This window comes from Cricetulus griseus, chromosome 3 (assembly GCF_003668045.3).
Source record: "Cricetulus griseus strain 17A/GY chromosome 3, alternate assembly CriGri-PICRH-1.0, whole genome shotgun sequence".
In the NCBI taxonomy this organism is placed as follows: domain Eukaryota; kingdom Metazoa; phylum Chordata; class Mammalia; order Rodentia; family Cricetidae; genus Cricetulus; species Cricetulus griseus.
The window spans coordinates 248724876-248796964 of NC_048596.1; the positions used below are offsets into that span (position 1 = coordinate 248724876).

The window sequence follows — 72089 nt, forward strand, 5'->3', positions numbered from 1 at the left end:
CATTTTTGTGATGTTGGTGCAAAGTGAATGATGCCTACAAAAATTAAGTTCAAGTAAAATTGGCCGGAAACTTAATTATCTTCCTCCTCTCTCCTAGTTTCCAATCATGATTATATTTTCATGGAGTTTTATTCTTCAAAGTCTCTTTGTCATTTTTATCCCCTCAGTATCTTCCTCAATACAGCCACGGCATGCTGATGCCTCTGTGTCCTGTGTTATTTGATTCATTCCTCATTGCAGAGCCTTTGTTGAATTTCTACTAGTGTCAGCATTTGTATTTCAACTGGTTTTTGGACATCTTTTTTTTTTCTTTTTCTCCCAGCTACACATTTTCATAACCCTTCATAACACATAAAAATTTGTGTTTTCCAGTTCTAGGAGTATTTATTTCTTGCAAAATTGTGCTGCTTTCCCTTAATATCATAGGTCAAGCATGAATTCAAAATTGATATGCTATCCATTGTAATGCAAAACACATTATCAACCTGCAATAGCACCCATAGGAAAAAACAATATCCATTTAAAAATAACAATTAATTTCTTACTAATGCGTTATAATAATAAAACTCAGTTTTTCTCACTGGAAATTAAGATATATTTATATTGTAGAATGAGTATAGATGAATTGGTGGATATGCTGTCCCCTCATTTTGATGAACAGTATCCTATAAAACCTTCATAACTTCACCTCAAACAATCACATTCCTGAAACCTTTGCAAAACTTTGGTTTCACTTGCTGCTTAGGAAGTTTAATTTGCCATTTTATCAGATCAATCACTTTCTAGGTCTGGTTTGTTCTTTTGACACCACTGCTAATATTCCTTCATCATCTTAAATGGAAACCATAGTTTGTATATAAACCCTCCTTGAAACAAGAATGGCTGTTATCCTTTTTTGAAATATATTTTCCAACTATGCTTTGTAGAATTAGGTATGGCAACAATAGCTATAATGAATATTATCTTAATATTTAGATTTTAGTTACACATCACTATTAAAGAGGCCTTTTATCACCATACCTGAGTGATTTACCAGAAATCTAAAATTCAATCTTGTTATTAACATATATAACATTATGAAATTTATATTTTATGAACTTGAGATGTATTTTATTTTCAAATATCCCCCTGCTGATAAATTAACATCTTTTAGTTTATAAGTATTCATAAACTGATTAGATAAAGTAGCATGAAAAATAGCATAGAGTCAGATGCATTGGACATACCCTAACTCAGACATAATGTGGATCTCATCACATTGTTCCATGGACTCAAGAGACAAGGTGGGTTGAGAGTTTAGTTTAGATAATGACTTTCCACAAAATAGAAATTATCCTAGACAGAGGCACAAGAAGGTTTCTGATAGCAGCACCCCTGACTATGATGAAAGCAATTGGTTTGGCTGAACAACTGACTAAAATCATCAAGAATTCTTATGGTATAGTACAAACTTCTCATGAACTCAGACCTGGAGTGTGGCCTCATTTTGTTTTTCTCTAGGATTCAAGAAATCCAGTGGATGAAAGAACAATTGAAGGGCAATGGTGGCACAAAAGCTGTGGGAATAACCAACCAATGCCTTTTTTGACTGAAGGCCCACTCCACAAGATAGGACCCATATCTGACATTACTTAGGTGCTCAGGAAACTGAGACCTAGGGACCTAGAGAAAAACAATACTACTGTTTTAAAAAGAGAAAACAAAGCAATACAAACAAAAAACAAAGAAACATAAGAATAAAACGGTCCCAAGTGACAATCTGTTATCCTCATGGATCAGTGCCTTGCTCAGCCCTCTTCAGAGAAGCTTCCTCTTACAGCAGATGTGAGGAAATGCAGAGACCCATGGCCAGACATTAAGCAGAGAGTGAGAGACCTTGAGATACTTAGACATAAATGGGATGACTCCGTCAAATGTTTCCCCTCATACCTCCATGGGTCTGTACTAGGTCCTTTGCATATATACTATGCCATACAGTTTAGTGAGTTTATGTGGTTTTGGAGTGTGCAAATGAGGAAGCCTCTGCTTTGTATGACTTCTGCTAGGCTCCTTTCTGGCTCTTTGTTTGTTTCATTCAACGTAATAAAATTTTTTGTTTGTGTTTTAGTTTTTGTTATTATTTTATTATATTTAATATATTATGTTAATCATTATCCCTTAGAAGCCTATTTGTTTCCTAATTTTCTTTGCTAATGAGGATAGAAAGGGACTGAATCCAGATGGGAGGGGAGATGGGAAGAAACTGGGAGTAAGGAAGGAATGGGGAAGAATGTAGAGAGATGGATAATATGTAATCAATGTATATTATTTGAAGAAAAAATATCTCATTTTCAATAAAAGGAAAAACATTTTTAAAAAGATCTTATCCTTTGTGATAGGGCCTAGGCCCACCCCCGTGTGTCTTGGCTCAGGAAGTATTCCTTTATATGGACTGGGCTCCCAAAGTCCACACCTATGCTACCAATAAGTACTGGACTTCTACAGGAGGTCCTGTAGATTTCTGAGGTCTCCTCACAGAAACCCATGTTTCTGGGTTCTGGATCAGTCCCATGCTGGTATCCCAGCTATCAGTCTGGGGACCTAGAGCTCCCTGATGTTCAGGTCAGCTGTTTCTGTGTGTTTCACCAGCCTGGTCTGGACCACTTTGCTTGTCTACATTTGGATTCCAGTTAGCCTTTCCTCCGTTGCTGAGATTGTTAGCTGGTGTCATCTTTGTAGATCTCCAGATATTTCCCTAGTGCCTGATTTCTCTGTAAACCGAAAATGTCTCCCTCTATTATGATATCTCCATTCGGATACAATAGACACTGATGACACCCTATGGAAGGCCTCACCATCCAGGGGAAGCAGAATGGATATGTGACAGATAGGGTTTTAGTTGGGGGTGGTGGTGGTAGGGGAGGACAGGTGAGAGAAGGGAACTGGGATTGTCATGTAAAACAATCTTGTTTCTAATTCAATTAAAAAAAAGTTGGAGAAAAAAAGAAAAAGTTCTCAGGTCACAGGCAAATAACAATAAATTCTTCAGAAATTGAATGTAAACAAAACAAATAATTTACCTTTTTAAATATTTGTTTGTATATTGGTTCTATAAAGGTATAAAGTCTTGTTTTCTAATATCAAAAAGAAAATCTTATCACCACTCAGTCTGTTGTTCATCACATAAGTTATCAAATGAGGGAATTTCCTGTTTCCTATTTCTTTACCTCATCCTGACAATGTCAAAGGATCCAATATAGAGAAGTAGGAAAGAGTAAGACCTATGTGGGAATGGACGATCTCAGCCTTCCCTGCTGTGTGAATTGAGCCACAAGAGAATGGGGGCAATATAATAACTACTTTGAGAAATATAAATTGAAAGTAGAGCAAATGAGACTCCAGAGTCATAGAGAGAATAAAATTGATTAGGCATATCTTATATACTGCTAAGCAAGACAAAATTCAGAGAATCATGGATGAAATGGTATGATGAGAAATAGCCATTTCATGTTTGTACCCTAGCCACATAAACTCAAATAGCTCTTAACACTTAGTCATCATGAAACACCATGATAATTTTTTTCTGGTATTTTACTATGAAAGTTGTCTTAGAGGTATAGCCAACTTTCATAAAGGACCCCAATATTTCCAAGTCTCTATTAGAATTATTACACTTTTACTAGTGATCTCATTCATTGATTGCAACTTTATCTACATCAATTTACTGTGATTCTAAAGTAAGCTATGCATTTTTCCCTTTGCCAGTTGAACATTTTGGGTTTGGATACGGAGGCCTTAATGCTATTGATAAATTTATTACTAAATGAATAAAAGATAGCAACAAATTTTCTTTCTATGCTCTGACATATCTTGTGTCTCTTTTTTATTAATAAACACATTGCTCTCAAGCATTCAGTCAAAGGGTATAAAATTAAAAGAAGCTTCAAAAAGATGGAGCAGATTCAATATAGCAGATTTTGCCATGCATATGCAGACACCTCAGCATATAGATACAAAATTCAACTATTTGCAGATCAACTCTCAGACAGTATGAGAATACATAAAGAGCAAATAATCGACTTTCTTCATCAGCCGCCTGCAACAAGTCCAGATCTGACCAGACTAGGGAGTCTTCTTTTTCTTGAAGTGCAGGATTAACCTGTTGACCAGAAATGACAGTTATTTATTATCACTGTTTGTGTTCATTTTGACTTTTCCCTTCTGAGTGTTGAATCAGAACACACTTAAGGAAATGTTATAATGTGAAATTTCAGTTATAGGCATGGTTTTCCATGCTTCTATCACAGTACACTGTAAATCTTTTTGTCATCTAGAAGCAAGACATACACATCTCTTTTGAAATCTAAAATGATGCTAGATGAAGTATGTCACCTGCAATTAGACAGATGGAACACCAGGATCCTGCTACTTGAGCATAGACTTGTATTTGTTCAAGGGACAATGAAGGAACTGTGGTAGTTCTTTCACTTAAGAAGCATGTTAGCTGGGGTGACTATGGAAAGAATCCAATGAGGTACTTGGGGGTATTTCATTCAACCTAGGAAAGGGCCTGCCCAAATGACTTTGAGGAATTGCTATATCTTTGTCTATCTTGTAACAGCGAGGCTTAATAAAAGGTTAAATGCCTAAATTTTGTTCTTGCAACATCAAGTGTTTCAAAACTTATTATCCCTTACAGCAGTCACATCATTCATAAAATAGAAAACTGGAGGGTAAGAAGATTACTCACCTTGGATACTATCTTCATGATGTACTCTAGAAGGATTTTGTGTTGGGCCTCAATGGCTTTGGCCTGTGAGAGGATAACATCAGGAACTCCTGGCATAGCACTGAGTTCTGTCACTAGGTGTTTCAGAGGGTCTTCCCAGGCACGCAGTGTTCTGAATGTCATATTCAAAAAGTCTTCAAACTATGTAACAATTATTGGACAATCATATTAAGATAGGCAAAATACAGAAGGATTAGTTAATGACTGTTAATCAGAGAGCATAAACTAATATATCCAGGTGTTATTCTTTTTGAGAGGTATGATTTTCTTGAGATAAAAATGATGTGGCTGATATCTGGGAAACCAGCATAGAATTGTGCCAGACCCCCTGAATGAGGATGCCTGTTTGGAGGTCTTGGCGATCAATGGGGCCCCTGGTAGTGGATCAGTATTTATTCCTAGCACACGAATGGACTTTGGGAGCCCACTCCACATAGAAGGATACTCTCTCAGCCTAGATACATGGCGGAGGGTCTAGGCCCTGCTCCACATGATATGACAGACCTTACAGATTCCCTCATGGAAGGCCTCACCCTCCCTGGGGAGCAGAAATGGGTTGGCAATGGGTATCAGTGGGGGACAGGGGAGGAGGGGAGGGAGAGGGAAATGGGATTGACATAAAAGAAGCTTATTTCTAATTAAAAAATAAAGTATAGGGATTTAATAAGAAAAAATTTAAAAATGATGTGGCAATGCAAAAGTTAAAATATTAACCTATAGTTTTCAAAAATTAAAATGTTTATGTAAATAAAATTTCTGTGAACTATTATTACTGAACACATTATGTTTTCTGTATCTGCCTGCCCTGAAAGTCATTATATGGTTGGTTGTTTTGCTCATCATGAGACCACAAGTCTTTCTTGAACTGAGGAGGTGCCTACAGGACTAGAATCTGTAAGATAGACATGACCAGTTTAAATTGCAAATCACTTAACTCATATAAGACACCAGTAACTAGAATGTTTATAAAATAAACACTTATTATGATCTTAAGGATATTAATAGAAAGGTACCTTGAAGACAACCTGTCATTAGTAAATATGGTCCATCAGTCTGCATCAATCCCCCCCTCTGTCTCTAAGAGAAATGAACATTGTTGACAAGTCAACCTGAAGAGCAATGGGCTTCATTGTATGTATAGATATCACAGTTAAATTTTGCCACTTCTTTAAGTGTCAGGATTGACCCTCATGATTGATTTAAAATGTTTGCTATGTTGATGTCTTTTAACTAATCTAGTGATAAGGAGAGTGAAGAACACAACAGTATTCAATAGACATTAGCAGAAATGCGAGAAGTTTATGAAGTAAGGAACAGGTGAAAAAGTTACAGCAATGCAGGTTGCTGTGAGCAGATGAAGAGTGAGGGCTTGGGTTTAATGAAATTCTGTTATGTCTGGGCTGGCTGATGATACAAGTTCCACAAAACATGTCAAAGTATTCATTTTCTTATCCAAGCTACACTTGGAGGGCAGGGGATTAATTGAAGCAATGCCAATAAACTGCTTTGTGGCATTTCTACAATCAAGTAAGTCTTCAGAAACATGTCTCCATCTTACCCTCCTTTCACTTTATCTTTTAAGTGATGTTTAAGTTAATCAATTGAAGGGTAAGTTGTGGCCAAGGATAAGAAAGGAGAGGTCATAAAAATGTTTAGTGAGAGCTGTTGTGACATATAGAACTTCTCATCACAACTGAGGAAATGCCTTCCTTCGGAGGGCAATAAATTTTATAAGATTCTCTTGTCCAGGTTCTCTCTGTTAAGAAACAAAGAAATTATAAAGTCAAGGAGTTTGGGATACAAAGGTAAGAAGCAGATGTAGAACCAGGGTATTCCTGGGATTCAAGAAGAATTAGCTCAGTGGTCAGTAATGACAAGCCTATCAATGTGGAAACAATATTAATTTATAATAGACAATTGGATTTTCATGCCTTCCGCATGAATATGAATTTGTTTTTACAAATAGGTGTTCAGTTCTGTTCAAAGTTTCCCATAGAGTAATAAGTCAATTCCCAGTGGCAAGACATTGTTAAAATAAGATCTTTTAAGTGGTTGGTTTATAAAGATCTGATACAATATTATGTTATATTTGATTTCCTTTATACTTTATCAAATGTATACTATGGTTTTCATTTCACGGCTCACTCTTACTCATAGTTCCTGCCCTTCCTGCCCTTCCTGCCCTTCCTGCCCTTCCTGCCCTTCCTTCCCTTCCTGCCCTTCCTGCCCTTCCTGCCCTTCCTGCCCTTGTGATTACCACACCCCTGGCAGTCCTGATAAGAAGCTACAGCATGGCAAAGCCAGGGACTGCTTCATCTAAAGTTTGGGTAAAATTGCTGAGGATGCACCGAGGTCTCCCGGATTTCTGCTTTTGTTTCTGGAGTTTTGATGGGAAGAGTGTGGCACTTGTCAAAGACGTCATTCAGTCTCATTTTCTTGTGCAAGCTTGATAGCTGAAAATGTTTAAGAGGAATTTTGAGTTAATTGCGATTTAAAAATTGAAAAAATGAACGTGTGACCAGAATATTAATACATTTAATAGATGTATAATTTTTACAAATAAGCATTGCATAAAATCTAAAATTAAGAGCGTGACTCTTTTACCTAATATTCCATTTAACTGAGTAACTTTATTTCACTTTTCACCTAAATTTCTAATATATCATCCCTTTTTGCTATTCTATTATTCCTTGTTTGCTTTTAGCACAAATTCATTTTTCACTGAACTAGGCATTATAAAATTATCCATTTCTTTCTATTTCCAGTGTATACACCTATTCCATTCAAAGTCTATTATAAATCCTGAATGAAATTGTGTTAATTATAATAAACATAAAAGTTGGCCATTTTAGAAAATACTAAGAAATGATGAAATTCAAAAGAAGATACTAATTAAGGTTGCATATTATTGAGTATATAATAAAAATTATTTTCTCATCAAAATTTTTACATTTTATGCCTTGAGTATAGCTATTTAAAGAATAAAGAAATTTGAGAAAATCTTAAATAGTCATCTTATCCTTTGCAAACCGTATTTCCATAAACTGCCCCATTTGTATCCTGCTTATGGTGGCTGAGGCTTCCTTCACCTATGTAGGTGTTTAAATGGAATTGGTTTTTCCGCTTTCACATGTGAGTGTTAGCATGGATGCTTTGAAGGGAAGATGAGGTTAATTAGTTGTGGCACTTACAGTTTTACTGAATATTCTTGAAGAGAAATTGTTGTAGAACTAAAACAGAATGGAAAAAATGAAATAAAATGTTGAGTATGAGTAAAAAGCAAGAATACATTTCATTGCAAATGTAGAGATATGTTTTCTGAGTAGCCCTGTTATCGAAGCCGTGTCTCTTGATTCCTTGATTGACCATGACACAGATAACATATATCCTGTTCTTACCTCTAGCTCATTCCTCCCATTGAATAAACTCATGCACTGGAACCCTTTAAAAGGTGACTTCTAGCCCGAGGGAATCCTGAGAATGGAATAGATCTATTTCCCTTCTTGACATCTTACAAGTTTAGATTAGTCCTATTCATTCCTTTAACTCCTCATAACACACTTCTCTATAATATCTGAATGTGTTTTAACTGAAGATGCATGTCATGGAGGCCAGCCTGCTGTAAACAAAGGACATCAGTGTTCTTCACCAGCTAGCTGTGTGAGTTTTTATGTCATGACTGAAAATTTAAGAAAAGGTTTTCTTGTTTGTTTTTTAAAATAGTTACATAGAGACATATGACTATTTTTTTTAATTTTGTGTCCACTGATGTTCTGCCTGTAGGTATCTGTGTGAGAGTGTCTCAGACCCACTGAACTTACAAAGAATTGTGAGCTGCCGTATGTATGTTACCAATGAACTCGTGATCCTCCTGCCTCTGCCTCCTTCAGCAAATCCTACCAGTGTGCACCACCACAACCAGTGTATGTTACCAATTGAACCTGCATCCTCTGCAGGAGCAGCCAGTACTTTTAACCACTGAGCTGTCTCTCCAGTTTTCAATACTTAAAATTATTGAATGCTTTTATAAGTCTTTGAGATATGATGGAACTGCCCCATCCTCCCTTATCCACTTTTGAGTACCACAGACTGTCTTTTACATTTGAAAGGCATATTAGGAACTTGTAGCATGATGCTTTCTGTTAAACTCCAGTGCAATGCACTCATCATCTGGGAAGTTCCTTTTAGGGAAAAGCCAGGGACTAGTGAAGTACTTACAAATTCCATGCGCATGTCTGTAGAAAGTTTAGTGATGTTCTCAGACAGTATGGTGGCGTTGTCAAACAGGTCCTTGAGGGACACTTCACTACGGCCAGCCTCACTGACATTCATGGGCATAGAAGCGACCTTCTCCGACAGGAGGAGGTTTGACACTAACAGCATCAGGAGAGTCCCTGCTACACAGAAACAAAAGTTCTGTTGAGAACCATTTATTTAAGGTTATTGACCGTAATAACATCTCAGCTGTTCTCCTCCCTTGTATGATCTGGCACTGTAAAACTGTGGTGGTGAATAAATGTCTTCCACTGTAATAATGCAACTAAATAATTAACTTGAACAAATAGTTTAAGAATTTGGTAGCTTCTCACATCTTTGGGTTCCTATCAGATACTATTCTAAAATGTCCAAACATTTGGAGCCTCTGTTAATTAGTTGTGAGTAAGTAGATATCATTCTGTTTAAGGAGTTAATGTCTTGAACACTTATGTTGATTTTCAGCTGTCATTCTCTGCAAGACTTTGTCTTGCACTCCATGGAAACATTCCATTTTTATAAGGACAGCATGACACCTTTTACCATGTCTTATTGCCTGGCAGGTATGAACACATGGCTGTCTGTTGTTCAGTCCTGAGGAAGAATAGAGTACTGCCATAAAAAGGATTCTGTTGAATGACTTCACTCACTCATGATAATAATCCCCCTCAACACTTTCCCCAATGTCTGCAATTGATTTCTCTGTGACTGTAGTATTTACTGTAATCCTATGAGTAGAAAGGAGCCCATGTGCAATATCAAACTACCTTGATGAAAGGGAAGCCTTACAAGTATAATTGATATGCTATAGTTTTTTGATTGTCTGGTAGGGAAGCCTGCATGCCAACATATGGAAATCCAGCCATATGTGGACACATCTTATGTACCTCGGGCTTTCATGCGGAACCAAACTTTTGTTTTGTTTTTGTTGGTTTGGTTGGTTTTGATTTTTCAAGTCAGGGTTTCTTTGGATAGTCATTCCTATCCTGGAACATGCTTTGTAGACCAGGATGGCCTCAAACACACAAAGCTCCTCCTATCTTTGCCTCCTGAGTGTTAGGATTGAAGGCATATGCCACCACACCCAGCTGGAACCAAGTCTTCATGCAGAGCATCTGCAGAAGCTATTACTTATAAATAACAAATTAAACCTTTTAGCACACAGACCCAGAAGGTGCACTAGTCTTGATTGAATGTACTGTCCTTACATATAAAACAACCACTTTTAAATTTTGAAGTTTTTAACTATGACCAATGTTGAGTTCAATGTTTTTATCATTTAAAGATAAACAAAACAGCATACTAGCATATCAACAATTTACTTGCATATGAAGATGAGCCAGGATGTAGATAGCAAAATACAGAATTTATTTACCTTTGATGACAGCTGTCTGTAATAATTTCATTATAAAAATCTTGGATAAATGTAATTGGAAATGTGCATTATAAAGTAAGGAATTTGAAAAGTTTATTCATGAAAAATAATTCAAACACTTAGAGCAATGTAGTACACCAGAAAAGCTATATGCAAAATGAAAATAATTCTATGTAGCTAATTCCCATTGAATACAACAAACTCATGCCTCCCAAATTATTTTTATGTACAACAGATATTTATGTTTAGAATAAGTGCACATATTGCTCTTCCATGTATCATCTGAAGGGTTTTTTTTATCAGTCTAAAAGAAGTAGGTGCAAGGAGCCAATGAATTTAGTGCTTCATTTCATATAATCCAATTTATGTTATTACAAATGATTTTACTTGAAAATATTAAGAAAAAGTGAAAATATTGGCAGCTTTTCTATTTTTGAAAGGATATTTTACTGGAGCTAAATTGCCAAAACCTCATAGGTCCAGCTCCTAGCCTCAAATAGAAAATAATATTTAGTTCATTCTATTGAAGCCAGATCATGCTACCTTCTACATGTCCTATATACTGAACCCAAAGGCTCATGGAGTCTTCCTCCCATCAAATTCTCAGTTTCTGAATTTTGACTTTTGGAGATAGTCATTTCAAATTGTAGGTTTTTCCTGACTATCTGAGCTTATGCAGACACATCATGGTTTCTACTACAAGCTGTTAGTAATACTCATATTCTTTACTTCAGCCACCTACGATAATGTAAACTATCTCTAGCATGGCTACATGACTCCAGGCTAAGATTACTCCTCTTTGAGAAACACAGATCCATAAATGTACTTGCATTTGCTTCAAGAATCATGATTAGAAAGTATTTCTCTGATTCAATGATCTTTACTTCTCTTGGTTAGATATTATTGATGACCTCCATTCCCGATTAGAAAAACATAACACCAGAAAATAACTATGCAAACTATGCAAACAATGCAAACAAGCTTTGCAATATAATGCAATGCTTAAGCTCACTAGGAGGAACTTGGTGCACAGTTACTTACAGGAGTATGGTTGAGTCAAATACAGTGGCATTTCTGCAAAATCCCACCACAGCTTAGCTGTTGACTTAGAGAAGATCCTTCACTGGAGTCCTTCCTTCAGTTAACTCTCTACCTCTTTTATAGTCTAGCACAGAATCCCTAAGGCTACACACAAGTAGGAGGAAAGGAAGCATCATTTCCCATTATTTGTTTCCCTCAGGGGTTTAAATAGTCTAGTTACTATGAGCACTAATATAATTCTATGTGTACTGTTTACCTTACTGTTAAGATGTGAATAGAATATAAATGTTGTTGTTAGTAACCACAGTTATCTCTCATTCCTAAAGACTGAGAGCAATTTCATGCTTTAGGCAAATAGCTATGTCTTTGACCTTCATTCTTTCCTTCAGGTTCTTACATATTTTGATGATTTCTTCTGGAGTGTTCAATGCGAAATTAGATGGAGGTCATGTATATTTAATTGATTTTGTCACATTAGACCATATGGCTGCAATAAAAGGCACCTATACAGAGTAATTTTAACCCTCATAAATATTTGGCAAGGACCAAGGAATATTATGAATTGTTTGATTTTCTATATTAGGCACATAAGAGTGTCAAATACACAAATGTAGATGTCAAGGAAGCTGTTTGGGTAGAGAAATCAGAAATAGTTAACTGAACAAGCTCAAAAGCCTCCATTTTGGAACCTAGAATATTGCCAGTCACAGGCTTTTCATCCAGGCTTCCAAACATCAGCTCAGTCCATGGAACTGGGCTTAAAGCTAATTAGAACATATTTGATTTGGCTATAACACATTTGACTATAGCAATCATACTAACAGTGAGCCTAAACATCTGCCTCAGTTTGGTAATTACCTTGACCTGAGTTTAAGAGGTCCTTTACTGACATTTCACACTACTCTCCAGCATAGTGACACAGTGCACTAGAAAAGTCAGTCAGTACTATGGGATCTTCAACCCCATTGCAACCAGAACATATGCTATCTCACTTTATTATCTCTAATATTTAATTCAGTTTACATACAATACACTGGCACACGTAGATTTTCACTGAGATGGCCAGTAGGACCTGCCTCACCATTGAACAGCTAAGAGGAAGCAAAGTAAGTGGGATTCTTAAGAAACCCTGTGGTTTTACCTAGTACACTTTTCAGCCAGGTCTGGTACAGTATGTCATGTATATGGTCAGCAGGACCTGCCTCACCATTGAACAGTTCATAGGAAGCTAACCTGAGTGTGGGAATCTCAAGAAACCTGTGATGCTGGGCTTTGGTGGCACACACCTTCAGTCCCAGCATTCAGGAGGCAGAGGCAGGTGAATCTCTGTGAGTTCGAGGCCAGCCTGGTCTCCAGAGCGAGTGCCATGATAGGCTCTAAAGCTACACAGAGAAACCCTGTCTCGAAAAACCAAAAAAAAAAAAAAAAAAGAAAGAAAACAAAACAAAAAAAAAAACAAAAGAAAGAAACCCTGTGGTTTTACATAGTACACTTTTCAGCCAGGCCTGGCACAGTATGTCCTTTCAGATTCTTTATGCTGTCTTTCCTTTCCCTCTAAAAGTTTCTCCAAATCTGTAGGGCATTAGATCTTAAGATACCAATGGAACCCATATAGATGTTCATGAAAGCTGGTGTAGGCCCAGTGTTCCCTGCTGTGTTCAAACAAGTACAAATTTAATAGAATTCAACATCAATTGGAATCCTTAAAAACAGCAACACTAATCACAATGTAAAAATCCACTAATACCACATAGTAAGTAATAAAAATAGGTATGACTGCCTCTTTCAGTTGTTTCTCCCATAGAGAGATGTTGCTTATAGTAAAGTGTGTTATGAGAAATATCATATTTTGTTTGAGATAACATGGAGTTGCTTTAACTAGTATTTTCTCTCAACTTGGTAAATGTAGGAGCACTTTGGAGACTATGATTGTTAGATAAGGACCAATCAAGGATGGTGGATATGTGGCATAGGAGCCTTGTGGTTTGATGGGCAGTGAGAATTCTTGTCATGGAAGATTCTATCTGCAGGTTTGTTCTCCTGCAGTCTCAAGGTTGGTGTGGCCTTATCAGGAGATGCGGGTGTCCTACTTGGGAGAAGGGAAATATTTTAGTGTATGAGACCTCACCATCCATTGGGCTCCCTTTTCAGAAGCCCCCTGGATCCTAGCATCTTGCAGATGGCATCAATATGCAGTTAGCTTAGTAGGCCACACTACCACTTTAGATTTTCTGAGGGACTTATATGGAACCTGGCATGCCCACTGCTGCTAATATCTATCAAAATTCCTTAACACCTTAGGCTTTTGGGCCATTAGCCCTTTAGTGATCCAGATGGTGAAAAGGAGCCCACTTTGCTAGAGAACTTGACAACATTGAACATGCGGCACTAGTTTTGTAGGAATGAAAGATAGAAGAATGACAATACTCTTTAAAAAATTTACCACAAGCTTACAGAAAGCTCCTGAGGTCAGTCCCTGTGTGACATGTTTGTAGTTCCTGTAAGGAGGTTTGAAAGGTCATTGTGTGGCATGATGAAGGTGGCACTTATGTTACAAAAGAGATAACAGAGTATTGAACATGTAAAATCCATTATATAGTTCACCGAGTAAAGCTGAAGGCATGGAGTCAAACTAGACAATGAGAAAGGGCATAGGAGCTATAGGTAACATATCTAGAGGGATTTGGGTACTCAAGGTCTTTAGCACCAAACGATTCCATCATAAGATCAGCTCTTAGACACAGGCAGACAAATCTGCTGCCGAGTCTGATGGGTTTCAGTATTTTCCCAGGCAGATAATCCTTGATGTTCTCCCATCCCTCATTTTTGATGGCATTATTCCTTTGTTATATGATATATTGAAACTATATTTTGGATCTTATTTTAAAGAATCTGTAGTGATATATTATTTATGATTCATTAAAGCTTGCCTGAGGATTCAGAAAAGCAAAGTAGTAGGCCACTAGCTCTTACCACTACCTCAGCTGAAAGAGCTGATCCACAAGAACTTCAGTAAGCAATAAACTGCTGCCTCTCTTTAGTGTGGCTGGAGAATGAATGCCCCCTACTGAATACTAAATTCCTGCTTCTTTTATTATACCTGTCTAGTGCCAGATTAAAGGCACGTTACTCTTTTAGATTGATTGAATCTCGTGTATCCCTGGTTGGCCTTGAACTCAGAGAGATGGGTCTAACTCTTAATCTTGAGTTTTAGGATTAAAGGTATGTACCACCCCCTCCTAGACTCAGGCTTCTGGATTTAAAAGCACCTGGCTTTTATGGCTTGTGGCTGACTTTGCTTTCTGAATCCTTAGGCAAGCTTTAACAAATCATGACTAATATATCACCACAAAGATCTTACAGTTAAGAGATTGTTTCAGGTCTCTGACAGGGGCTGAACTTATGAACAGTGAAAGACAACAGTGATTCACAAATGTGCTCAATACATTTGCTCAAAGACATGTTCATGCTTGAGGTTTGCCATGAGTTATGTTGATAGGGCTTGTTTGTGGAGTTAATATCAAATAACCAGCTTTATATGAGCAGGAGTCAGCTAGCAGACAAATCTCTGGGAATGACAGTAAGGGAGATTCTATACTTGGTTATCATAGATCCACCATAACTGCACAGCATGATTCTATGGACTATGGCTAAGACAGACATTAATTTCAGTCTTGTTCCTAATTGTAAAAGCCATGAAATAAACCACCTCACCTTCCCTGCTATGATGAACTGTGTTGGCTTTCATATAAGCCACAATAAACTCTTTCTCACTATATCATTTAGAAACTAGAATTTGAGAAAAAAATCATGTTGTATTTCTAGCTGAAAGGTCACCAGAAACCTAAGTTATTCCCATTTTTCTATTACACAGTGTGTTTTTTTTTTGGATTTTGTGGGAAATTATTTATTTACAGATTTCATGGAAGGAAATGGCATAATACTACAGACAGCTAAATATGGTAGTTAAGGCCTTGAATTTTGCTCTCCACAACATTAATCTGTACAGGAAAAAAATTAAAATAAGCCACCAGAGCTAATTTTTTCTTTCTCTCTGCCTTTCTTTTCCTCTTGGATGTTGAAAACAATGTCAGTTTGGGCTTGTTTGGAAGAAGTAGCTATGGGCTTCTAGTAAGCATCCCATACACTGTGAACTTTCATTAGATCATGGTAACATCTACCGTTCCACAGATACATTTAGCCATATATAAAACAGAAAATTCAGCAGATGGTTATATGCCAGAAGATACCACATGTGAGTAGGAAAAACTATACCCAAATATCATGAAGTAAATTAAGATATTCTGAGTGCCAACATGTTTACTTTTTTACAAATTAGAGTCATAAATGACGGTGAGCACAGAATTAAAGTGACTACAGAAGAACAAGGGGAAACTATATTCGACATAAAAGATTTTTCTTAGATTAGCATTATTACATTTGCTTTTTCATAGTTTGAATATTTAACAGATTGGTGTTAGTTAAGAACAGGTAAATATTTGTAAGAGTTATGTGAGATACGACAGGGAGGGCACCATACCCACAATTCTAACAGAATAATTTAATAATATGGGTGTCTCCTGCATTTTTTCACTGTCCTGAATGTTACTAACTAGTCATAACAAGTTCCAAAATCACTTGACTACTCCAAGATTTTTACATATTTTCATATTGAATTTTCTTTATTCTTGAGACTTTCATACATATGCATAAAAGAAATAGGTAACACCAGAGTTGATGAAGCTATTGAAAAATCCTAATGCCACCTTGAAAAGTTTTGTTGCATTGTAGCCAGTAGCACATTTCTGGCCTCCTTACCAGAGGCACTGAAGTCAATGAAGGTCATTACTGCATTGTAATAGCTTATTGTAGAATATGCCACTGGGACAAATGGAAATTCCCATGATGACAAGTGTTTTTTGTACTTTCCAGATATCTTTATACATGTTTCTTATCTCTCTCTCTCTCTCTCTCTCTCTCTCTCTCTCTCTCTCTCTCTCTCTCTCTTCTTTCTTTCTTTTTTTGTTTTTCAAGACAGGGTTTCTCTGTAGCTTTGGAGCCTATCCTGGCACTCACTCTGGAGACCAGGCTGGCCTCAAACTCACAGAGATCTGCCTGCCTCTGCCTTCTCAGTGCTGGGATTAAAGATGTGCGTCACCAACGTCTGTCTCTATACTTGTTTCTTTTGTAAAGTATTAATATGAGATATGATATTCAATTAAATATAATTCAGTACAAAGCCAAAATTTTATCCAACAGTCCAATAGAGGGGACTGTTGTGGATACAAAAACTACTTTTGTACTGGATTTAAGCTCATCTCCACAGGACAGAATTCACTGTTTGATACTGTCAGTCAGGCAGAAAACTTGTGGCTTAAAGATGCATGTAACCTCCAGTAGAGAGGCCTTGGCAGTCATGTGATTAAATGGAGGTGATGTCCCTAGGAATTGCTTTCTAAGTATGTGTATTTGCATCTATACATTACAACTCATATATGCCCTCAAGGATATTGACAAAGACCCATAATGGTTAAACCACTAACAATCTATTGTTATGGATTAATTGGTTGAATATCCAGAAAACATAAATACATATATCAACAAACTCAAGGTTCCACGAATATTGCTAAAGAATTTACTTGTCTGAAGTAAAACACAAAGTTAATATTTTCTTCTATGCTTGAAATTTCCATCAGTCATCATGGAGCAGAGATGGCTGTCGTCATCTACAAGAATAGGTCACATGGATCTATTCTTGCTCTAGATATATGCTAAAGAATGTAGATATAACTATGTCACTGGCCATGGTGATTAAGCTATTAATGGCTTCTGTTTGGTACACAAAGGACCTGAAACTCAAATTCCAGACATTTCTCCCCCTCCCTTTTAGCAGTGTGTAACCTTGGAGGTTCTTTGCTACACTGTATAAAAGGTAGAAAATTAATTGAAAGCAGGAATCCAGTGAAACTGATTTGCTGAGTCAATAGCCAAGCTATAATAGGCCTTATCGGAGATGCCACTGCATTGATTCAATCATGCTTCTGTGAGGAACCTTTACCCATGTTCTAAATAAGTTTAAATGTTGTATTATTTTTCCAAGTTGAATATGGACAGTTCACCTCTTCAGTGTCACCATTGCTGTATGTGAGGTTAGTGATATTTATTCACACCTAACCCAAATATGCAAAACAAGATAGAGGTAAGAAGTACTTTTCAGTACTTTGATCTAGAAAACAACATTCTTAGATCAGGGATTCCCAAAAGGGATTGTTCTTAAGCTGGGAGATATGCAGCAATGTCTATAAACACTTTCCATTGTAATAATTGATCAGATTTAGAAAAGGGTATGTTACATCTGCTTAGTAATTTTAAGTCAGGGATTTGTCCCAAAAATGTTATATTCACTGGACAGGTCAAGAGCAAGGAATTATCCAACTCCTGGGGAAGAAGGTAACATATTCAAGATCCAGGGCCTCCTCTGTGAGTTTCTAATATTGAGTAAACATAGCAAACTTCTCACTTGTTAAAATGAATATAGACAAAACTCTTAACTGCCTGTCTAATGGAGCCTTGATAATTAACTTCAACTAAGGCAACATATCAATAAAATCACAAACTATTAGTATATACCTTTATTTTCTTAATAATATTCCCAAGAAAGTAATTAGCAACAACCATTAATTGTATGTTAGGAAGTAGAAAAACAAAGTGACTAGTCAAATTGCAATCACTTTAGACTGCGAAAATCCTTCAGAAGATAAATAAATATAATTATATTTACACATTTCCACATAGTTATATATCTATTATGCATAAGATAATTTTGGAGAAGCACTTTTATTTTGAAAATTTACACCAACCATATGAATCACAAGACACCATTTTTTAAAATGTTGCCTTTGAAAGAGTTTTGTTTATATTTATGTTTTTTTGAGAATTTAGGTTAGGTGTTTTCTATGTTTATACCTTATATCTTACATTCATATTTTATAACAGGATTAATTTCAAGCTATTATCTCTAGCATAGTGGGCTCTTTCAATTTGATAGAATACAAACTATTGACATGTTACAATTTTTTCAAGTAATGAAAAGGAAATTGATGAAACTAACACTGATGAATTTCATAAAATATAAAGTATGTATTATTAGACCAAGAGAAGTAAGCAAAATCAACTTAATAGGGCCTATGTTATCATTTTATTGATATTTTGTGTAAACACAGAACTCCAGGTGAGGTACAAGGTCCCTAATGTGGACACACTCTCTCCTCAATGATTGACATTGTTAATTCCAGGCTGTTGCAGAAGTTTTTGCAGACCCTGTGATCTTCATCCTCAAAATTAGTATACAAGCAATCTTGTGTTGATTCACATCAGGAATGAAGATAAAGCTAATGGAATAACTGAGTTGTCTTTGTTATATCTTAGACATGGAGTTAAAGTGAAAATGTCAGGGGTATCCTATTACTTGAAATCACTAGAAGCCCTCAAGATATTAAACTATTTGGAGGGAATAACTTGAATATACCCTGGCTCAACTTAAGTTAGGCTCCAAATATATGGAGAATGTAGAATTGCTGTCAGAAGTAATGGAAATGTTGCAGAATGTCTTGTAAATTTGAAACTATCCATCTGTGAAAACATTATTAAATTTGTGAAATGGACAATACTGATGACTCCATACACCTAAAAGCTACAAAGTTGAGTATGCTAAAAGAAGGGGCAGGCCACTGACTGAAGACCAGTGACATAGTGACTCTTGATAACATTAGAGAACCAGATCCCAGAAAATTCCTCTTTTCCTTTTCTAGAGACCCTAAATTTGCTGATGGTGTACAGCCTGCTTGTGTGGAAGAATGCTCAAATGTGCAATGAGGAATGGCTGCTGTTTGTGTCTTTGGATGACCTGTTTGAGCAGGTGGACAGTGTGTGTCAGCACATCTATCTGGAACTGCAGGAATGTTGACTGAATTTGTAGGTATCCCACAGACTTCTGGCTTTTCTCCAAAAGGAGTCATGCCAATGGTTGGATTCTACTACATTATTTTAATACTGTGAAGAATTTTAAAACAATTCCAAGGCATACAATTCTAATAAGCTCTGGTTTAGAGGACAAAAATGAGGCTATATATAAATTTTAAAACATAGGAAAAAGGGTAATTTCCTTAATACATTAATTTCTTTTTTTCAGTAGTTTTTAATTAAATGTCTAACAGATGTACCAGCAGTCTCATCATTGATTAATTTATACAGTTTCTCATCCATACGTAAATGAATAGTTTGTCATTTCAGGATAAACAAGAGGTTCACTAACATGACCTACAATAGCTCCCACATTTCTTCCCACACTACACCAGAATGCAAAGAACAAGCCTTAGAGATTCATGAGTTATTCCTTATATTATTTTTTCAGCAACACGGCTGAAGTAGTACACTGGCTCTTCCATACTGTAAGATGTGTGTGTGTGTGTGTGTGTGTGTGTGTGTGTGTGTGTGTGTGTGTGTGTGTGTGTGCACTTAGGAATATATTATATATATTATGTATGTACTTAAGAATACATATATATCAACATTTAAAGAAAAAAAAGGCCATGGACTTGAAAGAGAATAACATAGGTGGTACATAGGAGGCTTCGTTCGGAGTAGGGAAAGGGAAGGAGGGACTGGTGTATTGATATTTTAATCACCAAATCTTTGAAAAACTTAAAAATTATATTATAGTTGATCAATTGTGAGTGAAATTTGCTAGCTGATATTTTTCTAGATCCATAAATTATTTGCTCAGAGGACAATTTAAACAATGCCTGTCCTTAAATTAAATTATACTTACTATTCTGCAGGAAAGTTTGAACATGCATTGACATTCATGGTCAATTGTACACAAATTTTGCATAGCTACAGCTTTAATTATCTGCAAAATAATGTGTCAGCTACACATGTGAATAACAAAGGGAAACTTTGTATTAGCCTCGTTGAGGAAAAACTGCCTGTTTTTAACCCTTCTGTATTTCAGTTATGATTGCTTAACCTGAAGTCCTATTGCAATTTGTTCACTGTCTTTTGGCATCAGGGACCACTATCAGCATCATCTGGTGACAGAATGTCTGCCGTGTAAGGAGACCCTCCTTTTCTTTTCAAAACCAGAAAGGTTGAGGAAAAACAAAACAAAACAAAGGGCTCTTGGAGGGTATTATGACAATATCCAGCAAGATAAGCAATTTGCAGATACTTCTTTTTGTTTCTTATGTGGAAAGGAGGTGCCCTGTGCAACAAGAACAGTTAGAAATAGTTCAATTTGCAAGAAATGTAGGCCAAATATGTCAAAGCCCCAGCCAGAAACTCCAGGCTTCTCAAAGTGATTTATCCAGAACTTCACACCCCAATAATTTCAGAGAAAATAGCTGTTCCCCGTGGTAAAGAGAATAGCATCTTTCCTGGGCAGAAAGACAGATATATAATTACCTCAGCAGATCTTCTTAGCACAGTTATCTCTTGATAGGTGGGATGTTAAACCATCAAATCCAGTGTTTACTTTCCCTAAGTTTTAGCATTCATGCACTATTTGTAGGATTAATTTGGTAGAAAGAAAAAAATGGCATGATATCAAAATACATAAAGTACAAAGGATGAGTCAAAGATAATACAATCCTAACTTTTCACAAATATTTATAAAATATTTAGAAAATATACACACCCACAAATACTTAAAATATAATTGCTAATACTTTCAGTGATCACATGCTGGAGGGAGACAAAGAAACTGAGAACAACACTGCCTGGTCTGGATTGACATCCATGAAATTGAATCATGAAGATACTTGTCTTTATGCATTGTATGACCCAATCAGAGATTCAAATTTTGACATGTACCTCAAAGTCCTGAAGGACACACTACTACAGCAAAACAGCTACTAAGCCATCCCATTTGCATTTCAGATGCTCTTTGATGACGCAGTGCCGAGAAGCTGTCTTAAATTTTTGTTATTATTTGAATTCATGCTTGCTGAAATGGGTCTCTCTTTTAAAAACAAAAATGGATTGTTTAGATTTCCCCATTTGGTGGTTTGAACACTTCCGGTGCTTCTTATTCCCTCTAAACTTCATTACATCTTCTTCTTTTGCTATTAGTGTTATGTATTTATTTACAAATGTATATGCAAATCCAAGCTGCTGAGTCCATTTAGTGTTTCTTGAATGTATGTCTGTTTAAGCATGATCACAAACAATAAGACAGCCTATTGAGGACCTTTGGATTTCCTTCAGTCATGGTGAGATGTCAACTGCTGTTGTCACTGTGCATGTCTTGTTTAGGTTGATGGGGTCATCGATCATAGAGGAGAACCTACTAATGCCACATTAGTCAATCTATACAATTCCCAATTTCATTCTAAAACCTGTGCTTATATACACAGATAAGCATAGCTTCACAGCTTATCAAAGTATATTTTTGCAGGAGATGAAGATGATCACAGATCTTCAACTGGTCAAAATGCAGAAAACAACTGACTTGTGGGGTGTCCAACCCTAATTGATAAAAATTCAAGACAACTCCTACACCTAAGACTCAAGAAAAATTGTGAAGTGGACAGCAGAAAGATTGTAACAGCAAGAAGACCAAGACATCTACTTGAGGTTGTATCTGCTCTTTTGCCTTTGTGATAATTAGATTAAGGACTAGGAGACATGGGAAAATATCCTTACAGACTTATAGCATATTATGTAAGATTTATTATTTAGTGGTTAAATTTTCTATCATTTCAGAGTGTTCCGTATATACATAGAAATCCTGTTAAGGAAAATTGATCTCTTTGTTAAGACTACCGATGACTTCATCTGAATAGTGTTCTTAGCTCTTACTGTGATCATCTCAATCTTTTAACTATGACAGAATAATATGTGTGCAAAAACCTGTTAGTCCCCTCATTGTCATTTGAATGATGAATACATGAAAATGTTCACTTACTCTCATATATTAAGCCACTGTTTCCTCTAAATCAGAAGACTATGATAAAATGGGATGATATTTTAAACTAAGGTATCATTGTTTCAGCAACATCAAAATTAGTACTGCTTTCCACTCAACTTTTTCTATTAATTTCTGCATTTTCTGCACAGTACATTGTATAGATCAGGCTAGAAATTTGTCAATGAATTGATCCACTCTGGCCAAGTACCTGATAATATGCAACCCATTCCTGGTATTAGAATCTTTACTTGCTAATGATAAATTTCCAGTTGGAACTGTCTCCCTTGTTATTTGGCAATTTCACTTAAGTCACCTTTATATCATTGTGCCTCTATTGTGTTTGATTTCAATATGATTCTTCAAAATGCCCTTAGTTTTAGCTGTCCCTCCCCTCTGGGTCCTTCTCCCCTCCCCGTCTCTGTTTGATCCTCCCATTCCATCCTCTCCCCACCCTTTTCCATCCATCCATAGCTATTCTATTTCCCAGTCCCAGGGAGATCTACCTCTCCCTCATAATTCATTACTAGCTACTTAACTTATGTGGTTATGTGAATTATAGCTTGTTTATCAACACATGTAAATTGATACATGTAATATTTGTATTTTTTTGGATTTTCCAGACAGGGTTTCTCTGGGTAGCTTTGGAGCCTATTCTGGCACTCGCTTTGGAGACCAGACTGGCCTCGAACTCACATAGATTCGCCTGCCTCTGCCTCCTGAGTGCTGGGATTAAAGGCGTGTGCCACCAACGCCCGGTACATGTAATATTTGTATTTCTGGTTCTGACTTACTCAGGATAACTTTGTTTCTACTTCCATCATTTCACCAGAAAGTTTCATGATTTCATTTTTTAATAGCTGGGTCATAGTCCATGGTTGACAATCATCATCCATTGAAGAACATTTAAATTGTTTCTATTTTATGGATATTATGAATAGAGCATAAATAAACATGGTTGACCAAGTTTCTCTGCAGTAGAATGAAACATACTTTGGGACTATAAGCCTATGTTTGACAAAAATTGAACTCCCAATGAACCCAGATTATTTTTAAGGCTATCAGTGGTTCTCCACAAATTGACAGTAGGCTCTTATTGGTGAAGATAACACCAATACCACTCACTGAGCAAGAAAAGCCAAGCCGGTGCTTACCTAGAGCCCTCACATCTATGGAGAAACATTCATGGTACTTGAAGGTACTCTGCATGCTCCTAAATGAGAAAGGTAAACACTAATCCAGTTGCAAACTATTCAATAGTGGCAAAAGACTTGTGGCAGTAACCAACTGTAGGGAGATGTCCCAATTACCTGTAGCATTGACCATGCCCGTTTGGGGCATGACCACAGGTACGGAGTAAGCAGGTGGAATAAAAGGCTGGGGACAGGGATATATGCTCTTTTTCGGGTTCCGGTAGGGTTTCAGGAGGCTGCAGAGGCTAACCTGGGTTACCAGCTTCTCTTGTGAGTAATTTCCCGTAATAAATAACCAACTACACCCCTTATCCTGTGTACAGTTCAATTTATTTTTCAGATACTGTCAGTTCAACGCTACAGGTACCTGGGATATCTCCCTACAACCAACCAATATCTGATTTGAGATAAGGCCCACTACATGAGGTAGAACCTATACTTATTGATGCCTAGATGGCCAAGAACTTGAGACTAGATAGTTCAGGGAACCAGGGGAAAATGAAATACAACAATATTAAACACAGTAAGATAAGTAAAAACAAAACAAACAAATCAGAATAGGACAAAAAAAAAAGTAAGAAAAAGAGCCACTCACAGAGAAACACATGTTGATATGTACAGGAATCCCATAAAAACACAAAACTAGAAGCATATATATATATATATATATATATATATTATATATATATATATATGACCCATAAGTTCCTTTTATTATGAATGAATGAAGGACACTTTCTAAAAGAAACCACATTCTGTATCTATTGAGATATTGAAGTGATTTCTTTCTTTGAATCTATTTGTCAGCTGTACTGAATTACTGTTTGTATATTTTGAATGTTGATTTCAACTGTGTAATGACAACTTGATTTTTGTCATTTGTTTTTTGCATAATTTAGTTGGACATACAAATAACTAATATTTTTCTCCTCAATTATCAATGCCTTAGACAATGGTGAATAAAATTTAAAGCAGACTTCTTATTCCTTCTCATCCTCAGGAAAAATGCTGTTATCTAGAACATGGAAGCTGATAAGGATGTGAGAAAGAAAACTACTTAAACATGGCTGTTGAGAATATAAACTCATTTAGACCCTGAAGAAATCACTACTATACACTCTCCCAAAAGGAAAAAAAATATTAGTTCTAAAGGATCCAGCTTCACCACAATGTACATATACTCAAATTTAGAGCATGAGATGCATAATTATATCTCCATGTTTATCACTGTCATATTCATGATACATAAGATATATAAACAGTCTAGAAGTTCACCCACAGAGAAACAAAATATGACAATGTGGTATTCACACAAAATTAAATTTTATTCAGCTACAAAGAAGAATGAATTTCTGTCATGTTCAGTCAAAAGTTGAGCAAAGGGGTCAAGACCAGGCTGGAGAGACCCACAGAGGCAGCTGACCTGAACAAAGGGGAGCTCATGGACCCCAGGCTGATAGCTGGAAAACCAACATAAAGACAGAACCAGACTCCCTGAATGTGGGTGTCAGTTGGGAGGCCTGGGAAATCTATGGAGCCTCTGGCAGTGGATCAGTATTTATCCCTAGTGTACAAATGGATTTTGGGAGTCCATTCCACATAGCGGGATGTGCTCTCAGCCTAGACACAAAGGGGAGGGCCTAGGCCCTGCTCCAAATGATATGACAGAATTTGAAGATCCCTATGGAAGGCCTTACCCTCTCTGGGGACCAGAAAGGGGATGGAATACCTTGTTGGTGGGGGTAGAGGAGGAGGGGAGGGAGAGGGAACTGGGATTGACATTTAAAACAAGATTGTTCCTAATTTAAATTTAAAAAGTAAAAATAAGTTGAACTACAGATCAACACATTTAACTATTAAGCTAGCTTCAAGATGATAATCATCAATTATTCCCTTTTTCAATGGAGTTAATAGCTTAAGTCTAAAGCAAACCACAATATAGGACTTGCAAATGGAACAGGGATAATGTGGTGAGTGATAGAGGCCTGAAAGGACATGAGAGGGCACATTAAGACAGGAGAAAAGAGGATAGGAAAGATTAAATCTTCAATGTTTTATCACAAATGTAAAATTTAAATTTAATTTTCTCTCCCTCCTCTCTCTCTCTCTCTCTCTCTCTCTCTCTCTCTCTCTCTCTCTCTCTGTGTGTGTGTGTGTGTGTGTGTGTGTGTGTGTGTGTCTGTCTATCTGTCTGTCTGTCTGTCTGTCTGTCTGTCTGTCCATCTATTTGTCTGTCTCTGTGTGATGTGGAGGTGTAAACATTTTGTGGGTAACCATGAAAGTAGAGGCAGAATTAGTAGGGGGTTTTGCCAGTGTAGAGGGGAAGATTGGTTTCTTTGTTTTGTATCCCTTTATTGTTCCTCCTTCCTACGTATTATTATAGCAAAGATTTCAAGCACTGTATTGACTAAGGCAGAAAGCATGGACACTTTGTCTTGCTTCTGATTTTTAGGGAAAATTTTTATATTTTATCCTGTGTAACACAGTTTAGGCCTTATGGCTGTCATGTGTTACCCTTTTTATGATCAGTTCTATCCATTCTGTACCAAGATTGTTAGGGAATTCACTACAAATACATGTTGACATTTGTCAAAGGCCCTTTTGCCTTTGTTGAGAGGTTCATGATTTGTATCTTTTGTCCACTTTCCTGTGGAATATTTTAATGACATACATATGTTGATAAATCCTCGAGTCTCTAGAATGGAAATACTTTAACTATGATCAATTATTTTGTAACTCTGTTCTAAAATTGGCCTAATGTTCTCTTTTTGCTGTGTTCCTTATTTTGGTATCATTGGTCATGGTAGACTCATAAAGTAAATTACATAATATTCTCTCCATTTGCCCTCTCAATGTTTGTTAGAAATCAGCAAGAAACTCTGGTCTTTCCTGGGAGGTATTTTAATTTTAATTTCATTTTATTTTTGAGATTATAATATAATTACAACATTCTCCTTTACCTTTCTTCTCTCTAAGCCCTCCATACACATCTCTCCATTTAATTCAAATTTATTATCTCTTTTTGTCATTGTTATTGTAGGCATATATGCACATGCATATATATTCATAAATATAACCTTCTCAGTCCATATAATATTAGTTAATATATATTTTAGGATTGAACTATATAATCATTCCTATTATAGAATACAAATTCTCAAAAATCATAATACCTACCCAATTTTTAATATGAGACAGATATTTATGTCTGAAGTATATATGTATATTCATTTACCATCTGAAGAATTATGACAAGTTAATTCAAGGAACCCACTGATTTGGTGTACATCTTCACAAAATCCAATTATGAGCCCCATTAGCCCAGGTTAGTTGGTTCTGTTGATTTTCTTGTAGTACCCTAGACTCCACTGACTTCTACAATCCATTCATCCCCTGCTTCTCCATGATTCCCTAAGCTTTGCCTCATAGGGTATCACAGAGCCTGAACTAACAACCAGAGAGCCTTCAATGGAATGACCTAGGCCCTCTGCATATATGTTACAGTTGTGTAACTTGGTCTTTTGGGACTCCTAATAGTGGAAGCAGGGGCTGTCTCTCACTCTATTGCTTGCTATCTCTAATGCAATTTGTCCTACCAGATTGCCTCATCCAGCCTTAATAGAAGAAGAGGTGCCTAGTCTCACTGAAACCTGATATACCATGGCTAGCTGATATCCATAGGAGGTCCATCCCTTTCTGAAGAGAAACAGAAGATGAGTGGATGAGGAGGGAAATAGGGAAGGAAGGTGGGAAGAGAGGATATAGGGGAAACTTTGGTTGGGGTATGAAAACAAAAAGAAAGAATAGAGAGAGAAAGAAAGGAAGGAAGGAGGAAGGAAGGAAGGAAGGAAGGGAGGAAGGAAGGAAGGAAGGAAGAAACAAAGAAAGAAACCCAATTTATGGCCCTTACCAGTTTGTTTTACTTGGAAATGATGTCAAGAAAAAAGAGCAAATATCTACATTGAGTTCTTTTTGAAATGGTATTTTGATTGATCAAATCTGTCAAAGCTGTACAGATCCACATCTATTGGGGCTGTCCATTATATTTCCAGAATGAAAACTATGATTGAGTTTCTTCAAATCTAGTCACTCATAGAGGAGGCTCAGAAGCAGATGGTGTTACTTTTTTTCTTTCTGCAGTTCTTATAAATTTTTCCAATAAACTTGTATGGTCTCATTCCAGTCAAACACTCAATTTCTTCAATTTTGACTTTTTGATATGTATTAATACATATTGTGAAGATCTCCTGGTCATTCAATTTCTACCCCAGATTGATTAAAACATTACAAAATAGTTCTCTATATAAATTGCTAAATATTTCAAGGACTAGAGGACACTTACCACAATTTGCTTTGTGTTGCTATGACAAATACCACAACCAAAAAAAGCAACTTGAACAGGAAAAAAATGTATTTCATCTTGTAGCTCCTATAATTGAAGGAAAATAATGCAGAAACTCAAAGCAAAAATCTGGAAGTAGAAGCTTAAGCCAAGACAGTGGAAGAATGCTACTTACTGGCTTCTTTCTAGGCTGATATTTAGTTACCTTTCGTATATAATTCACAGTCATCTGTCCAGGGATGGCACTACCAATCGTGGGTTGAGTCCTCACCCATCAGTTATCCATTAAGAAAATGTCCCATAGACATGCCCCAAGGTCTGATGGGAGCAATTACATAACTGAGGTTCCCTCCTTCCAGATGTCTCTAGATAATATCAAGCTGACAAAAACTAACCAGCACATTTACTATTTGAGAACCATTGATCTAATAGTGTATTGTGTACATTTGTTTGCAAAACCACTATTTGGGATAATATTGGCAGTGGGTTGGTCATATATAGCCATTATTACATTGAAGTATGTTCCCTCTAGTCTTATTCTCCCTGGAACTTTTATCATGAGTACAAGTTAAATTTAATCTAATGTTTCTCAGCATTTATTATGATGATCAGTTAATTTTTAAGACCTTTTTATGATATATTACATTTATTGACTTAGTATGTTGAACTATCTCTGAATCTCAGGGACAAAGATAACTTTATCATGGTCTTCTTGATATATGCCTATATTCAGTTTGCAAATATTTTATTAAGGATTTGTGCATATATGTTCATCAAAGATACTGGTTTCTTGTTTTGTTTTGTTGTTTCTTTAAATGGTTTTGGTATTAGAGAAATTCTGGCTTATAGGAGTTTGGGAGGTTTTACTTTTGTTTCTTTAAAAAATAATTTAAGACATATTGGCTGTAGATCTTTGAAAGCCTGGTACAATTTCAATGTAAATACATCTGGGCCTAGGTGTTTTTTCTTTTCACATACATATATATATATATATATATATATATATATATATATTCATTAAGTATACTCATGTGTGCCTGTGTGTATGTGTAAAATAATAATAATTAAAGAAAAATAGGCTATGAATTAGAATTAGAGCTAAGAGGATTGGAAATCATAAGTTTGAGAGGAACATGGAAGGAGTTGGAGGGAGAAGAGGCAGGTCAATGAAAATGTATTAAAAATAAGAATGTTAAAAAGCACTAATTAGAGTTTCTCAGCTCTTTCGGGCTTTACTTATCCAGCTTAGACAAATTTCTATTCACGTTAGATAGGACAACAATGTTACCCCAAAAGGAAATGATTCAAACCAGCACTGGCAACTAATGCAGTATTCAGTTATTGGAGGAACTTAGGGGGAGATTGATCGACTTAGAGCAGCACAGTGGAAGATGGCGGCATCTCTGATGAGTCTCCCATGTCTTGGCAGCTGACAGATGAAACCTGTTTTATGTAAGTCCTGCCTTTGGGTAACTTTTCACCTCCCTGAAGTCCAGCACTCACACCTTCTTCCCCAAGGCCACATGCTGAGGGTGAGGAGTTGTGACAGAGGATGAAGTAAAGATCTCATGACTCTTACCCTGAGATGCTGTAACTGCCTCTTATCAGGCCACCTGACCTAGTCATTTTTGTACTGTCTATTGTATGGCAACCCCTGTCTTGGGGCTGTGATACTATGAATCACCATAACCTCTGATCTGTGAGGACTGGAGTTTCTTTCTGACCCTAGGAAATTAACTGTGTCCCAGACTTTCTGACTTCCTCCAGGTCCTTTAGTCATTCACTTCCCTCTTTTAAAATGTTCTCTGAATCATGTATGGGGTCAAATAATTATTTCATTGAATTTTCTCTGCATTTAAACACAGTTTAACAATTAACATCATAGCAACAGTTACCCATTCTGAGCAATTTAACTTTTGGTAGTCTCATCAAAATCCATGAAACACTCCAAATTGTTTGCCTCTAAATATTAGGCACAGAAGAGTAGCATTGTACTGTGAAGACACAAATGTTGAAAAACATATTTTTGTAGGCAAACAAATTAATTTGACCAAACAACACCAAAAGCCTTCATGTTGGCACGTAGAACACTCCCCCCACAAATCTTCAGCCAGGCTTACAGTAACAAACACAGGTTCTGGCCATCGGCAGGGGATTCAATCTAACCCACATTTGTATGGCTAAAACTATTTCAGTTGTGCCTCTGTGAGTCTGTACTTGCTATTTGGCTTAGGAATTGCCTTACCTTGGTCTGAGCAGGCTCCTTAGTGATACTTCACAGCAGAAGCCAGCAATCAGAACTCCATAAGTGAAACATCATTTTGGGAACATCTACCTTAGTCCCAGGCAGATTTCTTCTTTTCATTCAATGAAACCATATGGCTTGTCACTCCATACATTTATTACCATTTGCACTAGTAATAGTCTCTATCAATGGACAGCCACTGGAGCCTCCCTACTGAATAATCATAGAAATCCTATGGGAGACTAGTGAGGAACTAGGGACCAGACAGATACTTACTGGGCAAAAAAAAAAAAAAAAAAAAAAAAACAGGAAAAAGAGGTTCAGGTAGAACAATGAGCTTTTTATTTCAATATTTACAACAACTGACTTTCAAGCTCTTCTCTCCCTCAAAGCCAAAGATTTGACAGGCTTTTTTCCATGCCAGAGGGAATAGTCTTTGGCTTCTGGATTGAGCTATCGTGTGTGTGTGTGTGTGTGTGTGTGTGTGTGTGTGTGAGTGTGTGTGTGTGTGTGTGTGTGTGTATGTGCAGTCTTCTACAATAATGTATTTCCACGAGGCTTTTTCAAAGTGTTTTAATATGATTTATGACTTATCCTCTTAAGTCCTCCTTTGCCCTGCCCTCTCTTACCACACTCACTGAACTCACCACAACACATCATTTCCTTTTCCCTTATCCCCCAACCCTTGAAGTCTTCCTTTTCGACATCAGGAGCCTTTTCTTGTTTCCTAATTTCTAGTTACTCCAGCTTAAATCAAAAGATTCAAAGCTAGCATCCATATGTGAGCAAGAACTTGGTCTGGGTTGATTATTAGTTGCTTCATCTACTTACAAGTAAATTTCCTAATTTTATTTCTCTTTAGAGGTGACTAAAATTCCACTGTGTATATGCACAGCATTTTAATTATCCATTTATAAGTTAATGGACATTTAGGGTGTTTCCATTTCCTAACTACTGTGAATAGAGAAGCAATGAACACGGATGAAGTAGTATCTCTGTGATAGTATTTACAGTCCTTTGGTTATATATCCAAGTGTTATATAGCAGTGCCATGCAGTAGACCTATTTCTAGATTTGTGAGGAACCTCCACACTGATTTACAGAGTGGCTGTACCACTGCTGTCTCAATATCAGGCTATTGTATGTGTGAAGAAAACCTAAATGGGGCAGCACCATTCCATGGGCTGTGTCTCAGACTGAATCAAATGGACAAAGCCAGTAGCTCACCAACATTTATCATCCTTTACTTCTTGATTATGGTAGCAATGTGACCATCAGACTCACAATTCTTGCTATAATGAACTCTGTCCCCTCGCAGTAAAATCAACAATAAACTTTCTCACCCATATTACTTTTGTTAGGTTTTTGATCTTCATAATCAAAACAGGAATTTGTAAAAATACCATTACCAATGAGTCATTAGTCTTCATCATTTGGAGACTCACCCACAGGAACAGTGAGGTGTCTTCGTGTAATCATATTGCTTACACTTTCCAGAAGAGGAATGGACACATTCTCCATCTACTTATCCATATCCTGCTGCTCAAATTTTCCGATAAATTTCAAGATTCTATCCACTTAACGCCCAAATAACATTCAGACATTATTAAGGTTTCAAGGTTTCTCCTAAAAAAGTACTAACCAGGTCCAATTTTGCTTAGCTTCTGAGATCAAACAAGATCAGGCAAATTCAGCATGGATTAGTATATCCATAATTTAACAGTGAGAGCCTAATCACAGGTCCTGTGTGTACACAGAGGTAGGCAACTCTCACCATTCCTAAGGAAATTTCCCATAGTGAATCCCATCTAATGGATCTTATTTACAACATTAGCAAGTTCAGTGCCAAGATCTGTACCTCTTGATTCTTCATGAAACTGTCTTTTCTTCATTCTTCCAGAAGCACATCAAATACTCTGTCAAACTTTCCCTTGAAATTCTCACTTGAGGCTAACCCAAACCTCCTCCAGGGCTTCCTCTTTGGCAATCTTTACTGATTATAATTGACTAATTCCTTCTCAATTGCTTTAGCACTTTATAAATCCAACTTTCATTCCATCCACTAAACCCAGATCCACCAAAGCCTCTTCTATTTCTATGCTGTGTAGCTCAGGCAGAAGGAGTGATTCTAAAGAAAAATGCATTACTTAGCACCTCCACAACATCTTTTCTAGTGTTGTCATCTTTATGCTCACAAAGAGTTTGTTTGCCAGGCACAGAACATTTGGGAGTTGACACTTATCTCTGAGTGAGTATATGACACTCTTCCAATATCTATTTACCAAAGGAATGGTCTAACAGCAAAGAATTCTGCCAGGCATGACATTCAACTAGACTAAGTTTAGAGGCTACAAGTAACACAGATGTAGGGTTTCCTGTGTTTATAAAAATGGATCTAGAAATGCTAACTTAGTTTAATCTTTGTTGCAAAATACAACAAAGGATGTGCTGGAACCATAGTTCACGTGTCAGAATATACAGAGAATTTACCTGTCATCTACACCTAATAAATGGTTAACCAATATGACTCCAAATGTCTGCTAAGATAGGAATTAACCCAGAATCATTTAGGTGTTTTCTGAAACTTACCTGTTGTGAATATTACTGTAACAAAAATTGACATGTGAAAAAGAGAAATTAACCTAAAATATGAACAAATGAATGCAAAATTAGGCTACACAGAACATGAAAGTGAGTGCTCTCTCAAGCAGAATGAAAATGCTTCTTTCACACAACCATCCAAACATAACAATTGCACCATTTTTATAGATAGGCACCAAGAGTATGAACACAATCCATATCTAGATTAGAAGAGTTCACTAGAGTAAGCTAGTAATATAAATATAATAAAGTAAAACAAAATAAACTGAATAACTAGACTACTGTTGTCAAGAAAGAAAACAAATAACTTGAATGTTTTCTCTAAAATAAAGCCCTTCTTTTTTAACCAAGATCCCCGGGTAATTGAATGTGGGGGAGGTGCATCCCCATAGAAAGGAATTCTCTATACTCCAACCACTATGAATAATTAAAGTTGTGTTTCTGACTACATTAAGCCAAAACTGTTTCTGGGTACCTAGGTTCATATACTTGTTACTTCAGTTTTCTATTTTCCACAATGATTTAGAAAACAAATTGTTAAAAGAAAATATTGATCGAATTTATCCCAAACAAAAATGCTGAAGGAAGGAGAATATTATGCAATTTAATTCCCTCTGCAATACCTGCATCAATTTTATAATTTACAGGGAGTCATAGATATGTTAGAGAGAGAATGTTGGGGCATTTCAGTGGTGTGCTCCTATGTGTAACATGATGGGGTATCCAGGTTGTTTTCTTTCTCATATATACATATGTATATATGTATATATAGTGTACTGGTTATAAAATCCTTACCAACTGCTCACCTGGCAGATGTTGTAGTACTAGGGCCATTCCTTTTGTTTATCAGAGAGTAGACGACCTTTGAACATCATTTCATTGAAATTATTGACCTTCTAATTCGTTTTTTATTTAGAAACAATCTTATTTTATATATCAATCAGAGTTCCCTCCGTCTCATCCTCCCATGCCCCCCATGAGCCCCATCTCACCCCCCACCTACTACCCAGGGAGGGTGAAGCCTTCCATGGGAGATTATCAAAGCCTGTCACATCATTTGGGGAGGTGCAACCATCCCCCCCCCCACCCTGTGGATCTAGGCTGGGAGAGTAGCCCTCCATAGGGAATGGGCTTCCAAAGTCTATTTGTGCACTAGGGGTAAATATTGGTTCCACTGCCAGAGGTCCCATAGACTGCCCAGGCCGCCTAACTGAAACCCACATTCAGAAGTCTTGGTTCGGTTCGGTCCAATGCTGGTTCCCCAGCTTTACCACTGGGGTCCATGTGCTCCCACCTGGTCGGGTCATCTGTTTATATGGGTTTTTCCAGCATTGTCTTGACTCCTTTGCTCATCTCTCTTCCCTCTCTACAACTGGATTCTAGGAGTTTGGTTCAGTGCTTAGCTGTGGGTGTCTGCTTCTGCTTCCATCAGCTACTGGATGAAGGCTCTAAGAAGGCATTTAAGGTAGTTATCAATCTCATTATAGTGGAAGGGCATTTAAGGTAGCCTCTCCACTATTGCTTAGATTCTTACTTGGGGTCATGCTTTGGATCTCTGAACATTTCCCTAGTGCCAGATTCCTGTTTAAACCTATAATGGCTCTGTTTATTAAGGTAATCCTTTGCTGTATGTCTAATATCCCTATATGAGTGAGTACATACCATGCTTGTCTTTCTGTGACTGGGTTACCTCACTCGGGATAGTTTTCTTCTGGTTCCATTTATTCGCCTTCGAATTTCAAGATTTCATTGTCTTTTTGGTTTTTGAGTTTTTCTGCTGAGTGGTACTCCATTGTGTAAATGTACCATATTTTCTTTGGTTTGACCTTCCAATTCTTTCATGACTGATGAATGCACTATTTTATTAGTGTAAGCCTAGTATAATGGTAGGTAAAGATTGGGACTGTTGTGTTTCTCTATCTGGTATCTCCTCTCTAGCCAGTTACTCAGCATACATGACACTTACAGCATCAGACATTTTTGCTGAACCTCACTGTAGAAACTGTCAAGTCAATTGGGTTTATGAAATGCTAAAGCAATCAAGGTGTGAGGCAGAAACAAGGCAACAACTATGTTGACACCACAGCAGAGTTCCTCAGAAAAGTGCTATGTCAGCAGCCATGCTTCTGTGCTTCCAGGAAGACTAAGAAATTTGAACAAGAGTCATTGACTAGAGTAAGAGGTGCAAGTCATGGTCTCCTGCTGATTTGTACAAAGGTGGAGCTTTGGTAAATGTAAGATCAATGAAAATCTCTCTGTGGTAACCCCAAAATGTTTTTGGAGCACTGAGAATCAGTAGATAGTTTGGGTACGGAGCCATGAAGGTGGTCACAATTAAACATTTCTTATGTTTGGGCTATCCTTCCCAAATAATATACCAAGCAGTTTTCTCCAGTGAAAGAACAACCATTAGGGATGAATTTGTTTCTGAGGCACATGTTGCATATCAGAGTTGAGAGTATTGTTGGATGATATGAATGCACAGTAAACACATTTGTTTGAGAGAAAATGAGAGCCTTTTATGGTAGAAAATGCAGCCCTGGGCTCTCTCGGCAGCTGGGGCTGCCTGATAAACATATAGTGACCCCAGGCCATCTAAGAAAACCAGGAAGATTCTGAAGAAGCATCTGTGGCTTTCGGTGAGATCTGATCAAATTCCTATTGTTGCCTGACTTTTCCAAGCTGTCCTCCACATTTCCACAGTTTCATTGGAAAGGTTCCCAGAGAATGAAGCCAAAGGCATCCTTGAGGATGACTGTATTACAGAGAGCTAAATATGCTGGTGACTGAAATCTACCCAGGTCTACTCAATATTCATCTTTTAGGCATTATTTTCAAGTAGCCATGGAAACGTTCTTGTTTGAAGGAAAGGTTGTTACCTTTCAAAAAGTCTATTTACATATTGAGGACAGTATCAATTATGCTTTTGGGAAACAGTAGCAAAGGGTTTCATTAACTTATGCTAACATCTGCTGTTTCATAGATAGTGAATCTATCCATAAAAAGAGTCAATACAGCAGATTATGTTTTGTAGAATGACACCTAGTTTGAGTGGAAAAGGCACTCTTCAAACTATGAGGTTATTGAAGGCATTCATTGTGCTAATGTGTTTACCATTATGTTTCACCAAGGTTGGACTCATGGGTGACAACGAGCAAAACACAAAAGCAAGCATACAACAGTAAGGACACTACCATGGTTCCCTTGGACTTGACACAGGCTTCTAAATGTTTGACATAATACTGCTAGAAGTGAATAGCAAGATAACATATTTGCCAACTCTTGTAGAATAGCATTATAATGTACATATGTTCTATGTTGTTTTACATCTATGAACTTTTATAGTCCCTTAATAACGAGACCCACACAAGTTGCTTTTTAAACATTTAAATCAAATAAATATAATTCTAAAGCAAAGGAATACTATGGAACTCATGCTTTGAAAGCACTATGACCCTGATGTTGAAGTTGACATGGACACAACAACAAAAAGAAAACTATAGAGCAATTTCTTTCGGGTTAAAACGCAGACTAATATTTTAAGTTAGAGACTGGTAAGCCAAAATGAATTGCAGAGTTGAAAGTTCACTGACCATCATGAACTGAGTTTGAATTCAATTTTCACAGATTATTTCATATCTCTGAATGGATCAATGTGGTACAGTAAGTCAATAGCCTAGAGAACAAATTGCACGATATTGTCATTGGTATAAAACAACTTGAAAATGTCAACTCCCCTTCGTGAAAAACATCCAGAAAAAAATGGATAGAAGAATAAAGCTAGATTTATCGGCTGGTCCTTTCAGCTCTGACCATTTTTGTTTATGGTATTTGATGTTATTTTGGTTGGCGTATACATATTTAGCATAATTTTACCTTCCTGTTTGATTGATATAGTTATCCTTATATTATGCTTTATGTGTCTCTTTATTTCTAATAATTTTACTTTAATATCTACCTTTATCAAATATTAACATACCGATTTTGATTCTTTAAATACTAATATGTACATAATACATTTTTCATTATTATATTTTCATGATATTTCCATTTTTTTAAATAAATTTCAATTATCATACAAATGATGCTTTTAGGAATCACATTTCATTTTTGTAATTCATTGTACCTGGCTCTCACTCACTCCCACAAATTTGTTTTACACTTCTGCCTCCTCTTTGTCTTTATAGAGAACAATGCATAATTTCATATGATACAATCAAATCCACACATAATTGAAAACACATTATGATATATTTCTGTATTCCTTTGATCCATATCTACACTTGCCCATTATGAGCACTTTGGCGATGTTCTCACCATCACAGTCCATTTTCTACATTTGTGTCATATGTGCCTATAATATATATATATATATATATATATATATATATATATATATATATGTAAAACTTCATTTTTCACATAAGAGGAAACACCTGGCATTTTTCTTTTCAGTCTGGCTTCACAAGATAGTATCAAATTTAATCTTTTCCAACACATGGCAAATTTATTCTTTGTAGTTAAAGTCTGTTGCGTGTGTTCCCTTTTTGTTTGTTATTTTTATTTGTTCATTCATTTCTTGATATATGCTGTACTGGTAGACCAGCATATCTTCTGAATAATATCCATTATTATTTTTCTAATAGTTGTATCATCTCATATTTCCACCAGCAATGCAGCATTCCTCTTCTTCCATTTCCTTGTCACAATTTGTTTTCTTGAATATATCCATTCTGATTCATTTGAGATGATGTTTGAACGCATTTAATTTGTGTTTTCCTGATGGGAAAATACACTGAATGAACATTTTCCAAATATGTGTTAGGTCTTCCTATTCATTCTCTAGAGCACAGTCTGTTCAACTCTCCTTAATCCAGATAAATGAGAAGGAGGGGTAGATAGACAGAGACATGAATGGTTATTCACTTGATAGAAAAATGCATCACTAGTAGTAATATACTGTAGGACATAGAGTTGACCAAGATTTGCTTTCTTTCTCCCATTCTTTATGCTCTCTCTGTTTTCATAGTTTATTGTTGTCAATAGGTATTTAATTCCATGAAATCCCACTTTCTCGTTCTTGGAATCATTTCTGGTGCTACTAGGGTCCTAAGGAAAATGTGTACCTATTCAGTATTGTAACCCAGTCTCATTGTTCTATATGTGCACACACTTTCTTCAGTAACATTTTAAATTTGTATATTTTTCTTAAATGTTAAATAGTCTCAGTCTGTGGGTTTAGAGTAGCATATTGTAAAGAAATTTTAATGTGTATGTGACTTGTACGTACCAGGCTGACAGTTGCCACAGCATGCATTGAAACACTTAGTGTTGGTCAAAGGACAATTTGCAGGTCCAGTACTTTCTTTCCACCTTTGGATCCATAGATCAACTCAGGTCATTAGTCTTGGTGACTATTTCCAGATTATCCATTCTCTCTCTTTGTCTACATATTTGGTCATGTACTGATACTAAGCTGGATCTCTAGTACAAATTAAAATCAAAAAATTTGGTAACTCTAGCCTTGTTCTTTCTCCATCCCATTGCTTGGTGTTTTTAGAACCATTTTCCCTCCATCTGATTTTAAGATTGTTTTCTCAAATTCTCCAAAGAATGTCATTGTGATTTTGCACATTAAGGAATTTGAGCTATTGACCTCACTCGGCAGCATATCCAGTCTCACAATGCTAATGCTGCCAAGCCAGAAGTATGTGTGTCCTGTCTAGGGATTCTTCTATAATGCTTTACCATATCTTTATGTTTTTGTTGTTGAGTCTTTCCCCTTCTTGGAGACATTCATTTCTGCTGTTAGTATGTGATTTTTAAGCCATAAAAGGCTTTATTTTCTTGTCTTCTTTTTGCATCAAGTTGTAGGTAGGAACTGCATATTAGTTATACATGCCACAACAGTGCTGAAAGTGCTTGTCACATGTAAGGGATTTTCTTGGTCAAGTTTTTAAGACCTTTTAAGAATGAGGTCATGGTATCTGCAGCATAGTATTTCTTTTCTTTTTTTTTTTTTTTACTTCTTTCCATTGCTTTATTGCTCTGGCAGGGGCCAAGCATTACTTGTAAATGGGACAAAAGCAGAGATGGCTTCTTATTATTAATTTCAAACAAATATTCGTGAGGTTTCCCCAATTTAACATAATTTGATATACTGTTTTTCATACATAGTCTTTATAATGTTTATGTTTTCCTTCTATACATAATTTCTTCAGAGTTTTTAAGTATGAAGGGATGCTGAATTTGGTCAGCATCTCTTGATTTCTTACCTTTTGGTGTCCATAAGAGAAGCACTCTTGTGTTCTTGAGTGGAATTTACTTGGTCATGGTCAATAACCTATTACTATATTACTAATTTGCTTTTCAAGTGTTCCATTAGAAATATTCAGTCTATGTATATAATAAAAATTGATCCATAAATTTGTGTCCTGATCTTGCTTTGTTATTAAGATAGTAAGAGCTGTAGAGAACAATTTAGAAGCTGTTATCTTCCTTTATATTTATGGAAATGCTCAAAAATCACTGATCTTAGTGCTTTGTTAAAAGTTTGGTGGAATGGTACTCAATCCATCTGGCCCAGCTCTTTCCTTCTTTCTGAGAGTTTATCACTGTTTCATTCTCATTGCTTGTCATTGCCCTATTTATTTTCTTTCACCCTGTGGTAATTTTACCATGGTAGAAGTCAGCTATTTCTTGCATTAATTAATGTTTTCAATGTTTATCAGAATTATCCTGTGTTTCACTGCAATCTATTGCAACCATGTTTTTTTTAATATGTAATTTTACTAGGTTTAGTGATTTACCTCCTTGTTTTATGAGAGATTGAGATTTGTCAACCTTTATTTTTCTTAAGGAACCAAGACTTGCTGGGCAGTGGTGACATAAACCTTTAATCCCAGCGCTCAGGAGGCATAGGCAGGTGGATCTCCGAGTTCCAGGCCAGACTGGTTTACAGGGTGAGTTCCAGGACCGCCAGGACTGTTACATAGACAAACCCTGTCACCAAAAACCGAAAAAAAAAAGAACCAATATTTTATTCAGTGTGTTTTGTGTAGTTCCTTTAGTCTCTTTTTTATTAATTTCTGCCCTGATATTTGTTATTTACAACATAAACCCCTTTGAAGTTTGATTTGTGGTCCTGATTCTGAGACTTAGTTTTTGATGTCTTTATGAATTTTCCATATAAGCACTCATCTGTGTATATTATCCTTTTGTTTTGCATTTGTGAATCCCAAAGTTTCTAAAACATTGTTTCCATTCTTATGTTATCCCAGAGTTTAAATATCATATCCTTGATTTATTCAATAGCATACTGTTTAGTTTGGTCTTTGGGTATTTTTATAATAGGCTTAGTTGTTCTTATATCTGATTCCTGGTTTTATTCCACTGTGTGTTCTGACATCCTGCAGAACATCATTTTGTCTCCTTTTGCTTAAGATTTGCTTTAAGAGATCTTTGGTATTATTTTCAAAGAGGAATACAGAACTGGAACCTAGATTTTCATCTAATCAACACTGCATTTTTCTTTTGGCTTGTGGAATTTTCTTTTAAAATTTTTGATGATTAAAACATTGATCTTATGTGGAATCTTCAACTCAGCACTTCTATCCAAGGACTTTTAAATAGATAGCTGAATTTTTATTTGTAGAGTTAAGATTCTTTACTTTTAGGGTTATTATTCAAATGTTGTATTCATTCCTGAAATTTCTTTGGTGTTTTGTTTTAATTGGTTGGATTGCTGTTTGTTCTTCCATATTTTTATGTTAATATCGAAGATTAACTTGTTTATTAGGTTGCACAGGGCTGATTTTTTTCTTTTTTAAGTATAATTTCTATTTTACTTTATTTTTTACCAAATGTTTCTTCTGTCCTTATGAAGACAGATATTTACATGGGCTTTGGAAGAGTTGGTAAGGCAACACCTACAACTCTCAATAATGTTAGACACATTTGGTTCATCTTGGCTTCCAGTGACATGCCGGATTCCTGACCACCTTGAAGTCAATGTCACTGCTCATGCAGTAATGTAGCTTGACATGTAGCTTAGGAAGCATATAAACATCAAAGACACTTGCTTTGAAAATGTCTCTGGTATTATTGAGTTCTACCGTGTTCTAGTTGAAGAATTTGTCCTTTTTGCATATCTGGGTCCCCCTGGTACAGCAAATTGGCTGCTCTTGGCTCCACCCTTTTTTGGGATACAATTTCTTTCTCCTCCTCCTCCTCCTCCTCCTCCTCCTCCTCCTCCTCCTCCTCCTCCTCCTCCTCCTTCTCCTCTTGCTCCTTTTCTTTGTTTTGTGCTTCTTGTCATCTTTGAACTTGTAATTAAAAGACAGGTTTTTTCCTATTTTCTCCTTGTTATCTATTCTTTTCATGGAATGAATACTTTCATATGTTTCTTGATAGAAACTATCTTTCTTTACTTTGTTTAAAGATGTATTTGAGCTTCTTTAACAGTAGGTTTGTGGTCATGAAATGTCTTAATTTAAGCTATTCTTAAAATGTTCTATTGAATTTGATAAAATCAGAACATAACTTTTTGAATAAAACTGTCTTGGTGGCCAATTATTTTACACACACACACACACACACACACACCACACACACACAACACACATATAATATATATATATATATATATATATATATATATATATCCACTTTAAGGATTTCTAGTGAGAGGTTTTTTTATTATTCTAATATGGTTGCCTTGGTAAGAAACTGACATATTTCTAGTAAAATCATACTAATTCTCTGTCTTTTTATCTGTGTATATGGGTATGTTTGTCACTCAATCTCTACCTTTAGGTCTGTTTCATTTCACTCTTTCTTTCTATACTCTCTTTCTCTCTTTCTCTCTCTCTCTCTCTCTCTCTCTCTCTCTCTCTCTCTCTCACACACACACACACACACACACACACACACACACACACATCTCTTTGGGACAAATAACTGGCAGGCGCAAATTAAATTAAAGAGAAATCACTTTTTTTCAGTTTGAGATTACATTCTACCCTAGTAAGAAATGCAGAATGACACCAATAGTGCTTGCCTTTGTAGCAGCAGCATGATAACATTAGCACAGATTTAGGGTGCTGAGATGAAACAGTAGGCTACAAACACACACTGAGATTTTTCACTTTCTCTGTCATTCAGAATGAGATTCTAGCACTTTATATTATTCTACATCCCACCTACATTTAGTTTGGTTTTACCTCTTCTGTTAATCCTTTCTGGAAATATCTTCAATGCAGTGACTAGAGATGTGTCTCTGAGGTGTCTATTAATCCAGATATGTTCACAACGAGGATTTCCCATAATAGATATCTAACTATAATAGACAAGGAAGTTTGTTCTGATCTTATCTTTTCAGGTTCTAAAAGCTTCATTTGTGTTTGAATTTTTATTTTTCCTCTGGTTTTAGAAATGTTTTGCTAAATTTTAATGGATCAAATTTATTATGTTTTACTTTATATTTCCGATGACTTTTCTGTCCTATGGCCTCTTGTTTATCTTGTGTGCCATATCCAGGAGTAGTCATGTTGGTTTAGTCTATTTTTCATGTATGTGCAAATGTGTTTTTTTTTTCATGAATTATTCTTCATCCTTGAAATTCTTTCTTCTGGGTGATTTAGTCTGTTAGTTGTGCTTTGCATCAACTCTGGCAGTAGAGCACATTGTGATAGTAATACATGGTAGAGGGGGTCACAGCTTTGTGTCAGTAAGGAAAGAAATAAAAAGAAAAATGCATACAGACAGATGACGATGATGATGATAGATAGAGATAGTTACATAAAAACAGAGAAAGAGACAAAAGAGACAAAACAGAGAAAGATATAGACACAGAAGAGAGAGAAGAAAGAGAGAGAGAAAAAGAGAGAGTTGAGAATCTCCATTGAGATACATACAATGAAATCTTGCACCAAGTTCCCATCTTCTAAATCCCTGGCCATTTTAATGCTGATAAAAGCTTTAGCTTCAAGCATGAGCTCTTGCAGATGGTACAGTTCTAAACTGTAACATGACTAATTGTAGACTTTAAAAATTGTGGGGTCTACCAGCCTTGCTTTCATTTCTTTCTGAAGTGACCCTCCTTTCTTCCTCTCTCTACCTCCTTCTTGACATCCTTTTCCTTTCTTCCCCTCTGTCCTCTACCTCCCCACTCCGGGCCCTGGCTGCGGCCCCTAGAAGAACACTCACAGCCTGTTGCCTAATGTCTGGGCCCAGCTGCAAATGATCAGAGGGAGGAGATGGGAATCAGGTCCCTCACCTGTCCCTGCACTTTTGGCCAGGTGAATTGCCAGGGGTTATCCATTGTCATTTCCCAGTGTCTTTCAAAATTATTCTTGATAAATACAGTTCTGGACACTTCACCTGTGTGGATGAGCCCACATGTCTATGCTAGAGATCATGGTAAACTTGTTTCTTAAATGAGATGTTTCACCTGCACTGGACTCATGGAGAGATTTACTCCCAAATCCAGGGAGGCTGCTGCATTCTGCTGAAAAAATGTGAAACAGGCAGTATACAGGAAGGTCTTAGAACAATGAAATAGTCATAAAAACAAAACTGGTGGATGAATCTGTAAACGAAAAGAGGTTTCTATCTAAGACTCCAAGTAAGGAAGAAGCTGATGAAGCTACTGGTTTGTATCAAGAGACAGAGCAAGATATCTGAGCATGTTTTCACCAGGAAAAAAACCAACGCAAACTCCATGTTCATGTTGGTATTCATCCTGGCAGTGTTTAAGGGTTTCTACAGCCCATTTTCTGAAGGAGAAAGGAAGAAAATCCACAAGGATATCTTTCAAATGGAAGGCAAGGTCAAAAGCAAAGAAAAGTTCTCAAGAAAGTTAGTGTCTAGGGACTCCTGCCAATCATACACAGACACCACTGGAATAGACCTATGTGAATTTAACTAAACTGAAAAAGAACCCCAATGACAGAGTGATCCTGCTAAAGATAGACAGGAGATTTTACAACTTATTAATGATAATAGTAACCTGTTCATGAAGTTCCCACAAACAACTTCAAATCACCAAAGCTACGACAATGCAAAACTACTTATTTAGAGATGGGCAACAATGTTGATCGACCTGGGAAATCAACAATACAAGAATCCTGGAATATTGGTTCTCAGAATGCATAGAAGATGAGAAGAATAGAAAATTCCATTATTATTATCATTATCATTATCATTATCATTATTACTATTATTATTATTATTATTATTATTATTATTATTATTATTATTATTATTATCGTATAATACATCCCAACTGCAGCCTTCCTTCGCTCCTGTGCTCACTGCCCCTGCATCCCACTTCCCCTCTTCTACATATGCACTTCTCTGCTTCCACTCAGAAAAGAACAGGCCTCCCGGGGATATCAATGGAACAAGATGCTGTAAGACTAGACACAAACCCTCATATCAACGCTAGATAAGGCAACCCATTAGGGGGTCAAGGGTCCCAAAAGTAGGCAAACAACCAAGATACCTCTAGTCTCACTGATAGGAGTTCCACAAACACTCCAAGCTAAACAACCACAGCCTGCATGCAGAGGACCTAGTACAGACCCATGCAGGCTCTGTGGTAGCCACTTCAGTCTCTGTGAGCTCCAGTTAACCCTGTTTAGTTCATTGTCTGGGTGATGCTCCTGGTGTCTTTGGCCCTTCTGGCTCCCACAATCTTTCCTCCCCATCTTCTGCAAGATTCTGCAAGCTCCACCTAATGTTTGACTGTGGGTCTCTACATAAACAAAAATTCATTCTCAAGAGAGAGGACTTTTTGAATAAATATGATACTCTGAGCAGAGTTCCAGTGCAGGAGAAAAATCAATGGAAGATAGAGAGGATATCAAAAGGTCTGAGAGAGAACTTTTGCCAAAGAGACTGTCCAGAGTGGACATCTAAATGAGCCACACCTCAAGTAGCTGCCAGAGTAGTGTAAATGGTGAGTTCAAACCCTGGAGCCATGGCCTCAGAGCAGCATAGACACAGAAGACTGGGTGGAGACTACATTATCCTGTCACCAAATCTGGATGCTTCAGTGGCATTTCCATCCTCACCAGAGGTGACAGCATTGGTAGAAAGATGGTAGAAGAGAAAGATATCAAAGACAGGGGTGGCACTAAGTGGCCCAAACATGAGCAACCAGGTCCTTTCACTTGGGCCTTCTGCCTTGTACTGCCCAGCAGTAACAACAGTAGTAGTCATAACAACTTTCTGCTCTGACACACACACCTCAACTGCCACACCTCAATAATCACATGGTTTCCCAGCAGGCAAATAACCTCAGCAACTCCTGCAGACAAATAACATTCTACTGAGGCAACTGATCCATTCTCAGCTATGTTCCAGTCCCAGATATCCCTCCAGCATCCCCAGCAACCGCGGTATACCCTGACTTCTACAAAATAGCTCTTCTCTACTTCCAACTATTCCACTTCTCACTCTGTACCACCCACTCACCAAATCCTGTCCCTCCAAGGCTACCTGCAGGATCTCAAATGACCCACTTCTGTTTTACTATCCACGGACAGTATCCAAACTCAACCCAGCAATATCTCTCTCCTGTCTCTCTGTCTCTGTCTCTGTCTGTCTCTGTCTCTCTCTGTCTCTCTCCCTCCCTCTCAGAAACACACACACGCACGCACACGCACACGCACACGCACACGCACACGCACACGCACACACACACAGGCATGCGTGCACCTGCGTGCACGCACACAGCACACACACCTGGTGGCCTATAGCCCCCAGCATGATCAGCAGCTGCCTTTCTCAATAGCCTTTTTTATAGCCCATGACTCCTAACTAGCAGCAGATGGCTTGTGTGCTTGAGGTGCTGCAGCCTCAGAACAAGGATCTTCTCAGCAACTGGAGGATCAGCATGGGCGTCCATATGCAAGGCCTGGGGTTCAGTACACGTTGCTGCCTTATTACCAAGCCTTTTTACTGTGCAGTGACTCAATAAAACATTGTCCAGTCACCTTTCCAGCAGCCCATGCTGGCCCCTCAAGTCAGCCTGTGGACAGAGGCATCCCAGCAGGGGCTGTACCCATGTTCAATACGATCCTGCTGGCACAGCAGAATTATATGAGCCCTCCTATAGGGTTTCTGCAGCCTCCTGGCTCTAATCGGTATCAGATACCTCAGCCCCCCTCTCTCTGAAGCTCACAGCAGACAGCACAGCAGTACACAGGAATGTTGTCACCATCTAGACCTAGTGTATTGATCATGCAATTGAATGTGCCTATTGGACCACAGCGTGCACTCGTGCGCGCGCGCGCGCGCGCACACACACACACACACACACACACACACACACACACACACACACACACACACACACAAATCCACCAATGGGCGAATGGAGTAACTGCAAATATTACCGTGTAGACCAGCAAGGACAGAAGCCTTGAGACTTGGACAATCCTGATAGTGACTGCAGGCCAGCACTCAAGGATGCAACAGCCCTGTCCTATCTCCTAGTCTCCAACACCCTCTCCCATCACCATGCTGCCTGCACTGGATTCAATCTCCTGCTTTTCCTCATCTAGTTCCCTGAGCCTGAGGGTCCTTTCACAGGGTGGTGAGCACTATTCCCTCTCATGGCAGTCACTGCACTACAGTCTGTCCATCTGCCCTCCCTTGCTCTATGGCCAGTCAATTTACATAGAATGTACCAGGGACACAGTAGATTGAAGCAAGGTGCTCTGTTGGTAATGGTGCTAGAAGTGACAGATCTCCCTGAAGGTATCATCTACACAGAGGCAAATTCTTCACCAAGCTGGCCATCTCTTGCACCAAGATCCAGTGGTTTGTAACAGGAAAACGTATAATACTTAATTGTGCATACACATGTTTGCTGAATATATTCACTGTAAATTTTATTTAAGCTAATTTTATTGTTTGTTTGAGGAGTTACTTTGGGAGATGAGTTTCGTTTTTAACTTAAAAGTACTTGTAAAAATTAAGAGAATAGATCTCTCTTCACAAAGTTCTTAAAGAGAACAAGATACTTACAACTCATCATACCCCAAGAATAAAAATTTCTGGGACAGTACATACTTAGTGTGTTTCAGTCAACTCATTTTTGTGATTTCTCTAAAATTACTCAATTTGTTGGGTTCTGGTGAAAAGTCAATGTCATTTAGAAAAATCAACTCCATGTTCAATTGGTTATAAAATTCATTATTCTTACCCCTTCTTCTCTTGCATTATCCTTCATTAACTTTTTAATCTAGTCAATGATTAAAGCTTTTTGTCACTTTCATCTGCCACATCCCTACATTGGATTATAGCCTATTTATGCCTACCCATCCTATATGCTTTAAATACTTCATCAGCCTTAGTAAATTTCTTTTAAAGTCTTAGCATTATACATCCACTCATTTCTGGTACCCTTCTCTTTAAATTCAACCAAAACTCCTGAAAAATTGACATTTAAAAACCTCTGCTTTGGGTATATATCACTCTCATGATGAGTAATTCTCTATTTTATTAGCTATATCAATTTCTAGTATTAGACTCTTTCTGTTTTAATGCCATTAATGCTATTCTTGCTACAGAGAGATCATTTCTTCAAATGCCATCATATATGGAGACCCAAAGTGTTAAGTACACTCACTCACGCTCATTAAAGAAGGGGTGTTACAAAATGTCTTTTATGTACCTTTCTAGTAACTTATTGCTGGAGCTACATAATACCTGTAGCCACAATAAATCTGTCTGAATTTTTTTTATTTCAATTATGTGCCACTTTGAGGCCTTTTACTGTCACACTGGATAGATTTCCAAGAAGTCTAAAATCCCATCTTGTTTGAAACTTATACAACACTGAAAATTTCACAAAATTGACTTGTCACTTATTTCCAACACCCTCCAATAAATTGCCATCACCTGTGTTGGAATTAGGCATAGATCTATGGGAAGAATTTTAAAAGAGTATGGTATGAGGTGCTTTTGACAACCAATAACTGAGATATAAAAAATTGGTGGGACTTATGGCAATCTCTTGCCTTTTGAATCAAAAGAAAGATGAAATATATCAGAGTAATTAACATTCTGCCTACATCCAAGAGGTAAAGGAGATGTTGCTACCTTAGCTCGGAGCCTGGTCTTTTCTACTGTTCTGAGACATGGAGCCATAGCAAGGTTTAGATTAAAAAGTCCCAAGGATATGTATAAAATCAGAGAATGGGTTGGCTGAAACACCAGTGCTATAAGCATTAAGAGTTTTTCTTACATGGGTAGAAATCTGTCTAGAATTCTTAAAAAGAGAAAGATCTAGACTTGTTTTGCTTTAGATCTGTAAAAATCCCATGGATGAATGAAGAGGTACTTCTAATGCAAATGAAACTTCTAGGAAAGCAAGGAACAAAAGAGACATGAAAGAGGAACATGGGATATCACTAAAGGGTTAGGTAGCTTAGAGTCTCCTAAGGTTGGATATCTTGACAGCACATTATCCTTCATACCCAGTACTTTACTAATTTCCCTTTATTCTTTTATTCACCTATGCCCTACCTCATAATTCTATTTTCTTGATTCCATTTCAGATATTTTCATTTTTTGTCTATCAAGATGCCAGCTGGATTGTCTTCCACTTCTAAAATTCCTTGATAATCTGATCCTTGTTGGAAAGACAAACCTGCACTCTTTCCTTTCAGGAGACCTGACAGTGAGATAAGCCAAGATCCTAAGTTACTCAGAGTCAGTTGACAAACTGAGCTTTCATCCACCAAAGACTCGAGATTAAGTAAACGAAATCTGAGTGCTCTAACATTATTTTGAAGGCCTGTTAGGATTAGTGGTTTCCTAAGGAATGTCTGTGTGAGTGACTCTGAGATGATTGATTCTAAACAAATTTGCTTATTCGAGTAAAAGAAGAGAAGACTAGCATCCGATTCTTTTGTGATATGTGGTAATGATTCGGTTTATTGCTGTAGCATGGATTCCTATGAAGAGGAGAGGAGAATTGGAAGAGAGAACAGGATGGAGTCAGTAGTGACCCTTCACTGTTACCACTCCACTGATGCAATGGTAATGGCTTATATTTATTTTTCAGTTGCTACAAAGCATACTTTCAGCCACCACTTTTCTTCAGTAATGTGGCATCTGGATGATGGAGAAAGCATAGCATGATGCAAATGGCAGAGATTTGGAACAGATAGGAAAATACACCCAGGAACAACTCCTGAACAAGTGCCTTTCCTAGTAGATGTTTTAGGAAAATGTTAGTGGGCCTGAAGGACTCTAGGAAAGGCATCTTCACCTGGAGGGAATTCACCTTGCAGTACTGTCAGTAGTAAATCTTCTGAAAGAACCCTGTAAATTGTGCATACTGGGGATGTTCCCATCTTCTTGTTCCTCTTTCCAATTCTGACAAAGACAAAGGAATGGACATCAAGAAGCAAGAAAAGGTGAGAAGTTGTAGGAAATGTCCTCCTCAGCCTTTCCTACTTGGGCCACAAGAGGGTGAGGTGATATATTCTGTCATTTCAATATGTGATGAAGGTGAAATCACATTAAAGGGGACTTGTTAAACATAGAATAAAGAAATCATATAGGATGTGTCTAAGATGATCCTGAGGACATGAACACTGATAATTGGTCTTTTAGGGTTTTAATACATCACTCCTCCCTCTCCACAACTGGATTCCAGTAGTATGGTTCAGTGCTTAGCTGTGGGTGCCTGATTCTGCTTTGAACAGCTACTGGATGAAGGCTTTAGGAATGATAACCAAGGTAGACATCAGATGGGTTGGGAGAAACCTGTAGAAACAGTGGATCTGACCTAGTGAGAGCATGGAGACCCTAGTCATAAAGCTGGGGAAACACCATTGGACCAAACCAAGCCCTCTGAATGTGGGTGCCAGCTAGGAGGCCAAAACAGTCTATGGGACCTCTAACAGTGGAGCCAGTCTTTATCCCTAGAGCACAAATGGACTTTGGAAGCCCATTCCCTATGGAGGGATACTATTGCAACCCAGATACAGCAAGGAGGGCCTAGGCCCTCTCCCAAATGATATGACAGACTTTAAAGGATCTCCATGGAGGGCCTCACTATCCCTGAGGAGGAGTTGGGGGGGTGGTTGGTGGGGAACATGGGAGGATGGGAGGGCAAATGAATGGGGGACAGATATGTAAATATGAGTAGTAATTAAAGAATTAAAAAATAGGAAGATAAAAAAACAAGGATACAAAGTTGCATGTCTGCTGGGCGTTGGTGGAACATGCCTTTAATCCCAACACTCGGGAGGCAGAGGCCAGCCTGGTCTCCCAGCGAGTGCCATGATAGGCTCTAAAGCTACACAGAGAAACCCTGTCTTGAAAAAAAAGTTGCATGTTTATGTAATGGGGTAATTTTAAGAAGACTTGGAAGTAAATATGATTAAAACACTTTGTACAATATTCTCAAATAAGTAATAAAACTGTTGAATTTCTCCAAGTATTCCAGTGTTTCCAAGTTCAAAGTAGCATGGCTATGGCTATGCTTTTATTATTTGATGCCACTCTTTTAACCCAGTAACTTGATCCATACTAACTGTAACTCTAAAGCAAGTGGTGGGTCATCTCATTTTTCTTTCAAACATCTATTCTTTGTGTTAGGATGGTCTCAGGGCTATGGACACATTTAGTACTAAATGAACCAAAGATACTCACACATTTTTTTATGCTTTGGCATAGCTAGCATGTCACTTTTTATTTTATAAAGGAGAACAATTACACTCAGGCACACCTTTAAAAGGTATACAATTGTAAGAAGCTTCAAAAGGATGGCTCACTAGGATCTTCTCAAAATTCTAGAGAGCTGCAGATGTCTCCTTTAACAAGCAAACACCTCAGGTACTTGAGATAAAGGTCAATTGTATATGTGTCAACACGAAGGCAGTAGAACAATTTATAAAGAGCAAAAAAGTGACATTCTTCATCAGCTGCCTGCAAGGATGCCAGATCGGTCCAGACAGGGTATGTCTCATTTTCTTTCAGTCCAGGATGAATCTAAGGACCAAATAGGTAGTTAGACATTTAATATTACCACCAGTTGCATTTACCATTGCCACTGCTTGTATTTACCTCTCATTTTCCCTTATTAATATTGATTTATATATAGGGATATATTAGTAGTGTAAAGTGTTGGTCAGAAACATGGATTTCAGAAATCTAGCACATTATACTATAGATCTGTCATCTAAAATCTAGGAAGGAGACCTATTTTTACCTTTCTAAAAAATAAGTTGATACCATTTGAAGTACGGTATTTTGTGACTAAAGAGACAGAGGACCAGGCACTTGTCCCCTGAGCATAGATTTGTGTTTAGCCAAGGGACAGAAGAAGAGCTGATGACAGTTTTCTCACTTAGGAAGCCAACAGGCCAGGGGTGAATATGATAAGAGACAAAGAAATAATCAGGAATGTGTCCCATGGAAAGTTACTACCCAAATGACTGTGAGGAACAGCTTCATTTTATGTCCATCATAGTGGTGAAACTGCATGCAAGAAGGAATGCCTATACTGTGTCCTTGTGACGTGAGCTGTGACAAAATGTATCATTCACCACAGAAGACACATCATTCTGTGGAGAATGTGGGAAAAATGTGGGAGAAAAGAAGACTGCTCACCTTGCTCAGTATCGTCATGATGTTCTCTAGAAGCTCACTGTTTATGGTCTCAACGCCTTTGGCTCTTGACAAAATCGCATCAGGGGCACCTTTCATACCACCAAGTTCAGTCACTAGGTGATGCAGTGGATTATTCCAGGAATGCACTATGCTGAGTATCATTTTCAGGAAGTCTTCAAACTATATGTCATAAAGGAGCAACAATATTAAGACAAATGAAGTACCAATGGATTAGTTACATGTATTTTTAATTAGAAAGAATAACACAAACACTCTTGAAGATTAAAGTGATGTAGAGCTATAAATTTCAACCATTCACCCATATTCTGCCAGAATGAAGCAACTTATATGAATAACTTTTTGAATATAAGTTTACAACAAAAACTTATAGGCATAACTTATATAAATTGCTTTTTGCAATGAGCAAATATTTGATCATATTTTGTTATACATTAGAAATTCTACCACCTTCTCTCCATGCAAGATCATACATATTTGATTGTTTAGCATGTCCATAGGACACCAAGGCTTTGCTTGAAATATAGTAAGTTCCTATAGAATATGAGTTAGGAATGACGAATGCCTCCAGTATCTAATATAAATCATTTAATTCAGAGTTAACATTCTACTCAACTAGAAAGATCACAATTATACTGGTTTATAGTGTTTAGGTTATTTTACAATATTATTAGAAAGATTATTTGAAAGCAACCTGTTATTGGTAAATACTATTTCATGGGTCAGCATGATTCTTTGTGTCATGCCTCTAGCAGAACAATTTGTTTCTTGGCATGTACAGCAGAAGAACAATGGAACAAGCTTGACTTTATTCAGGGATCTTCCATGAAATTAACTGTTTTAGAATGTCTCTTGTGTTAATGTTCACTAGCTATTCTAGTGGTCATGAAAAAGAGGAGAAAAAAGAGTCCAATGGGAATCGTAACAAAAAGATATAAAGAATATGAAGGATAGAGACAAGTCAAATGATTAGCACATACAGGTTGCTGGGAATATGGTGGCATATGAAGAAGAATAAGGGCTTGCGTTGATGAATACCAGACACTCATTCTTACTAGTCACTGAAAACCTACATTAAATTTGTCTTTTTAAATCTTCATTTTTGTTACCTCAGCTAGCTTTTATGAGGACTATTTTCAGTAGTTTTTTAAGAGTACCCTATGAAGTACCTCGTCATGGAGTGGGTCTCTAAAAACATCTATAAACATTCTCTGTTCCTTTAAATCATATTCCTTCAATTCCCCCTTATTATTTTCAAAATGGTGTCAAATCAATTCATTGGGAGGTAAGTTATGGCAGGAAGTTAGAAGGCAGGGATATGTAGACTTCATCACAACTGAGGGCATAGGAACTTTGCATAGTATATAAAGGACTAGTTTATACAGATACTTTCATTAAGTCTCAGTACAAAAGTCATGAAGTAATGCAAACATAAAAATCAGAACCAGGAGAGTTGTGAGAACCAAGAGGAATCAGTATGGTTGTCAGTAATGAAATATTTTGTCAATGAGGAGATTAGTAGTAAATAATGAAGACAATTGTTTTTGCATATCTTCGGAATACACATAAATGTATTTTTATTAAGGGATCCAATTTACTTAATAAGTTTCTGCATAATAATAAAACCCAGTGACAAGACATTTTTGTATGGCCTTTGAGAGTTTATGGCTCTCCTACAATATTATTTAACATCTGCTTTAACATACTATCTCACAAATTTTTTTCTCTTTAATTGCTCACTATTGCCCCAATTATACCCTGCAGGTATAATTATAGTGTTTATAAGAACCTAGAAAATGGCAAAGGCAATGCATTGCTTCAGTTATTTATGTGAAAAACCTGGCCTGAGTACTCACTGAGATATCTCTGGCTTCCTCCACAGTTTCTGGAGTGTTAAGAGAAAACGTGTGGCAGCTGTTGAGAATCTTGATCATGTACATTTTATCCTTGAAGAAATCCAATACCTACAAATGTTAAAATACAAACTGTTAGTCCAGTTTTGGGGATTGAGTAAATGAGTCCATGATGAGCACATGTATTAATTCAGTAGATTGTAAGCTTTACAAATGAACACTACATAAAATCTAAGATGAAGAAATTAAAAAGTTACTCCTTTACCTAGATTTTTCCTATTAAATTTTTAATCTCAATTATTTTTCATCTAATTATTTGTAATTTCTCAGGCTCTTCCGCTCTTTACCATACTCTTCTGTTCCCACATCTGAAAAATTATTGTTTGAAGGGAAACTCTAAAAATATTAAAATTACAAAATACAAAGTACTTCAAAGATAAACTGTATTGATGATTTGAGCCCAGTGCCATAGTTCCTAAGAATCTATATTTATTAATCTTTATTTTCTGTTTGTCTAAACTACAGTACATCTAGAATTTATAAAATTATAAATATTCTTTCTAGTACCACTGAACACATAAAACTTGTACCATTCTGAATGGACAAAGACTATGTGTAGTATAAACAGTGGAATATTATGCAGTCTTGGAGGAAAGAAAGAAGTCCTGTAACACACAACATTTTTATTTTCAATCTATGGGTACACAGCTTCAAAAAAACATCAGAGAAAAGCCAATTGCGTAAAAACATCTAAAATGGTTAACTGCTCTGGAAGGATCAGAGTGTGTTTTAACATGAATGAGCATGTAAGTTTTAGTTTTTTGCTAAGTAAAAGAAGAGGCACATACAAAAAAAAAAAAAAGAAAACTTGTACCATTCAAAGTCAAACATAATACTTGAATAATACTTGAATGTAACTCTATTAATATTGAATGCAAATTTATTAATTTTAATAATTTGATAAAATTATTAATAATTTGATAAAATACTGATAATCCTTAGGAAATGGAAATTACAAATCAATTAAAAACATAAAATAGAAATTAATCTTCACATATTCATTGATATATAAACTTTAATACTATATTAATTTAAATATACTATTTGAAATATCTTTTATGTAAAACTGATAAAAAGTTATTTTATTTAATGGATTACTAAGGACAGTAAGACTTAAAGGATATTAGTCAAGGATGAGGAATATAAAGATCTCATGAGTAAAAAGACAGTATAAATACATATATATTGCAAACATAAACATTCTTGGGATTCCAGTTGTTGTACTGAAAGCCTTTTCTGTTTTCTCTTGCCATTAGCTCACCTTGAACATACAGCATATTTATCACCAGTAAGAGAGAATCTTGTTTCATGTGTAAACCATCCCTCCAACTGAATAATCATTGGCCTCTGAAAACTATAAGCAATGATTCCTAGCATTTGATGGTTTCTAAAAGACCATTAACTTTGTGTCTGCTTCACTGTTGACATGGGGTCCTATTTAGACTTCTCCCTGTTGCTCCACATGAATTACAATGCAGTTCTACTTTCCAGAAAACCAGCAGTGCACTGAGCAGTGACACGAGCCTGAATCCCGAGGAGGATGAGTGGGAGATCTGGGGTTCTGCCCCACACAATCCTTCCACACGATTCTTATAGCTCACTAGTATAATTCCATTAAAATCTTAAAATCAGTGGGTTTTTTTTGTTGTTTCATTTTGTTTCTTTTTGATTCAGCTGCATCTTTCTCATTCTCTTTTTTAGTGAGGAACCTTTTTTTATTTTTAACTTGTGGAGGTAAATTCTTGAAATTTGTTTTGGGGTCCTTGTCATGTAAATTACATTTCAAATCTTAGCAGAAAGGTTTTGTTTTTTGTTTGCTTCCTTGCTTCCCCATCCCTTTGGGGTATTGTTGTTCTTGTTTGTCTTTGAAGAAGACAGAAATCAGTGTGGTACTTACAAATTTCTTGAACATGTTTGCAGAGAAGCCATCAGAGAACTAAAAGAGCACAGGGGATGAAAGGAAACTGGTGAGTAAACACAGAATGAGCACATGCATACTGGAAATAAAGAGATGAATTATCTGGCTCCATTATCTCCAACTCACACTGCCTACCCTCATGCAGATAACATTAAGCCATTGGCAAGAGATGGCTGGTGTGCCTTCTAAACCCACCCTCCCATAGAATAAGCATGGATTAGAAATCTTTTATACAATGACTCCTGCCTGGCATTTTAGAGTTTCTGAGAGACTAATAGCTTTTTATTATTTTTATTTTTTCCTTAATTGGCATCAAAAGAGTTGATATTTGGTCTATGCATTCTATGAAAGTCACTATACTGCACTTCACCTCTATTGAATATCCACAGTGAATAATTGAAGATACCACTGGAGACTTCTAAGAAAATCTTAGACCTGACTATTAGGTTTCATCTCACAAATGTAAATTTAAGAATATTGTGTTTTAAGAAAAATAGCATGGCACTAGAGGCAAATTTTGTAAGTGACTGAATTCTTTAAAAATCTTTGTGATATCCCAAAATTGCCCTACCCTCCTTTTTCTCCTTCCCAGTAGCTCATGATTCTTCTTATTTATGAAACTTGCATTATTAGAAACATGGTTGAGGTGATTTCTAGTAGACTGGAGTACACTAGAGTCATTGGCTAGAAGGCTCTTTTTGTGAAGCCAGAAGTGAGGTACTTACAAATAACTTGCGCATTTCTGTAGTGAGGGCACTGGTGGTCTGGGACAGTGTGATGGCATGATCAAACAGGTCCTTGAGGGACACGTCACCCTGTTCAGTCTTATTTTCATGTATGGGAGCACAAGTCACATTCTCCCACTGGAGTAGGTTTGACACCGACAGCAGCAGGAGTACCCCTACTTACAGAAAAGAAATGCAAGCTACCCTGGACATATACATCTGTGGTTATCAATGATGATTCTTTCTTGGTTATCAAGAAAAATGTTATCTCTTTCAGTGCCTACCACTGTCTGGCCAGTCACTATAAAGCTGTGGTAGTGAATAGTCATCTTCTAATGAAAAACAATCAATTAAGTAATTACATTTGAACAGATATATAGTTTCTGAACTTGGGGATGATTCCTATTTTTGGATTGGTATCAGAAATTATTATGAGGTTCTCAAACATTTGGACTTTAAATTATTGAGTTAGTGTTTTTAAGTCATTCTCTGGAAACAGGTTAGTGTATTGGGGATTTGTACTGATGTTAAGTAGTCACCCATCTCCTGTCCATTCTTGTAACTGAGTAGACAATATTCGTCTTGTGACAAGGCCAGCACACTACCATTTCCACTTCATGCCTGATAAAAATAAGCAAAATATTGCTGTTGCTCAGTACTGAGGGTGAAGAGAATCCTGTTAGGAAAAGGATTCTGTAGGCTGACTTTGCTCACTCACAATAATAATCACATTCATTTGTCATGCTACCAAAGCTTCCAATTGTTTTCTCTGTGAACTTGAGCTTTACAATAACCATGTAGGTAGACTGAGCCAGTGTGTTATCATTAAACTATATTGACAAAGAGGAGGCTTACAGCATTAAATGGTCTTCCTTCAGTCTTATTCTTAGCAACCCACAGTGGCATGTCGTAAATGTCTTGGGCTTCCATATATATTAATGTGGTGGAGAACACGCCCATAGTCTTGAATCTCGATGTCAGCAGGCAGTTACTTATAAAGTACAAACTTTACCTTGATCACATGCCCTGGTAGTTTAGATTTTTGTCTACTTCCATTGCTCTATCAAACTCAAACATCCTCCCTTTTCTTTTTACAGTGATTGGTGTTGGTTTCATCACCAATTTTATTTCACAGATGGACAGAAACAGAACTGTAACATATCAGCAATTTACACACTCAGCAGGATTGAACTAACATATGTCTCAGCATGAAAAATCCATTCACATTTAGTGATACAAATCTGACAAAATTCTGTTTCATGAAACTTCTAATGAATGCAATTGGAAATGTGTAACTTAAAGTTAGAACACTGGTAAGGTTTTTCCATGAAAAATGCCTAAGCTTAAATACTAAAAGTTGACTAAATCTACCAAAATCTTTGCACTATGCAAGATAACTATCAACCATTTCCATGCAAAAAAAGAAAAAAGCATACTTCAGATAATTCTTATTCTAAAAAATATTTTTCAAAAACCATGATGCTTCCTCAAATTTACATACTACTTCATACTTATTTATATATTAAACAAATATATCTGCATTATTGTCATTTGTTACCTGAAGAATTTTCATAGTTTAAGAAAAGTACAGGAATCTGGTGGTGGCTCATGCCTTTAATCCCAGCACATGGGAGGCAGAGGCAGGCAGATCTCTGTGAGTTCGAGACCAGCCTGGTCTACAAAGCTAGTTCCAGGACAGACTCCAAAGCTACAGAGAAACCCAATTGAAACCAACCCACCCAAAAAAAGAAAAGAAAAGTACAAGGAAATTAATGGCTCGGTTTTTCACTTCAGAAAATGCAATTTGTTTTTGTTAACAAATCCATTTAATTGGAAATATTATTAAGGAAATAAAAGTAAATATTACCAGTGATTCATGGCTTGGAAAGGATATTTGGCTTGAATGAAATTGAAAAAGCAGTATAGATCTACATCTTCTAGCATTTTCTAATTTGTTTCTAGAACTGAAGATACAATAAAGTTCACTCAATTCATACAACTCATAGCAGAGACCCAGAAACCAGAATATGCTATTTCCTTCTACAGTAGCTACGTGTGAAACTCATCAAATCAAATTCTGGGATCTCACTGTTGTCAAACATGTCCATATCTGCAGTTTTGATTTTTAGAGGTAGATCTGTCCACATTCTGGAGCTCTCTGTGTTGTACATTGTTGAGTTGACTCATTGCTGGTCTCTGCTGTTGGACACAGGTACTATACTTTTCTACTTAGATCAACTACAATCATGCAAATTATCTCTAGAGATTCCTGTCTATCCCAAGGGTAAGAAGACTTCCCTTTTGGAACCACTGATGTAAAAGCATACTACACAGGTGAATTCTGGATCAATGGTTAGAAAGTACTTCTCTGTTTCATTTAGCTTTCCTTTTGTGAGTTAGACATAAATAAATGTCAATTCACTTCATGGGACAAAAACACCAAAGAGGCAAACTGTCCAAACAAAGTTTGCAAAATAATGCATTGTTTAAGTAAGCTCACTTAGAAGAAATTGGGAAAGAATTACTTACATAGGGAGGGTTGAGTCAAAGACGGCAACATCTCAGAGGAGTCTAGCCACAGCTTGACTGCTGATTCTGGATAGCTGCTTCACAGTAGTTCTCCTTTAAGTTAATTTTCCACCACTACATATTGCAGAATACCATGCCCAAGGCCATAAACTGCTAGGAGGCAGGCGGAAGGACATGCCTGCAATCACATTGATGGTTCCATGTTTCTTTCCCCTCAGAGAATGTCAACAGCATCATAGCAATGGTGACGAAAGTAGGCGTATCTACATTATTCAGTGCATTTCAGGGTCAAGACCAGGCTCCAATTTAAATTATAAATAACCAGAGTCATCTCTATGCCATGAGGATTGATTGGAATTTCATTAGCTAAGAAAATAACTGTCTTAGACCTTTATTTATTTCCATTAGGTTCTTGTGTATTTTGGTGACCACTTTTGAAATATTTACTGAGTATTGGATACAGTGACACATTTGTTTCCCTGTTTCTGAGCATTGGAACGCAAGGCCACAGGGTGAATCACAAATACTGAACAACTTAGTCTTTGTGGGTATCCAAGCGACACTGCAACTGTTTGTCAATATATTCTAGGCCCATAAGAGTAACACAGAGGGCAAATGTAGATGCTTAAAAGGCTTTTGTATTGGCAAATCACATTCATGTCTCAAACAGCATCAAAGAATTTCCCATCAGTGCCTAAGGCTTGACATCTACAGATTCTGAGTGAGGCTTACTGTAACAATCATGTTCTGTCCATGGAACTGAGTTTAAATATATTCTAGTGCATTGGGCTACACCTATATGGGCTGGGACACTGTTTGGATGAGTTAATACATCTGGTTTGGTTCACTAATACTCTTCACTTGGGTTTAATTAAGGTCTCTTAGTGACAGTTCTCAACAGGAGATAGCTATTACATGGTACTATGGAAGTCACGAAATGCTATGTTATCTTCTATGTAATCAGATTTCTGAAACCAAAGCATGTGACTTCTCATTCCATAGTCTCTTACTTTTGGTACTGCTTACGTCAAACATGCTGTTATATTACACAGGTGGCCTCTCGAGCCTCACTGTCACACGTCTCATAGGAAGACTCTGGGAAGCTGGGAAGTATGAAGAAAAGTTCATTCAAAAGAAGAGGTACACCTGGTAGTTTTCTGATAGTATGTAGGATTCTAATGTTTTGCTGACTACCAGACTAAAGAAAAACAATTTGGATTACTGAGCTTCTTTGGGTATACTAAGAAAAGGGGACATGAAGGTGATAATGATTTAATAATACTTATGTTAAATAATTATCTTACCACAAATATTATACAGTTTACTTCCTCAAGTAAATGGGAATACACTCACCATAGACACATCTCTGCTTGAGATCATGTTGTATATAAGAATGGGAGAGTCTTCCCTGGCAGTAAGACAAATACATTGAACTTAATTGTTTGGAGGAAAAGAAAGCATTTGTGGTGGAAAATTTTCATCTAACCCTGAACTTTCAACAGAGAGTTGTGACCAATGTAAAAACAGTGGCTAAAGGAGTTCTGGAAGCAAACAAATCAGGAGTGTTCTTAACAAGATAGCTGGGTTGGCAGGTGTGAATTGGCCTTTCTCCCACTTACCTGGACTGGGTTTATCAGTTCGATTTCCTCCCAAGTTATCTATTCTTTTGTCCACTGGAGGATACCATAAATACAGAAGCAAAATTCTCCTAGGAAAGACAATCTTATGGAGAGGACACATAAAGGTGGTAGTGACTGCCATTTACTCTTCTCTGTTCAAAACTGACATGGCTCCTAAATGAACATATCAGGTACTAGATAAGCAAGCGGGCAATCCTGTTATGGAAATGCCGGCATAAATTGGGTTCAGAGTTCTATGTGTAGCCATTAGACCAGGTTTGAGGGTGCAGGAAAAGCCCATACCAAAATTAACGCTACAGGTATGAGGTACAAAGGGCCATGATCCAGGCAAAAGCATTAGGACATTCATGAAAGGAAAACGTTTTGATTTTACTTTTAAGAAACCAATTTGTGTGTGTGTGTGTGTGTGTGTGTGTGTGTGTGTGTGTGTGTGTGTGTGTGTTTCTCTCTGTCTGTATGATATTAAAACGCATTAAATTTACTATGCATATGTCCATATGGGTGCCTGTGCAAGCCAGATGAGGATGCTCACTGATTCCCTGAATCTGGAGTTAAATGTGCTTATGAGCTACTTGACTGGGGTTCTGGGAACCTAAGTCTGGTCCTTAGGAAGGGTAGTAAGTGCACTTAACCACTGAGCCATCTCTCCAGTCTTCCATCCTGGAGAAGCTTCTATTTTTAAAGTTTTCCAAATGTATCTTATCCATTCATGCTTTGTAGTTTTTTTTTTTTTTTGAATCAACTGAAGTAAGTATTGGAGTATTTTATTTGTAAGTTATATCTTATTTGGTTTTTCTAAGATTTCATTTTTATTTTCACTAAAATATGCATGTGTATATATGTCTAAATCTGGGTTTGTTCACACAATGCCAGGGGAGGGCAGAAAAGGGTGTCTTATCTCCTGCAGCTGGATCTTTTGGCAGTTGTGAGCCACCTTGCACATATACTGGATATGAAACTCGTTTTCTCTGTAGGAACACTATGCAGTCTTAAAACACTGCTTACATTTGTTTGCTTTTTTGGTTTATTAAAGAGTTAACTTACTTATTAGTATTTTTATTGAAATAAAATTACATAATCCCATCTTCACTTCCACCCTCCAGTACTACCCAAGCACCCTTCCTTAAAGCCCTACAATGTTGCCTCCACTCTCAAGTTGATAGTCCCTTAATTTATTATATCTGTTGTTTGTACTATTATATAAAAATGGAAACTGTTGACTATTTTTGTTGTTTGTATGAATGTAGCTTTAAAGATGAGGACTCTTCACTGAACAACAAGTGAGAGGGCTCATCCCTAGGAAAGGCTAAGTCTCCTCCCAGCAGTCAATAGATGCTTGTGGTTCTTTGTTGAGGGGTGGAACCCTCTGTAATTTCCCCCTTCCATATTGAGAATATCCATTGATATTGCTACTCTGCTCTTGTTTATGTAGCCATTTTTAGAATAGAGTGATTGACAGCAGACTTTCTGATATTCTTGTTCAAACTTTCTGCCCACACTTCTGAAATGTCCCCTGAGCCATCAGTGCAGAAACTGTGATGGAGATGTACATATTAGAGCTGTGGTTCTCATGAGCCTTTCATCTCTGCATTGTGTCCAGTTTGGGTTTTCAGTGATGGTTTCAATTTGTTGAAAGAGAAGCTTATTTGGTGAAGGGTGGTAGCTACAATTATCTATGGGTATAATGATAACATTCAGAATGTAGTAAGGAATTATCCTGATCAAAAACGTGAAGGTAGTAGTTTTTCTCTAAGGTCCAATGACCTTATTAGCACTAATTTTCATTTTCCTGAGGAATCCCCATACTGATTTCCAAAGTGGCTGACGAGCTGGCACTACCACCAGCAGTGGAGGAGTGTTCCCCTTTCTCCACATCCTCTCCAGCATAAACTGTCATTAGTGCTTTTGATTTTAGCCATTCTGACAGGAGTAAGATGGTAACTCAGAGTTGTTTTGATTTGCATTTCCCTGATGGCTAAGGATGTTGAAAATTTTCTTATGTGTCTTTCAGCCATTTTAGATTCCTCTATTGAGAATTGTCTATTTAATTCAATACACCAATTTTTACCTGGATTAGTTGATATTTTGGAGACTAGCTTCATGAGTTCTGTGTAAATTTTGGAGATCATCCCTCTGTCAGATATGGGGTTGGTGAATATCTTTCCCCATTCTGTGGGCTGCCGTTTTGTCTTGCTGACTGTGTCCTTTGCCTTACAGAAGCTTTTCAGTTTCAGGATTCCCATTTATTAATTGTTGGTCTCAGTGTCTGTGCTACTGGTGTAATGTTCAGGAAGCAGTCTCTTATACTAATTCATTCAAGGGTATTTCCAAATTTCTCTTTTAATAGGTTCAGTGTGGCTGGATTTATGTTTAGGTCTTTGATCCATTTGGACTTAAGTTTTGTGCATTATGATAGACAAGGATCTATATTGTATAGATTGTATATTGTATTTTTGTCAAAAATCAGGTGTCTGTAGGTGTGAGGGTTAATATCAGGGGTTTCAACTCAATTCTATTGGTCTACCAGTCTACTTTTGTGACAATATCAGACTGTTTTCAAGACAATAGCTCTACAATAGAGCTTGAAGTCAGGCATGGTGATGCCTCTGGAAGTTCCTTTATTGTACAGTGTTGTTTTGGCTATCCTGGGTCTTTTGTTTTTCCATATAAAATTGAGAATTGTTCTTTCAAGGTCTGTGAAGAATTGTGCTGGGATTTTGATGGGGGTTTCATTGAATCTATAGATTGCTTTTGGCAAGATTATTGGTTCTACATATCCAAGAACATGGGAAATCCTTCCACTTTCTGGTATCTTCTTTAATTTCTGTCTTTAAAGATTCAAAATTCTTATGATACAGGTCTTTCACTTGTTTAGTTAGTGCTACCCCCAAGGTATTCTATGTTGTTTGTGGCAATTGTAAAAGGTGATGTTTCTCTGATTTCTTTCTCCATGCATTTATCATCTGTATATAGTAGGGCTACTGACTTTTTTAGTTAATCTTGTATCCTGCCACTTTGCTGAAGGTGTTTATCAGCTGTAGGAGTTCCCTAGTAGAGTTTTTCAGGCCACTTATGTAGACTATCATATCATCTGCAAATAGTGAAAGTTTGACTTCTTCCTTTCTGATTTGTATCCCCTTGATCTCCTTTTGTTGTCTTATTGCTCTAGCTACAACTTCAAGGACAATGTTGAAGAGGTATGGAGAGAGTGGACAGCCTTGTCTTGTCCCTGATTTTAGGGGGATCATGTTGAGTTTCTCTCCAATTAGTTTGATGTTGGCTGTTGTCTTGCTGTATATTGCTTTTATTATGTTTAGGAATGTTCCTGTTATCCCTGATCTCTCCAATACCTTTATCATGAAGGGGTATTAGATTTTCTCAAAGGCTTTTTCAGCATCTAGTGAGATGATTGTGGAGCTTTTCTTTCTCAGTCTATTTATATGATGGATTACATTGATGGATTTCCACATGTTGAACCATCCTTGCATCTGTGGGATGAAGCCTACTTTACTTGATCGTGGTGGATGATTTCTCTCTTGTGTTCTTTGAATCGATTTGCCAGTATTTAATTGAGAATTTTTTGCATTAACGTTCATGTGGGATATTAGTCCTTAGTTCTCTTTCTTAGTTGTGTCTTTGTGTGGTGTGGGTACCAAGGTTATTGAAACCTCATAAAAAGAGTTTGGCAATGACCCTTCTTCTTCTATTGTAAGAAATACTTTGAGGAGAATTGGTATTAACTGTTCCCTGAATTTCTGGTAGAATTCTGCACTGAAGCCATCTGACCCTGGTCTTTGACTGCTTCTATTTCATTAGGGGTTATAGGTCTATTTAAATTGCTTATCTGTTCTTGATTTAATTTTGGTAAGTGATATCTATCCAGAAAATATTCCATTTCCTTTAGATGTTTGAATTTTGAGGAATACAGGTTTTCAAAGTATGACCTGATGATTCTCCTTATAGTGTAGCCAATACAAGAGAAAAAAATTCTAAAGAGAAATGCATGGGTTTATCTACTGTTTATTACACCTCTTATAGTATATACATTTTCAATGTTCCCAAATTTACTTTCTATACAAGACATAGATAATTTGGAAACTGATGCTGATCTATGATTGAATATAGGCTGAGATTTTTATTCTTTCCTTATCCCGGAATAGACTGGCAGTAAAGATATTAGCCTTGAATGCAATTAAGCTAGAATTAGGAGGCCACAAATTGATCATTTTCATCCCTATAAAATTACTACAAAAGTTCAAATATACTTATTTGAATCTTTATTGCACACTCCAACAAAGAGTGTACCCTCTCTATGGCTCAGCCCTCAGGCTTTCCAGGTAATTTATCTTGTATTCTCACTTATTTCATAGTTTACCAAGATGCTTCCCAGTGTTCATCTGTCACTGAACTGTGGAGACAGATCTAAAGAAAGTCATGAACTGTCCCGTCCCGCGGGTCAGTCATTCAGGGTTCCGGAGGGGGGCTGCCTGAAAAAGAGTCATGGGTGGGAGAAGGAAGGAAGCCAAGCGGCGCAAAAGAAAGAGGACCAGAGTCCGTCTATGCATTGTCAAGGCTTCCATTTATTGGGGTTCAGACTGGGCTTATATAGCCCTGCAACAAGGAAATTAGGAGGCGGGGGATAACAGGAAGGAGCCGGAGCATTCTTCTTATCAGCCGGAATATCTTGTGATCTTCCCCAGAACAGCGGGGAACAGGGAAGCCCCAGGCCCTTTCTCGGAACAGAAGCAATTAGCAGTTCCGTGTGGCCCAACCATCTAATTACAGGTTACAGGAGGCTCATAGAAGGGTTTACAGAGATGGGCTTTAAAACCCATAGTTCAGGGCCCATGGCCCTTAACAATGAACAAATGAGTACAGAGGCTATATGGAGTAGAAAATAAAGTGTGTGATCTGACAAGTATACTGAATGTTTCTTTAGACAAAAAAAAGACATGCAACAAAAGTTTTGTTTTTCAGATGTGCACAAGGAACACCAAACAATACATATCTGGACTGTTAGAGGACATGAAGAACTTTACAATGAATGAAAGTTGATAACAAGACTGTTACTAATAAATAATAAAGTGAATAATTTTAATGCTCTTCCAAAAACACCTTTGATTTACAAATTATTCTCTGTGTAATTTATCACCTGAGTGTGATTGAACTGGAGAAAACATCCCACCAGATTAGATTTCCTCCACTATAACTACAGTGAAGAGTTAATCAAACTTATCCTTCTGGCTATACTAATATTAAGCTGCTTTTGGCACCCAGGTCAGTAAACTGCTGCTTTAGTTTCTTTTTCTTGGATTTCAAAGATTTGAGGAAAATTTTGCAAAGAAAATTGATTGGCTTGATTTAGCCTGGACAATAATGTGGAGGAAAACAGTCATACAAGTTCATCCCTTCAACAAAGCCTATTACTATCTTGTCATTTATCTAAAGCCATAGATATGCACCACATAATTAGTACTGAGAGATAGTACAAAGATTCATGGTGCATCTTAGGAACAGTGGAACAACTAATCCATGTTGTCTGCTTCCTCTATTTTAGATGAAAATATTGAGGAGTATGAGATCCTCACTAATTGTAGGTCTGGCAAGTAAGGGTGCTTGGATCATTCCTTTGGTAGTTGGAGATGGAAGATTTTTACCATTCTTTTGAAGGTATTATTGATCCCCAAATTCTCACATGACTGACAAATCTCTTAATTTTTATGTGTAAATCTAACAGACTGGTGGGTAAAGGGTAAGACTTCAGTGTTTCTCTTTAGAGTACCTCCACTTCAGCCAGGGATTCGGCATAGGTCACATATACATCAAGTGATATTTTGCTGGATCTCAGTGACAAACATTGTCATGTAAATTGGTTTTGAGAAGTTCTAAAGCATTCAAGATGAGTTGAAAAAAGGAAACACAGTAAAGGGGGCTGCTTCAAAGAAAATTAATCAAGAATTATGATGGTCTCAAAGCAGGCTTTCTTAGAAATTTTTAGTAGTGTACCTGGGGAGGTTCTAAGTTCCCAACAACAAATCACTGATTGCAGAAAGAGGTGAAAGTGGTGTTCTTCTTTCAATTTGTAGAAATCTTAATCTTTGGTGAACCCCAAATATATCTGAAGTATGGAGCAGCAGTGGATGGATGGATGGATGGATGGATGGATGGATGGATGGATGGATGGATATACAGAGCCATGCAGGGGGAAATACTTTACCATTTCTTAGGTTAGGTAACCAGTTGGTCCCTGATAATGTGCTCTGAACTTTTCTCTGTTGAAAGAATACATGCCAAAGATGGATTTGCTCCTGGGACTCATGGTGTGCACCATTGGAGACTTTTGTCTGATGGCACAAAGGTAAGGGGAACATATTTGTTTGTGAGGAAATGACAATCTTTGGGTCTGGAAAATTTTTGTGCAACCTTTGTCCCTTTCAACAGACAGTGATATGGGAGAGAAGCAGTGGCAGCCAGAGAGCCTGCAGGCAATAGGAACAAGGGAGCATCTGGAAAAACAAGTGGGACACCAGGTGAAAATGGGATTGTTCCCTTTCAACCCTGACTGAATAGTCAAATGTAAGTTCTTCCCAAATCACCCATTTCATTGTCCACTAGAAGCAGCCCTATATAAGAATGCCACATACCTCCTTGAGAATGAGAGCACAGTACAAAGAGCTACACATGGAAGTGATTTTCATAAACCTTGCCTATCACTGTTTATCTTTGAAGAAAATAATTGCAACAAACTATGAAATCCTTCTTTGGGATTTTTTGCTGTTGCTGAGTTTTTAAACATTTTTTTGAGATTGTAATATTATTATACCACCCCCATTCCTTTTCCTCCTTCCAAACTCTCCTATACAAGACTGCTACTCACCCCTTGATTTTTCTGAAATTCATAGTTTCCTTTAATTCTTGTTATACAGATCCACCACCCTGCACACACTCTCTCTCTCTCTCTCTCTCTCTCTCTCTCTCTCTCTCTCTCACACACACACACACACACACACACACACACACACACACACACACACACACACACACTACTCCTCAATCCATATAATGTTACTCGTGTGTATGATGTCAGGGCTGAACATTGGGTGTTATATAACAAATCGATGTGCTCTTCCCTGGGGAAGACTATTTCTCCAACTCTCAGAATCCCTTAATTGTAGGTAGTTTTTGGTCCAGGTTTGAGATTTTTGGGACCTTTCCTCCTTCCATATTAGCATGCCTATTGGTTTCTTCCTTGTTCAGGTATTGTTCAGGCAACCATGTTGGAGCAATTTCAAGTGTGTAGCTTCTCTGGCATTCTGAGGAGACACAGACTGACAGCAAACTTCCTGGTCCTTTCACCCTTAAAATTTTTCTGCTCTTTCTTCCATAATGATCCCTGAGCCTTAGCCAGTGGGGTTGTGTAATAGATGCATCTGTTGAGACTGGGCTCCAGAACTCTGCTTTGATCAGTTCTGGTTTTCTGTAGTGGACTCTGTTACAAAGGGAAGTTTTCTGAGGAATGAGAACTGCACTTATGTGTAGGTACAAGGGTATAAACATTTAGAATGAAATTAGAAATGAGGTTATTACTTTCTGCCCATGCACCCTGATCTCTGCACCATGCATCTTTAGAAAAAAATAACTGAAACAAATCATGGAAACTTGTCTTTTTATTAGAATTCAATTAAAAAGAAGAGCTTCATACTCTTGTGAAAGTGGTAATGCTAGAATTTAATGATTTTTAAAGGAACATCATCCACTAATGTGTTTACCTTTATATGAAAGAGAGGCTCATATGTGATGATAAGAAAGAAACAAAGTGACCACAGATCAGCAAGGAGACAATGCATACGACATGCGAAAGTTTTTCCAGACTACTGTGGTTGCTTTGGCATTGAGATGTTGTTCCAAATGTTTGATAAAATATTTTCACATGAGAATAGAGATACTGTATTTCCACAAATTCTTACAGAAAATTGTATAATATATTACTAATTTATATATGTATAATTTTTGAGAATTTCACATGAATATTGTATTTACTTCCTTTCTCCCCTCCTTCTCATCCATATAACAACCCGTGAGTCTTCCCCTTCTCCTTTTCAAATCCATATCTCTTATTCTTAAATCATATTGCTGCAAACACATACATACCTATGGATTCCATTTAGTTTCACTTATGTGTGTATTATTACACGCATAAATAAAAGGAACATAGAAAAATCTTCAGTCTCCAATTATCAAAGAATAGACCCAGCAACAGCAACATCTGCTAGGGCTACCTTTGGTTAGGATCATATACCCCACAGAAACTGTCTTAATAATAGGGAATGGAGGGAACCTGGTTGACTGGTTACTTTGATGCTAAGAATATACACTTAAAATTCTCTCACATTCATATCTAAAAGTAAAATAGCTGGTATCAATAACTAGATAGATTATAAGATGGTAGCATGCAATGAAGAATGAATTCTACTGCATAAATTTCTCTATAAACATGTTTTTACAGCTAAAATGCAAAGATACAATTTCTTTTAGCAAACTTTCCCAAAATGTTGGGGGAAAATGGAAAACTGAACCAACAGGTTTATGGAACCATATACCCACGTGCAATTCAGCTTTTATTAAGGTTTTATTTAGATTTTTATTAAGTAGCTCTTTCCAGAAATTAGAGTGTAGGAACTCCATGTGCTATGATGTTTTCTCAAAGTCATCACCTTCAGGTCCTGGCTGCCTGCAAGCTCATATTGAAGAATATGAAGAAAAAGCACCTTTTGAGCTTGAAAAGAATATTCTAGCTATCTATTTATTTTCTTGTCAATGACACTCAAGTTATTCATTTTCAAAAGTTGGAAAGTCCCTGGTGAACTCTATTTGTGATCTAGAAGTATGTCTGCACATGTTTCAAATTCTTTGTAGAAACTGTTTTAGTTGAACCCTGTGTGGGACAAGAACCTTCACATTTTGCTTAACCAATCACTCATGCTATTTTCTGCTCTGTGTAGACCACTTTTTGATTCAGTTGTTCAGATTTTGGTTTAATTTTTACCTCCACATTTCTTGAACAACAAACTTTTGGCATCATTTGAAGTAACTTCACAACAAGTGAAGACATTAGATAAACTATTAAATCAATCTGAGGCTTGAACAATAGGTATTTTCCTGTTGTATTGTATTGTGGTATTGGACATTAAGGATTACAAATGTGTTTTAAAGATTTGTATTACAATGTTTAGAGGTATAGAGAATGTTGAATCTAAACTATGTTTCTCTAGCCAGAAGCCTAGCTAAATTCCATTCCTGGCAGATGTCTGTTGCTCAATCCATTGCTTTATTGGACAGTTTGGGAGACTGGGGAATATTTTCTCAGAGATAGGCACCAGCTCCCAAATGCAGTGTACCTGGTAACAAGTAAATATCTGAGTTCTAACATAGTAATAGTATGGAAGATCCAAGAGGGACTATGGTGTTTCTCTTCAGAATATTTCCTGCTTGGGCCACAGGAGAGGGAACAGGAAGGTTTAGGATGATCAGAATAATGATGGCTTGAGTGAAATTTGGGCTGGTAAAGTGCTAAAGTGAACAAAATGCAATGAATAAGAAAAAGAATGGAAACAGTGCACACAAAGAAAAGCATGGTGGGAGATTGGGGTAGCTTTAAAGCACCGTTTCTAGGGACTGAGGTTTAGATGTCACACTGATATGTTTCTTAAACATGAGAATGTCGAGAGTAGAGCTTACTGATGACGGGGGAGGCACAAGTGTTAGCAGTGAACCTACTTCTGTGGTGAAGGAGATGCCATTGATGGGAATGAATTCAGGCATTTTATTTGCACAATGGTCATTGTTGGTGGCATGTATGGGCACAGAGCACTGCTGCCTAGACTCTCCCTACTAATTTATAGATGTATTGAATCACCACTAACACACTGAAAACTACTATTTTGTTGAATGTTCAGCTAGTGAGCATAAATTAGCAACAAATAACAACTGTGGAATTCAACAGACATTGGTCAGCAAGATATAGCTATAGACATGGTAACATGGTATTAAAGTGGAATAGATTTAGCTTAAGCTAAGAGTGGACAATTATTTCTACCCAACATATCATATAACATAAAATTTATAATGAAAGATCTGTCATGTGTAGTAGGATCCCTGTTACAATGCAAGGAGTACCACCATTGAAAAGAATCACCTAAGGACATGAGATCAACTTGAGTTTTGTGTGCATGGAAAATAAGAACTATTAAATATGGATATTGCTCTCCCATCTCCAGCCCTTTCAGCAGACATACATGGCTGATAAACAGGATGTGGCCACAGGGCCAGCCTGAAGTCAGTCTGACACAGTAGCCAGGTGAAATGGCAAGGATCCACAAAAAAGAATGGCCTGGTCCCCTATTTCCTCATGGCCAACCCAAGTAATGCCCCTGGCCAGCACAAGTAATACAAGCTGCCTGGGTCAAAGTTGTTCAGGGGAAATGCCTCAAGATGATGAAGACTAAAGTTTAGTGGATGATGTCATTTGAGCAAATTCCATTTTTCCCTGATAAAAGCAATTTTGATGTAGTTAGGGTTAATTGTGGCTGATTTTGCAGTGGAATTTCATCATAGCAGGGCAGGTGACAGAGCTGGTCGTATGGCTCCCACCATCAGGAAGCTACAGGAACAATGCTGTTTCTGCATTTCCCTTGTCCTTTTCATTCAGTCTAAAGCACAATACATAGCACTACCCACAAATTGGTCCTCCTGCCTAAAGTAGCAAGATACAGATTCTTCCTAATAGAAAATAACCAGAGGTTTGTCTCTCAGGAGATTCTAGATCCTATCAAGCTTCCCATCTATAGTAACAATCACAGTACTAACCCCTGTCAACATGACACATGTCTATGCAATCATTTTCTGTCCCTTTCTACATGTTTAATACTTTTGTCATAGCACATGACTGACTGCGCCTTCCCATGATGAGTCCCATAGTGAATCAGAGTTTGAACACTGCTCATTCATCCCCTATCTCTATGAAAACTCAAGGCAATTTCTTGATTGTGAGATACTTACTGTTGAACTGGTACAATGTCAAAAATGAAACATTCCCTTGCAAAAAGAAGGAATATGGCATATTATCTACTACATTGTTTATAATTTCATTCTTTGAAGGAAACAGGACAAATGAGATATTTTCATTATATAGTATAATAACTTTTTCATTTTTAATGATTCCACTATATGCTGACTTCATTCAAATTTGCACTTGTTTGTGACAGAGAATACTAGACCTTTGATGATTCTTATAACTCTCTGCAAGGGTTCCACTGTATAAAGATACCATCTACTGCAAAGATTTTGAAGGCCATCTGCAAGCAAAAATGGCAGTTAATTTGAAAGGAGTAACCTGCCATATTTGGAAGAAGTGGAAGTAAAATCACAAGGTTAGTGAAATATCCCATGGTCCAGTCACTAGCCTCTTAGGAGCTACACAACAGCATGGCCCTATTGACCATGTATGCAATAAACCATTGTCAGTGGATTAGATGTAACCAGTACTATATATAAGAGACTATAGAATGAGATGACACAAGTCATGATTTCTTGGAGTATATAACTCAAACCAAGATACAGGTAGATCTGATGGTGATAATTGACTTCCACAGTACCAGAGGGATGTATGCTGGTTACTAACAGGAAATGTCACTAAGGAAGATATTCAGCCAAAGATAATGACATTACTAAGCCAAGAGGATGTATAGACTCATCTAACAGTGGTACAGCTATTATAAAGTTAGAGAAATGTTTCAATTTAAAACCAGTTCCATGGATATAACCCAAGTTTGTTTACTGTAATTATGGCTGAAAGTCTGTAAAATGTGGATATCATAGACTCCCAATAGAAGGTATTTGGTATTTTTCCCTATAATGAATGTGTTTGCT

At 37.1% G+C, this 72089-nt stretch overlaps 2 protein-coding genes and 1 pseudogene across 3 annotated transcripts; 1 reads left to right on the forward strand and 2 right to left on the reverse strand.

Annotated features, from left to right (window-relative positions):
• Nucleotides 1-3893: 3893 nt before the first annotated feature.
• Nucleotides 3894-23727, reverse strand: LOC100762730 (prolactin-7D1-like). The gene is made up of 6 exons (XM_027409242.2): nucleotides 23712-23727; nucleotides 8987-9165; nucleotides 7960-7998; nucleotides 7117-7221; nucleotides 4730-4909; nucleotides 3894-4138 (listed from the first exon to the last, which is right to left on the reverse strand). The coding sequence occupies exons 1-6, from the start codon at nucleotides 23725-23727 to the stop codon at nucleotides 3923-3925; spliced, it is 735 nt and encodes a 244-aa protein (XP_027265043.1). The 3' UTR covers nucleotides 3894-3922.
• Nucleotides 23728-40725: 16998 nt separating this feature from the next.
• LOC100763019 lies at nucleotides 40726-46688 on the forward strand (annotated as a pseudogene).
• A 3902-nt stretch (nucleotides 46689-50590) lies between these two features.
• Nucleotides 50591-58552, reverse strand: LOC100763308 (prolactin-7C1-like). Of its 2 annotated transcripts, XM_027409564.1 has the most exons (6): nucleotides 58522-58552; nucleotides 55993-56171; nucleotides 55247-55285; nucleotides 53293-53400; nucleotides 51419-51598; nucleotides 50591-50797 (listed from the first exon to the last, which is right to left on the reverse strand). In XM_027409564.1, the coding sequence occupies exons 1-6, from the start codon at nucleotides 58550-58552 to the stop codon at nucleotides 50591-50593; spliced, it is 744 nt and encodes a 247-aa protein (XP_027265365.1). The 2 variants fall into 2 exon arrangements, with proteins under 2 accessions (XP_027265365.1, XP_035297454.1); XM_035441563.1 differs by lacking the exon at nucleotides 55247-55285.
• Between the last annotated feature and the right edge of the window lie 13537 nt (nucleotides 58553-72089).

Bases quoted from the DNA above. Each gene is read 5' to 3' on its own strand.
- LOC100762730 (XM_027409242.2), bottom strand. The intron at 7,222-7,959 runs GTAAGTGCCACA...AAACATTTTCAG, and splicing joins CAAGAATATTCAGTAAAACT to CTATCAAGCTTGCACAAGAA. The intron at 4,910-7,116 runs GTGCATCCTCAG...ATTGTTACATAG, and splicing joins CAGAAATCCGGGAGACCTCG to TTTGAAGACTTTTTGAATAT.
- LOC100763308 (XM_027409564.1), bottom strand. From the start codon at position 58,552: ATGTTGCCGTCTTTGACTCAACCCTCCCTAT. The intron at 51,599-53,292 runs GTGAGTACTCAG...TATGACATATAG, and splicing joins AGGAAGCCAGAGATATCTCA to TTTGAAGACTTCCTGAAAAT. The intron at 50,798-51,418 runs GTGAGCAGTCTT...TTTGGTCCTTAG, and splicing joins TCATGACGATACTGAGCAAG to ATTCATCCTGGACTGAAAGA.